Source organism: Silene latifolia, chromosome 10 (genome assembly GCF_048544455.1).
Source record: "Silene latifolia isolate original U9 population chromosome 10, ASM4854445v1, whole genome shotgun sequence".
Classification (NCBI taxonomy): domain Eukaryota; kingdom Viridiplantae; phylum Streptophyta; class Magnoliopsida; order Caryophyllales; family Caryophyllaceae; genus Silene; species Silene latifolia.
Window position 1 is genome coordinate 128,328,056 of NC_133535.1, and position 72,089 is coordinate 128,400,144.

The window sequence follows — 72,089 nt, forward strand, 5'->3', positions numbered from 1 at the left end:
TTTGTTGAATAAGTCCCCTGTATAAGTAGGAACTTCCTTGTTGTTCTTTGACTGTTGCTTGACGCATACTACACGGAAACTTCTCCTAATAGGCCATCCCGTGTCCGACACTGTGTCCGACACCGACACTTCTCGGACACACGTCGAAACGTGTCCGACACCTATAAAGTCGTGTCTAACTTTCTACATTTATTCGGGCACGTGTCCAACGCGTGTCCATGGTATTTGGGCCGTGTCCAATGCGTGTCCATGACATTTGGACATCATTTGGGGTGAATGATGTTTTTTAAATGAGAAATGAGTTGTCGAAAGAGATTAATTAGAAGGTGCGTTTGGATGGTAAATGAAAATGAGTTATTATCAAGGGCAAGTTTTACCTTCAGTTATTTAAATGGGTTATTTAACATAAATATTCCAAACTATTGCCCCCCTTCTTAAATTACTCTGAACTTTAATTTAAATTACAATAAACTATAGTATTAACCCCCTCTTCTCAAAGTATACTCGGTTAACCGAGTACCTGTTTAGCAAGTCACCCCCTTTAATATCCTTACAAACCCACCATTGACATACACTGCCATTAAAATCGGCAAATAAACATCACAACCGCCTGATGTGATCAATATTTGAGCATATTTAGTCCCCGAATTAGCCTCGCTCCTATGCTTTTTAGTGCATATTTGGGTCATTTACTATCTTTAGTCCTTTGTTTTGCATATTCTTTGAGGTTTTGTTTCCTTGGTAGGATAGGAATGCAAACCTTGCATTTTCATGGCAAAATAGAGCTAAATTGATCGAATTTAATGACCAAGCATCAAAGAGAAGACAAGACTAGAAGGCCTTTGTACATAATGTAGTAGATGGACAATGATGAAGAAGATCTTTGCATCTCTGACAAATTGGAAGAAGAAAAGAAGAAATGGCACGCTGGACTACGATCCGAGCGACTCACCTATAGGGACACTCGTCAAGAAGTTCCACAAGCCGCTCGTCCAAGCTGTCGGGACGCTCGTCCAGAAGCTCCACAAGCCGCTCGTCCAACACCTACACAATCCGCTCGTCCCGACCTTTTGGACGCTCGGATTGTCCTCCAGTGCAACACATCCTCTTCTTTCTCCATTTGAGATGCGCATATTTTTAAAGACTAGCTAAAAGGAGACCCGCATCTTTTCTTGAGAGGAGTGATTCCCCAAGGACTTAATCGCCATTTAAGCTCTTAGTAACCCTAATTTGTGCACCTAATCCCCACTATAAATACCCCATTAGTCTAATTAGATTATCATGTTCTTCTTATCAATATTTATTATAGTTTATATTATTCTAATCTCTCTTTAATCTTATAATCAACTTTTAATCAAGTCTTAATACAAATCTCATTTCCTTAATTTCTCTATTGTTCATCTTTTATTTTGGGTAATTGAAGATTATTTGGGTTTATTGGGAGATTGACAACCTTCCATCAATCATCAAGTACTTCTATTATTCTTTGCATTATTATTTTGGAATCATCATTAGGTATAATTCTCTTAATCCCTTTTTATTTATTGTTAATCATCTTCATTTATTCATCATGTTTTGCTTTGTTAATATGATTGACAACCTTGTTAACATGTTAAACTTGATAATGAGTGAGTAGTTTCCTTAACTAGGGTTAATGGAGAATTAGGGGAAACCAACATGGGGGATGATTCATACTTAATCTAATATGTTCACATAATTTATTTGCTTGCTTGTTGTGATCTCAACTTATGCACATGTTATGTTTGATGAAATGCGAGCCTATGAATCCTTACATTTTTACCCATCACTTACCTTTTCAATGAGACTTGTAAGACATAAACCAACTCGAGTCTCATTAGACCATGCATATAGTTGAGTAGGGAGGATTAAGTCGACTTGTAGGTGTTGTACAATCTAATCGATTCGGCTCCGGGACCCAAACCTTCCTAGGATTATAAGATATAAACCAACTGGATCCTATCACAACAATAATTGCTTGCTTATAATTTGAGAATATGTTTGTATGATCAATTCCCATGAATCCCCTATGAACCCATGACACCTTAGTGCTTTTAATCAATTGTTTACATCTCATTTTAGTCATCTTGCTTGTTTACTTTTATTGTTATTTAGTTTAGTGGTCTTCTTATCTCAACCCAAATTGTGACACCCCTAGACACCACTACTTGCAATCGAAAATCCTACATCAATACCCGTCCCTTGGGATCCGACCTTTACTTGCCTCTTTACTAGTAGTAGAGTTATTTGTGAAGTTATAAATATTGTTTTGGTCTAGGTGCTCCTAACGACAAGTAACCGAAATCTAAGCTCAAAGCGGACCGACCAAAAATGGCGCCGTTGCCGGGGACGGTGTTAACTTGATAAGATTTTCTTTGATTGTTATTAGTTGTGTCTTTCTTTGCCTTGGGAAAATAAATATTCTCAAGGTTTGTTCTAATTGTTTTCGAGTTGTTTGATATTTTGCATGTCTAGAAGATCACAAGGTAACTTGTTACCCATTGATCACGAAATTGAAAGGACTTGGACAACCAATAGAAGAATCGCTAGAAATACTTTGAGAGGTATTGGTGAGGTTGTAGATATTTAACTAAATACTATTGAGTTCATCAACCCTTTTGCAAGAGAAGGTGAGGAGAACCCAACACAAAATCAAAGGAACTTGTCGCTCACGTCCTCATCATGGACTTAGCGAGTGGTTCTTGGTACAACAATTTTGGAATGGTCTTTATGAAGACTCAATAAACACTCAACATGGGATCAAATGGTATGTTCACCGAAGTTGACGATAATCAAAATTGGAACAAGATTATGGAAATGGCGGTCCATAATTCACAATATAGTAGACCTCGCAAGGCTACTAGAGGAGGAAAGCATGAAGTGGACTCTATTACTCAATTGGGTGCTCAACTTAGTGTTCATATTGATACCATCAACTTGAAGTTTGAGAAGGCTATGGCTAAGCTTGAAGAAGCCTCAAAATCACGAAAACATCATGTTAATGCCATGGTGGCATCTTCATCAATTCCAAGTGGGATATGTGAGAAATGTGGAACTTTGGGACATGACCAAAGTGACGTAGGGGAACAAATGAGCAAGTGAATGCTTTTCAAGCATACAAAAGTGGTACCCCTTATTCCAACTATTACAATGAAAACACCAAATTCCATCCAAATCTCTCATACAAAAGCCAAAATGTTCAAAACCCTCAACCAACATACACCCCACCTCCCATGAGAAACCAAAATCAAAGACCTTTTTTCAACCAAAACCAAGGTTATCAAAATCAAACTCCATACAATCAACAAAATGACCAAGGTTTTGATGTGCAAAAATCAGTCCTCCAAATGCAAAAGAATCAACAAGAATTTTTCACTCAAATGCAAAAAGATAGCCAAGAAAAAGACATCGCCATCAACAACATCCTAGCCCACATAAAAATGTTGGAAACTCAAATGACCCAACTAGCATCTTCAAGCTCTCAAAGACAAAAGGGGCAATTACCACCTCAAAGTAATCCCCCAAGACATGAAACGGTTAGTGCCATACACTTGAGGAGTGGTACGAGATATGAAGGACCAAAGAAGCAAGTTAAGGATGAAGTCGTGGAAGCTAGTGACAAGGAAAACGTTGTGCAAAACTCTAGGGAAGAAGAACCCACCAATCAAGAAGTTTCAAAGAAAAGTGAAGAAAAGGCCAAAGAGAAGGAGCCCATTGTGATTAGACTTCCACTCCCGAATCGTCAAGCTAAGCCTAAGTTTGATGACCAACTTGGAAAATTCATGGAAATTGTGAAGAATTTAGAAGTCTCGATTCCTTTCACGAAATTGATCAATCACGTTCCGGCCTATGCAAAGTACATGAAGGACATCCTTACGAAGAAGAAATCAATCCGGAAGCTTGAGACTATCGCCTTCACTAAGGTGAGTAGTGCCATCCTTCAAGGGAGTTCACCTCCAAAACTCAAGGATCCGGGAAGTTTCTCCATTCCATGCACTATTGGTGACACTACAATCAACAAAGCTTTATGTGACCTTGGGGCAAGTATTAGTGTCATGCCATATTCGGTTAGCAAGAGGCTAGGAATGGGAGAACTCAAATGTACCAACATCACGCTTCAAATGGCGGATAGATCAACAAAGATACCTTTAGGGGTATGGGAAGATGTTCCCGTGAGAATTGGAAAATTCTTCATCCCGGTGGATTTCGTTATTGTTGACATGGAAGAAGACTCCAACATTCCTATTATCTTAGGAAGACCTTTCTTGCACACCGCGGGAGCGGTGATCGATGTAAAGCATGGAGAGATCACCCTTAAAGTGGGCGATGAAACCATCACTTTCAATCTTGACAAGACCATGAGAGCTCCCTGATTACATGAGCCTTGTTTTATGGTTGATCACTATAGCCGGAAGGATGATAGGAAGAAGTTGGAATTTCAATGGAAAATTAAAGTGGATGATACTCCATCAAAAGAACAAGGAAATAGCAACAATGAGAGCTTGAAAATCTCACCCATGACAAGTGAAGAAGATGGCCCCATTGGCCAAGACAAGAAAGAAGGATAGTTGTCTCTATCAACTCAAGAAGTTTTAGTGATTAAGTAGACGAAGTTTGCGGTCTTTGGGATGATGAGTTTGAAGGGATATTCAATCCCTATATTGGTAATGTTATGACCCAAGACTATCATGGAGAACAACAAGTGCAAAAATCTATTGAGGACCTTTATCATGATAATGAGCAAGCTTTCGACTACTTCTTCAAGGTGTTGAGTAACATCAACAACACCTTGAACATGCCCCCTTGACATCTCACATTGGAATGAGAGTTTGGTGAAATCCTCCCTAAACCACCATTTGTAAATATTCTAACTCCCTAACTTGCATTTCAATTATTACATTGCATTTTTGTCATTTTCGGATTTGTAATTTTGTGCCTTGATCAAGATATTCATCATTTTGAGAGAAGTGGGGGAGGGACTTATGATTTTATTGATGTGTAGTGCTTTACCTTAGTGTGGGGATAGCAATTGTCTAGGCTATTCATGCCTTTGTAGTGCCCCCACAATGAAGAACACGAGAATTGAAGAATGAAAATGACACGGGTTACGAAGTACCCACGGATGGACCTGAATCCGTGTGGTCAGGGAAGAATCCGAGCGGCCAAATGAACAATCCGCTCATCCTGAAGAAACCCGATCGTCCAAGTTACCAGACGCTCGTCTGGTAGAGCTGCAGAAATCAAAAATCTGGTTTGACTGTGAATCCGAGTGTCTCAGCTGAGAAACCGCTCGTCTCATTCTGGACGGTCGTCCTTCACAAAAGACGCTTGTCTTTTTGCTGCAAAATTTTTGGGATTTTCTCTGTAAAGGAATCCGAGCGTCCACCCAGAAAGACGCTCGTCCCACCACAAAGAATCCGCTCGTCTTTCCAGAAAGACGCTCGTCCCGTGGCGTCTTTTCCTGAGCCAAATTTTGAAGAATCCGAGCGTCCCGACACCTGGTCCGCTCGTCTTCCCCTGTAGTTTCAAATATAACGGGTCTTTTTAAAGCGCTCTTCTCCCATTCATTCTCATTTCTTCAACATACAAACACAGCCCAAAACCCTAAAACCCTCATCTCTCCATCAACAAAATCAAATTTCCTCAACCAATCTCAACCAAATCAAATCCAAACTTCCTCACAACAAAAATTAATCACTCCTTTTGCAACAACAACAAGTGATTTAAACACCAAAATCTTCAAGTTTTGAGTCGATTTTTAGGATACAAAGCAATATTCATTCATCCTAAATCAATTTGGGCATTACTAAAAATTGAAGATTTCAATCTTTCATTGGTGTAATCAAGCAAAGGAGAATGGTAAGAACTAAAGGAGGCAACAAGGCATCCCAAAAGAAGACACTTTCCAAAAGGCAACTAGCTCTTCAAGCAAAACAATTGTCAAAGGCTTTGGTAGTCCATGAGGCAAGGTTGGAGGTTCAACAACAAGATCCCCCTATGGAAGCTACAACATCAACAACTCCGGTCATTGAACAATTATCTAATTATCCGGAGGTAATTTTCACTTCCGACTCTCATAGGGAGAAATTCATTCACTTTGCTAAGAAAACCATCATGCCTACTAAGTTTATTTGTGAAGATGCATTGTCAAAGTTGGGTGTTCTTGAACAACCAAAACCTTCTTTGAGTTTATGGGATTGGGTAAATTGTTTACAATGAAAGAATTGACATACCCCTCCCTCACCTTGGAATTTTTTAAGTTCTTTGAAAGTCACAAGGGTGGAGACTCGAACCAACATCGAGTTTCGTCTTGAAAATTTTAATAGACGCATAACTTATGGCGAATTGGGTAAGATATTAGGCCTTAGTGATAACCCGAAATATACAAAGATTCCTATCAAGTATGATCCCACTCCTCTTTGGATGGCAATTTCCGGAAAGAAATTTATACTCTTTCATGATTGTTGTGCTCTCTTAGTCCACCATCCGGGCATTAGAGTATGGAATAAGTTCATTGGGAATACTTTGATAGCTAGAAATGGCACAAATCATCTTGCCAAACTCGATTGTATTCTTCTTGAGTCGGCCTTGAACATTGGGAGGGAATTTACCAAGCCATACAATGCTCTAAGACTTTTGGTTGAACGATGGCTTAATGTCGATTGTGGCAAAGAAGGCACCGCCTTTATTGTCAATGGAGGACTAGTTACCCATTTGGCTAAGCATTTCAACCGGAATTTCAACAAAAACAACACTTATGTGCCGGTTAAAGAAGGCCATCTTATTGATATGGACACCATGATTCACAAGTTTAAGTGAGTCAAGCACGACACTCCTGACAACAAATATGGGTGGTTAACAAATTAGGCTAGATCCTTCACCTTGCCTTCCAAAATTTGTCGATTGAATGTTCACCGACCGAACTACCTTCTACCACTCTCCGAAGAGACCCGAGTATATCATTCAACAACAAAGGGGCGATATTGCCGAGCCCTCCTCCTCCATTATCACCCCACCTTATCCATTTGAATACCACGAGTTCAAACCCAAAGATGTCGAAGTGGGAAATGATTACTTGACTCTACTCATGAGGGAAATGCATAAGCAAGCTTACAATGATAGAGTGGATGCTTACAAGGCCCAATATCCGCCCCTCCTACATCTAACTAGGCAAGGACTTCTTGATCCGTCTTGTCCTTTGCCTAGTTGCGCGGATAGGGAAGTATTCTTTCCTAACATTTCTAGTGGTGGTAGACCGGGTGGAGAGGAGATGGTTGTTGAAGAGGGTGGTGACCAAGAAGTCCAAGAAGAAGAAGTCCAAGAAGAGGAAGAGGAAAGTGAGGAAGAACAAGCAAGTGAAAGTGAGAGTGGACATGATTCCACATCTATGGAGGTTGATGATGCCTCAAGAGAGGAAGATGATGATGATGATGATAATGATGATGATACAATGGGTGAGGATTAGCAAACTTTGGAGGCTCCTACATTCTTACACCTCCCTTATGGTTTGTCGACTTCTCTTGTTTTTATTTTACCTTGATCATTTTATTGGAGTCCTAGCAACATTGGAGGACTAACACCTTGGCTTCATTAAAGTGTTCATTATTATTGTTCCCGACTTGTAAAATCTTAGTTTCATGCATTGCATTCCATGTGCATACCCCCGAAATTCATGACATTAGAAATAATGTCTATTTTGGTTTGGGGAAGTCCATGCATATGCATTGGGAGCTAATTTAAATTATGTTCTCCGCCAAAACAAAAACACATGCATCATGTAGTGTAGTTTAGTATAGTTTGCATTTAGTTTAGAAATAATGCATTTTCATTGCGTAATTTCCTATCGTATTGGCCATTGAAGACAATGCTCATACTAGTGTGGGTATGGGAAATTCTAACTTGACTTTTATACAAAAACCAAAAAAAATCAAAAATTTCGAAAAATCCAAAAAAAATGCAAAATTGAAAATCCAAAAAACAAGTTCATTTCCTTTGTAGTATAGTCTTGTATATATTGTTTTATATATATTGTGTTTGTTCATCCTTGTTCACATTGATTGACTACGCCACATCCGAGACATGAGGATATTGAAGACCGCATGGTGTGATCTTTCCAATCTCCTTTTTCCTCTTTATGTTAATGACTATGTGGCTTTATTTTGATTGATGCGGTATAAACAATGTGAATTTAGGACTTGAATTTAGATTATTTGGCATACTAGTTGGTAGTTGCATCATGGCATATAGTTGCATTTAGGAAAAATTTTGTGAAACCATCTATTTGGGAAGCTTGACAAGTATATAGGCCCTAGTAGATGCTTTTTCTTCTTAAGACTTTGCTTGTTAGAATACTTGTAAAACACCCTAGGATGTGTCATGCTAGTATCCTTTGACCCATGGATTAAGGCCTAGTCAAGAGTACCATGTGGTATGATAACTCCTTGTCTACCGTTTATTCCAAGGTGACCCTTGAAACCATACAACCATCATTCATCCATGTTCTACCATATATTTTGTCATCAAAAAGGAAATGGGCACAAAATTATTCAAATTTGAGTTCAAGAAATGAAATGAAATGTCAAAAAGTTTGCAAAATGCATCAAAAGAAAAGAGGAGTAACAAAAATGAAAAAACTCCTATGCTTCAAATATAAGGCACCCTCGTTACTAATTGGGGTGACTTTAAAAATGTTCAAAAGAAAATGCAAAATTGAAAGTTGTCAAGTATTGAAATGCCAAAAATCAAAAGATACGGCAAAAAGAAAGTGTTCTCAAATGTCAAATGCCACAAGAAATTGAGGGGAAAAACAACAAAAGCAAACTCCCACATGAAACTCAATTACTATTGATCCCTTTTTCCATCGTATCCACTTTTGTGCATGGTAGAGAGGAGACGGCCCTTCTTCTTGTCTAGGCAAGAAGGGGAATTCCGCGATCCTCCAATGTTTCTAACACCATAAGGAGTCTATTCTTGACAAAAGCATTTAACGATTGAGGATAAAGGTACCCTAGCTTGACACAACTTGGAGGTGATTTATTGGTATCCTTCTAGGCTTAGTAATTTGAAGAAACCATATCTATGAAGGAGTGTGTACCCTTGAATTGTTTCCCCTTTAGATAATTTCCGCCACTTAGATGAGGAAAGTGGCTATTCTTTTGTAGATGCATCCATTACTTGATTTACGTGCTTTAATGATTGGATGTGTCGCCATTTTGGCAAGACCCACCTTGCCTTACAAGAAGGCATCCTACCTCATGGTTGTCTTGTTGTGAGTTGAAGGGGCGGAGTGAGACCCGCTAATTGTCTCATATCGGCTATATGAGTAGGTTAGTTTAAATAAGGATCCTAGTTTTTGTCACCTCTTTACTCGGGACGAGCAAAGGTTCGGTTTGGGGATATTTGATGTGATCAATATTTGATCATATTTAGTCCCCGAATTAGCCTCGTTCCTATGCTTTTTAGTGCATATTTGGGTCATTTACTATCTTTAGTCCTTTGTTTTGCATATTCTTTGAGGTTTTGTTTCCTTGGTAGGAGAAAAGTGCAAACCTTGCATTTTCATGGCAAAATAGAGCTAAATTGATCGAATCTAATGACCAAGCATCAAAGAGAAGTCAAGACTAGAAGGCCTTTGTACATAATGTTGTAGATGGGCAATGATGAAGAAGATCCTTGCATCTCCGACAAAATCCCGGAGGATTGTTGGAAGAAGAAAAGAAGAAATGGCATGTTGGACTAGGATCCGAGCGTCTCACCTATCGGGACGCTCGCCCAGAAGCTCCATAAGCCGCTCGTCCAAGCTGTCGGGACGCTCGTCCAGAAGCTCCACAAGCCGCTCGTCCAAGCTGCCAGGCCGCTCGTCCAACACCTACACAATCCGCTCGTCCCGACCTTTTGGACGCTCAGATTGTCCTCCAGTGCAACACGTCCTCTTCTTTCTCCATTCGAGATGCGCATATTTTTAAAGACTAGCTAAAAGGAGACCCGCATATTATCTTGAGAGGAGTGATTCCTCAAGGACTTAATCGTCATTTAAGCCCTTAGTAACCCTAATTTGTGCATCTAATCCCCACTATAAATACCCCATTAGTCTAATTAGATTATCATGTTCTTCTTATCAATATTTAGTGTAGTTTATATTATTCTAATCTCTCTTTAATCTTATAATCAACTTTTAATCAAGTCTTAATACAAATCTCATTTCCTTAATTTCTCTATTGTTCATCTTTTATTTTGGGTAATTGAAGATTATTTGGGTTTATTGGGAGATTGACAACCTTCCATCAATCATCAAGTACTTCTATTATTCTTTGCATTATTATTTTGGAATCATCATTAGGTATAATTCTCTTAATCCCTTTTTAATTATTGTTAATCATCTTCATTTATTCATCATGTTTTGCTTTGTTAATATGATTGACAACCTTGTTAACATGTTAAACTTGATAATGAGTGAGTAGTTTCCTTAACTAGGGTTAATGGAGAATTAGGGGAAACCAACATGGGGGATAATTCATACTTAATCTAATATGTTCACATAATTTATTTGCTTGCTTGTTGTGATCTCAACTTATGCACGTGTTATGTTTGATGAAATGCGAGCCTATGAATCCTTACATTTTTACCCATCACTTACCTTTTCAATGAGACTTGTAAGACATAAACCAACTCGAGTCTCATTAGACCATGCATATAGTTGAGTAGGGAGGATTAAGTCGACTTGTAGGTGTTGTACAATCTAATCGATTTGGCTCCGGGACCCAAACCTTTCTAGGATTGTAAGATATAAACCAACTCGATCCTATCACAATAATAATTGCTTGCTTATAATTTGAGAATATGTTTGTATGATCAATTCCCATGAATCCCCTATGAACCCATGACACCCTAGTGCTTTTAATCAATTGTTTACATCTCATTTTAGTCATCTTGCTTGTTTACTTTTATTGTTATTTAGTTTAGTGATCTTCTTATCTCAACCCAAATTGTGACACCCCTAGACACCACTACTTGCAATCGAAAATCCTACATCAATACCCGTCCCTTGGGATCCGACCTTTAATTACCTCTTTACTAGTAGTAGAGTTGTTTGTGAAGTTATAAATATTGTCTTGATCTAGGTGCTCCTAACGACAAGTAACCGAAATCTAAGCTCAAAGCGGACCGACCACCGCCACTGTTCACCCCTAAACACTTATGCGCAAATCACGAACCACCTAAGCCCAACTCTCGACCGTCATAATAACACCCACACGACCCCCCAAGCCCCAAATTAATATTTACCTCCAAATTGATTTGGGGATCTAGGGTTTTAGAAATTTAAATCAGTTGTTGGTAGAGGGGTACATGACGACAAGCAGGACCGTTGGAGGATGCACAAGGTGATGTATAGGTTGTAATGGTAGAGAGAGGTGATTTAAATTGAAAAACAAACGCCGGAGGAAAGTAGTTAATGAAGAATATGGAGCTCATGATAGCTAATTCCGGAGCCAAGATGATTCGGTACACGTACTTCGGACTGGAACTCTCGGGGCTAGGGAGAATTCGGCTGCAACTCTCACTAGCCTGGCTAAGTTCGACAGCAATAAGATTTGAATTGAAAAATCTGAGGTTATTGGCCCTTTGGTAGACCTTTTGGAAAACGCGAATCTACAGGGGAAGAAGGATGCGGTCACCGCTTTCTTCAATTTATCGACAACAACTGTGAATAGGAGTAGTATCATAGAATCGGGTGTGGTAAAACATCTGATTGGTTTGATGGATCCAGCACTTGGGATGGTTGACAAGGGTACTGTTGTCTTAGCTAAACTTGCGACAGTAGTTGAGGGAAGGACTGATATAGCTCAAGCAGGAGGAATCCCGCTTCTAGTTGAAGCTATTAATTTGGGTTCACCCAGAGGATTAGAGTTTTCATTGTAATTGGTGGAACATGGGTTTAAGTTGTGTGTGGAGGAAAGTGGGGTATAAAAAAACTGAACAGGGAGGAAGTTGGGTATATAAGGACTAAAGGAGAAACAGTCATGGAGGTAAGTTTGCTGCAAGAAGATGAAGTAGTGGGTCCCGTGTTAGGTTTACCTGCTAGTATAGGTTAAAAAGGAGACGATTCTATTAAAAGCGAAGGGGTGTAATAATTGGGTATATTGCTAGTTAAATCAAAATTTGGAGTAATTTGAGAAGTACGTCAATAGTTTGGAGTATTTCTGTTAAATAACCCTATTTAAATTTAATATCAAATACTTTTATAAAAATAAAATCGAACGTTTATAATTATAAAATATTTATTTTATTAAATTTAAATAACGTGTCCCGTGTCCTAAATTTTATGGGATATCGTGTCACATGTCTGTGTCATGTCCGTGTCCGTGTCCATTTTGGTGCTACCTAGGTAGAGCCCAATATATGGTTGGTGTGTTATTCCTTCAGGTCTGGCCTTATTAGATGGCATGACCTATCTTTCCCTCCTGGCTGGCACCTGGCTGGGTATAGTATGTTTTGTGCTGAATTGCCTCCGTTCAGGCTAGACTTGATATTTCTTTGCCTGACATTTGTCTGATCAGGCAGGACAAATCTTGGCCCAACAGATGAGTTTATCTTTTACGCCTTTACGGTGGAATGATAGCAATAAGATGATCATAGGAGTATACATTACATGTGCTTTGTGAAAGAATGAACATAAAAATGAACTCTGTTTATCAGTAATTAAAAGATTAATTATTATTATTATTATTATGTAAGACGGTCTTATTAATTGAATACAAAAATTTGAAATGATTAATTTAAAAGCATGACGTGTGTAAGTAAATTGTCCATATTTGAAGGGTAGGTATATGGTTCAAACAAAATATATATACTCCCTCCGTCTCAGTCAATAGTTTACATTTGCTTTAATTTATTCCCCCTCACAAAATACAGCAAATGTAAACTATTCATTAATTTCACACCTGTCTTTATATTAATCATAAGGGCTATAAAAGCTCCCCGATTCCCTTACACTTGTGATGATTAGTACTTAATAAATTTTGCTAGAATTCGAGATAACAAAGCTTTAGAGGCTACTTAATGCTTAGAATCAAGCACGTATCAAGAGACCATAAGGGATTAAGATATTTTATTTTATTTTGTAGAATTATGTGACACCCGGATTTGAACTTCGAATCACCTATTCGATAATGTTCTATAACTTAGTTTTAAAATAATCAAGGTCATTAACTCGTACGAAGTACGGGCTTTCAAACTAGTAATAGTAATAATATTAAGGGTAAATTGATAACTTATACCTAATATAATCTACTCTTTTAAATTTTATACCTATGATAATTTTCTTTTAAACCTTATACCAAACAAATTCATTTCTTCCAAACTTAATACCAAATCTCAAAAAAAGACCTAAAAAGACGGTTTTACCCTTACTAATTAGCCCAACACCACAATTTTCCCACAATATCAATTCTTAACCTCTCTCATCAACCACACCCCCCCCCCCCCCCATCACCACGACCCCCCGCCTCCCCTTGCCAGCACCACCGTCGGCATTAGGCTCCATCGTAAATGTCCCCCCCACCATACTACCACCCCATTAAACACCCACAACCTCCCTAACCACTACACCCACGAATCCCACAAACCCAACTCACCACCAAAACTCTTAGCACCACCACCCACCCTAAAAAAAAAGTGTCCCACCATCAAAACCTCCTCCCCACACTCAAAAACGTTAAATTCGATGTTTCTTAGTGTCGATAAGAGTTTTCTTGAGTTGAGTGGTTCGGGTTTGGGGATTCGAAGGGGTGATGCTGGGAGAGGCGCCATCGAAAGGTTATGTGAGAGAGCGACGTCCGTGGGAGGTTGCGGTGGCAGCCCTGACAACAATGGTGATGCCGGTGGGAGGAGGAGGTAAGTGGTGATGATGGTGACGAGGTGTATGTGGGGATTGATTGGCTAATGTGTTAATGTGGTGGATAAAAGGGTGGTAATGGGTAATTAGTAAGGGTAAAATGGTCAATTTATGTGATTCGGTATAAAGTATGAAAGAAATGAATTTTTTTTGTATAAGTTTTGAAAAAAAATTATCTTAGGTATAATATTTGAAAAAGTGTATTATATTAGGTATAAGTTATCAATTTACCCTAATATTAATGTAATAGTATTAATATTAATAAATATAGTTATAATAATAATAATAATAATAATAATTATTATTATTATTATTATTATTATTATTATTATTATTATTATTATTATTATTATTATTATTATTATTATTATTATTATTATTATTATGGTGCTCCAATCAGCTTTAGCTCCGTTCAGTTCAGTTCAACTCCATTCAGTTCGGTTCAGTTCAGCTCTAAAAAGTCAGAAAGAACATGGTCTTAGTCTAACATCATGACTGTAATGAGTGTAATCTTGCTTGTCTATTGAAAATAACTATTCATTTTTAATAGAAACTAGGTAGTATCCCGCGCTTCGCGTGGCCTGTTTTTAAATATTATTATTATAATTGAAAAAAATATTATAATTTATATATGACCTTCAATATTTTCTTATAAATAAAAATAATTTAGTTTTTTTAGGTTTAACTTCAATGTTTAAAAATAAAATACATATAATTTTAACTAAAACTAATAAGTGATATTTAATTATGCATGGCCGACGTTTTATAAATAAATTTTTGACTGATCACATATCATATTAATTAAAATAAAATTCATTCGAATAATGCAACAATCAACATTAAGTTCTCAAATAGTATTATTTTTTGAGGTTTAACTTCAAAGTATTTAAAAGATAACGTATAAAATATTTAATTAAAAGTAATATTTAGTTATTCATAATCAATATTTTATACTTGAGATATACATATTTAATTAAAGATATTAAAAAGGGGGTAATGATAAATACAACCCAATGGGTTGTATTTAAGCATTAAATACCTTCTAATCCCCTATTTACTAAATGAATAGGTCATTCTACGTTTTTTCCCGCCTAACTATATTATCTTCTATTTGGGCCTTTAATTTTGCATTCTACTACGCATACTATGGGCCAAATCTACAAGCTCAAAAAATAAAATAAAAAATATAATGTAAACTGGATGAATCATCAATCATTGCTATAATTAAATTATCTCATCCCCTATATACTAAGAGAATAAAATTCTCCAATATTCTCCCTCCAAAAGCATCAAGTTAAATAAGGAAACGAAAAGACTTATTCATTACATTATTATCATTTCATCAAAATATAATCTTTTGATCAAATAATAATATTTTCATTAAAATCTAAATTACAATCTTTTAATTAAACTAAGATAAATTTGCTATAATTTTATAACGCAATTTATTTTTGCAGTACATTTTTTACTTATCACAGTATATTTTTACACTTGTTTTCCATTTACTACCCCTTTTACAAAAAACATCAAATTTTTTCTCTCTATTACTAACCATACATCCATTTTAAAATAAATGAAATTTTCAATTATGAATGATAATTTGAGTGTAAAACAAGTAATAAATTTGTTAATTTCATTATATTGATCAATTTAAAGACTTTCTTTGAATTTTAAGTTTGAAAATTAATTTAGGGTTTGTTTTAAAATTGATTTGGGTGTTTGTATTACTTGGTGGTAGAGAGAAGGGGATGGCTGCCTGGGATGTCGCCGGAGAGTGTAGCGGGAGTCAGAGGGATGCCGGTGGCCGGCGAGAGGGAGGGCGGTCGTTGGCCAACAGTGGAGAGAGAGGTTGAGAAGGAGAAGAGGACGAGAAGGAGACGCATAAGAGGGCAAGGGGCGGGAGAGCGAGCAAGGTTATGGTTGGTCACCGGCGATAGGTTAGGTTGCCTGTGGCCGGTGGCTGGCGGTGGACATGACAAGGGTAGGGTGGTGGTGGTGGTGTTGGAAGAGGGTGGTGATAGTACGTAATGATAGTTTTTTTTTTCTTTCTTTTTCTTCAATGTATTACAAGGAGGGAAACAAATGGGAAGGGTAAAATGGTCAAAAGTGTACTGTAATGAGTAAAATGCGTACTGCGAAAATCAACACCCTTTTATAAACTATAAATTTCTAAGTTTTTATTGTTGTTATTATTATATATTAGAGAATGACCTAACACGGATAATATTAGTTTCGTAAAAAAAAAAAAAAGATTATTAAAATAAATTGAGAAAAATTATAAATTGTAATCATTAGTTTTATGGTAAAGAAAAAATAGATTTTTTTTTCCAGTAAATATACATTTTATAACTTTAATCTTCTTGATTAGTTCATAGTTCAAATTTTTTTCTCATATCGAAAAGTGTATGATAAATTACTCATGAGTCAATTCAAAATACAAATAATAACTAAAAATAAAATCTCTATATATGTCGCACGTGTGCGGGATCTACACTAGTTAGGTTATTAATTTAGTAATTAAGAACTAAATTACACATTAACCAATACAATTAATGCATATATTAAGAATTTATTTCCTCTTTTGGTTTCTTAAATACAACTCACTGGGTGTAAAGTGTTTTGCACTTTTTCATATCATTTATAATACTATATTACTTAATAATCATTACTTTTATTTTGATTTTGTTTTGATTATTCAAATGCAATCACTGTATACTTACGTACTCTTACAAATACTCTTTATCACACAATTTAAACCCCACGAAATCTCATGTGTATTTAATTTGTTGCAATATTTTTTTTTTCATTCACACTATAAAAACTTATCTGTTATTAGTTTTCTTTAAGTTTTGTTTTTAGTAAATAAATGACTCTTCCAAATATATTTTTCTTAATGGTCTATATTTTATAACTTTCCCAAAAAAAAAATTTACATAAATGTAACACACATTGTGAGACACTCACTTTAATTATCTCTACATATCAAAATATTTCAATAAATATAATAAAAATTATACTCAATTTAAAGAATTTTTCGCAATGAACGTAATTATCTATATTTTAGAATTTTTATCAAAGTATTTTTTTTAATAAATTTAGAATCAACTACCGTAATTATTTAATGTAATTTTATAATAAAATTTATTAAAATATAATTAATAGCTGAATTTTATACAGCATTTATTATGTTCATTTTAAATGATTAGCTGTAATTAATACTTGTCATTAAGGATATATACGATACATGGCGCATCTACAACGTTTCAACACAGTTTTATATATATACACATTATTTAAAACCTTTTAAATCTCATATGTATTTAATTTGTCCAATATAATTTTTTCATTATCAAATCATAAAAACTTATCTCTTAGTAGTTATCTTTAAATTTTGTTTTTAATAAACATAATGATTCTTCCAAATATATTTTTCTTAAAAAATTTGATGATCTAAGTATTATAACTTTCTCAAAATGTTTTTCATCAAGTAAGTAAAACGCATTGTGAGACACTCACTTTAATCATCTGTATATATCAAAATATTTCAATAAATATAATGGAAAGTGTACTCAATTTAATGCATTTTTCAAAATTAAGGTAATGATTTACATTTTAGAATTTTTATCACTTTTTTTTATATAAATATAAAATCAAATCAATGTAATTATTATACATTTATTAAACTATAGTTAATACTTTGCTAAGATTTATGTAGCATTGATTATGATTATATTGGGTTGACACGTGTAATGTTTAGCTGTAATTAATACATATATTTAATACTGGGTTGACACGTGTCGCATCCACGACGCTTCAACCCATTTTTATATACACATATAAGATAAACAAGTTTCCAAATCAATACTTTCTTCATCCTAATCATCCCAGAAAAAAACAAATGATATTCCGTCACAAGCTAAAGACCTCTCACAAAAAGGGAGAGGGGATAAGGTGGGGCTTCCCCCATGTGCTCCCCACTCACCTCTCATGGGTATTTTATGAGATGAAATTATATCCGTCACAAGCTTGTGACGGATATCGCCGTCTTCTAAGAGATTTTGTGAAGAAAGGAAAGAAGGAAATAACGGTTTGCCTGCTCTAGAAAATAGAATTACATGCTCGGGCCACCCATTCTGCCCACTGCCCAGGCCAGGTTTGGCAGCTCTAGAATTAACTAATCGGCAATCAACAGAAATGTGATTTGTACACAATTTTAAATCGGTAGCTTAACATAATCAAAAACTAAACAAAATAATACTCGGTAATCATCAGAAATCTGATTTTAAATTTGTAAAAAACAAAATATTGGCCGAATTAAGGCTCTGTTTGGCAAAACGATCTGAAAAGGTAGCTGAAACCTGAAAAGGTACCTGGAAACTGAAAAGTTATCTGAAACCTGAAAAGGTAGCTGATAAGGTAACTGAAAATTACGAGCTGATAAGGTGACTGATTATATAAAAAATCGTTTGGCAAACTAACTGAAAAGGTAACTTATTTTGGTAAAATGACGTAAAAGGATATAATAATTATTTAATATATTATAAATTGAAAGGGTAAAAAAGTAACATTACCAAGAATCAGGTACCTGAAATGTGAAATGCTACTCTATGTAGCATTTCATTTTAGGTAGCTTATTTGGGCAAATAAGCTACTTGCCAAACACTTACAGAAAAATAAGCTACCTGAAATTTTTCTCAAAAAAGCTACTTTAGTCAAAACAGGTACCTGAAATGTCTTGGCAAACGGAGCCTAATACTGAGTACAAATTACCTAAAATAAGAACATTTTACTTAAAATAAATATACATATTTAAAACTTTAAAAAACAAAAAAGAGTGAAAAACAGGGATGGACTCAGTGATATAGGATTTGTCGGCAAGGCAATGAAGATTACCGATTACGACGAACGAGACCTGATATAACTCGTCATAGTCCTCAATTTCAAATACAAACTCTTCTCATTTGTTAAGTGGAACTTCAGAAAATCTTATCTTTATTAATACAAGAACATTTAGAACATCATTATTAACCCACGTCATCATATGCAGTTTTTTTTTCCCATTTCCTCAAAAAATCAGTAATGGTGGGCCATGCTGAGATTACATGAAATTATTTTTTTTGGTTGACTTTTACATTAGTGTTTACAACTTAGTAAATACTTTGTACGTTTATTAGTATTATTTTCATTTTTAATTTTAACAAATCAAGTAAATCAGATAAATGACATTCTAAAATTAGTTACTTTAAAGAATTTTTGGAAGAATATGACCAAAAATGTTAGTTAAACTATATCAAGTAAATCAAATAAAGTTATATCCATTTTTTATTTTGTATATAAATAACATAACATACACTTACCATAAATATTTCATATCAATATCAGCATACCAAAAATATTAAAAATAAAAACTAATCTAAAAAGTTGATTTAAAGCAACAAAAATACAAAAAATGACAAAAATACGAAAAAAATACAACCAAATTCTAGCATAAAAAATTATGGATGAAAATTTTAATTACTGTAAAAAAATAACTAAGAGTTTATGAGTAAAGCTTCACATAGATATTATTTGAAAAAAATAGCTCCAAATAATAATGACACGATTAAAAAATGGGTATTGAAATTAAAAAGGAAAAATACCAAATAGATTACTTAACATTCACAAAAATACGAGTAATGACGGGCTTTAGGGATAGTCATGACTTACCTAATCAAAAAAAAATCAAAAAAAAAAAAAAAAAAAAAATGGGGTTTGGGCCTGAAGCAATGACAATAATATTTAAAATTACAAAATTCACCTTAAAATGTATAATCTTGCCTAATAAAACAGTTATTTGGCTGTATATGATAATAAGGTTGTTATTTCTAAGATTAGTGTTTACACATGTTTAACAATACGTTGCATCACAAGTGAAAATGGGTTAACAACTCTAATTTATGAGTGAGTTGTGACTTGTGACAATGAAAAATACATATATAATGAAGAAAATTTTGAGATTTTGGTATTACCATTTACTTATGATTGTATATTGTAACAACGTTATGATATTTCAAATTTATATAGGTTCATTGTGTTTTAATATACTTTGAATATAAACCGTGTTGTTAACATTACGATATTTTTAGTACGTCGGTAACATACTCATATACATATTCAGTGATTGCATATGAGATTATAATACAAATCGAAAATTTTAAATACGGCTGATCATATTTTAAACATTATTCATAAATAACAACACTTGATTCTACAATCCCGTGCAATTTGCACAAGATTTAAACTAGTTTGTTATAATTAGTGATATATCGCAATAATGATTGTAAAAAAGGTATTTTAGGTTTATCAAGTAAATTAAGGTATGATTTCGCAATTAACAATGGTGTAAAAAGAATTTTTGGACAGAATTATACGCCATTTTGTCAATTTTGTACGAGCTCCTCCTATGTCCAGTTTAGTTGTGTAATGGTACTTTTACATTTGAAAAATCACCATTTGTTAGTTGTTACTTATGAATTTCAGGTTTAAGCTAATATTCCGATTAGTTGTTTATTTATCTATTTTCGGGTGCATAAATCAGTTGTTCAACTTTATAATTTCAGAATGTCTTTAATGGCAATTTAATCATCCATTACATCTAATAATTAGACCTACTTAAATAAAATACGGAGTATTGTAAGCTAGTCTCTACTCTACAATTTTCGCAATTCAAACGAGGAGAGTAATAATCAGATTAAAAAGGTCAATCACCACATAACACCACTCAGGCTGTTAATAAGTCTGGGGCGACAAACTATAATCATCACTTTCTCAACTATTAACCACGGAACACAAATCACAAATAATTTACTTCAGAATTACTAGACCTGCTTCAAAGATTAATATCTCAGCAGGTCTGAAGAACCGAAGACATTCATTTCCGAGCAGATTAACACCTCCCTTATCAATTGATTTTTGTTAGGGGGTTGCCTGAATAACTACTAGTATTTAAACTAACTTCATTCCAATCATTCGTTTACCTTTAATTATAATATCGCCACAAAGAAACGTTAACAAATAATCGAGACGAGAAACACTGTTGAAATAAGATTATAAAATGGCTCAGAAAAGTTGCATTATCTGCTCAATGAAGAACTATTTATAATAGTCTTCTCATACAAGAGGTGTCAGAAATAAGTTTAAGCACTCGATCATCTTCGCCATTTATAAACAATAATTTAACTATCAAAATCAAATTTTAAAAAATACTTAGAAATTGAATTACAGAGATCATCAGATAGGAGCGAAAGACTAATTTCTTTATATTAATCACAGATTAATCATATGAACTATGCGTTATTATCTCATCATACGACCTCTTTTATGACAATTAACAAATTAAATCAAAAATTTGAATCGAAAAAATAAAATTGAAAAAATTAAAATATTGAATTGTCTCAGAAGGAAGGCAGTAGTGAGATCGTAATCACTAAAATATTTTCATACAATTTTACATCACTAGTTGCATCATTGACAAACTATCACAAAATTAATCAAAATAATTAACATAAAATTGATTTGAAATTTAAAAAAACAAATTAGGCCTCATAGAGAAGATTAGGCTAACATCATGATTTAATCAGACATATGCTTGTCTATTAAAAATATTTAAATCATCGGCCAAATTAATTAAAAAAAGAAAGGAAAAAGAAAAGGACTCAGGTTATGGGTGGTGATATAAGAATGGTCGGCAAGGCGAAGAAGATCGCCATTACGACGAACGAGACCTGATACAACTCGTCATTGTCCTCTTTCTTTTGAAAAATAAAACCTAATTGTTGATTGAAAAACTGCAGAAAACTGAAGAGATTGAAGAAATAGAAGAGGGATTTGGGGGAAGGAATTAGTGATGAATAGTGTGACGGATGATGATGAGGTTGGGAAAGTTGGAGAGGTGTTTATAAAGGAGAGAACAAATTAGGGTTTTGTGAGATTCGGGCTTCTTTTCAATTGGTTGTGTTTACTAGTAGAGTAGTAGGGGTGGGCATAATCCGGTCCGGACCGGAATCTAGTGGACCGAAACCGAAATTAAAAATTTCGGTCCGGTCTCCGGTCTACCATTTTCCCAGATTTTGGTTTCCGGTTCGGGACCGGTATTTTCCGGTCCGGACCGGTTTGGACCGGAATGCCCGAAATTATTGTTATTTGCATTTTTTTTTCTTAAATTGTATTTTTATTCCGGTTCGATCCTATTGGACCGGAATTTGAAAAAAGTAGGTAATTCCGGTCAAATCGGTCCGGTCCGGTCTTGGACCGGAATTTTTCCGGTTCGGTCCCGGTCCGCAATTTTTGTAATCCGGTCTGGTCCCGGTCCATGAATTTTGTCGATTCCGGTTTCGGTCCAAACCGATTCCGGTCGCCCCTATTTACTAGAGTAGTAGTCAAATATGGTCTGCCTTCATAGTACTGGTCAAAATCGTACCCTTAGACAATCCCCAAGCAGTGGTCGCGCTAATTAGGTCGCGACCCGATTTTATTCTTAATCCCACCTTATTAACCATGACCCATTTTTACCCTCCCAAGCAGAAGGTCGCGACCTAGGTTATCAACCCAATCATTTTCCACTTTACAACATTCTCAATCATTTTCCACATTTTCTACCTCACTTTTCTCTCTCTTACTTTTACAATTATTTTTTCTAACATTTTATAAATATAGTTATTTTTCTATTATTGTAAATATCTTAATAAAAAAAACTATCCTAATATTTTACGACTATATTAATCTTATGTTGTACTTTACGAAAAAAATATTAAATAACGTTGTAATTTTGAAAAGTGATTAGACGATTTCATTAACAATTAAAAAAAAGTATTGAAAAACATGATTCGACATATAAAATACCGCATATATTTTTTTTTAAAAACATTAAATACTACGAAATGATAAAATGTATTAAAAGCAAATTCTAGTTACGAAAGTTTTCCCAAATTCTAGTTACGAAAGTAGAGTAGAGTAGTGTAGATTAGTGTAGAGTAGTTTTTTTTATTGTTGTATAATTGTTCAACCAATAAGAAATTGACACATAGAAGGTCAATATGATCATCACTTTTGACCAACCTTGGTCACAAATTGACCATTTCTTGTTTTTGGTTACAAATTGACCACCTTTGGTCACACATTAACAATACTAATGACTTAATTAACCATGACCAAGCAATTGACCTTGCTTTGGGATGGTCTTAGAACATCCGCAAAATTGTGAAGCTAACCTCCCCATATGGCCTCTCTCTCCTCAAATGGAGAACCCCATTATTGCACACACCCTCGCAACAAATGGAACTCTTCTATTTGTAGGGAAGGTCCCCAAAGAAAAAGTAAGGTTTTTGAGTTGCTTTTGGGGAGGCTTCCAAATTTGTGGGTGTAAATTAATATTGTTGGGGAACCCCATTATTGCATAGATATAAATATAAATTTGGAAGGGTAAATGGAAAAGTTAGTGGAAAATGAGGTGGACGAATAAGAGAAGGAAAGAGAAAATATGGGGAGCCTCACCTCTGCATATGCTCTTTAAGGACCCAACCGCTATTCGTGGTTGACATATTAGGGGGCGTTTGGTTAGAGAAAGGGAAAGAGAAAGGAAATTAGAAAAGATAAGAGTGGGAAAGATAAGGGATTACCTAAAACTTAACTAGTTGTTTAGTTATATCAAAAAAATGAAGTGTGGTGGGTTGTGGTTTGTTTTGGTGTACGGGTGGTGGTTTAGGTGGTGGTGGTGGTGATGGTGGCGGTGGCTGTGGTTGTGGTGGTAGTGGGGTGGCTGTGGTGGTAGTGGTGACGTCATGGTGGTTATGGAGGTGGTGTTGCGGTGGTGGTTTATGTGGGGTGGTTGTGGTGGTGGTTTTGGTGGTGGTGGGTTAGATGGGGTGGTGGTGGTGGTGGTGGTGGTGGTAGCGTCTTGGTGGTGGTGGTGGTAATGGAGTGACTGTGGTGGTGATGGTGGTGGTGGCGGTGGCGGTGGTGGTGGTGATTTATGTGGGGTGGCTGTGGCGGTGGCGATGGCGTCTTGATGGTGACGGGTGTGGTGGGAGTCGTAAGTGTGGTGGTAGGTAAATAAGGTGGTTGAAGGGTAACAAGGGTAATGAAATTTCATACCTTGGGGGAGTGGGGGTAAGGAATTAAACGGATTGAGAGGTAAGGAAGGGAATTTCACTCTTTGTTTGTGTCAAACAAACACCAACAAAGGAAATCTATAACTTTGTTTCCCTTTCCCTTTCTTATAGACCTCCAACCAAACGCCCCCTTAGTATAATTATCATCGACATTTTAACCTAAACTGCTAATCCTGCTACATATCGGAGATGTTTGGTAAACGGCATATTAGTCCATTTTTAGCATATTCAAGGGCTTTAGCATGTTTGACCAATCAATATGCCAATTTTAGTGTTTGGTAAACAGCATATTGAAACAATATATTTGGGGTCAATTTGCTGCTTACCCCAGCATATTGGTTAGCATATTGTAAAATAGGAAAATTTTCTCCATTTTACGAACAAAACTGAGAATCTACTAATCGTAATCTGCCAATTACCAAACGCTCAAATTAATTCTGCTAATTATAATATGCTACTCAAACCTTTGATAAAATCTGCCATTTATAATCTGCTTTTTACTATCTGCTTATGCTGAAATTAATCTGCTGTTTACCAAACATAAACAGGGCCATCATGGCAATAACGCGAGTAAAGCTAAGAATCTCGTGATTTCAACAATTCACTTTGCACCTATTGTAGATGGCTATAAAGCGAGTTAAGTTAGAAGGAATATCGCTCCCTAAATTTTGTACAGAAGGAATTAAGGATCCACGGCTTTTTAATAGAAAATGAAACATGATACCCTGTATACATTTTGAAAATAATCAAATGTATAACTACAAGTCTACAAATGAAGCACATACTACAAAGTATACAATGATGGTGAACATAAAAAGAGAACCCTAAAATCTGTAAAACTAAGCCGACTTAGGAAACCTATATACACATCCTTTACAACATTTCATTGCCGGAAAATCTTCGTAGTCCAATAGGCAGGCATTAGTTGTTCAAGAATCGATTTTCTTCTGATTAGTTTGCACAGAATAGCTTACTGCTTAGTATTGTCGTATGTGCTTAGAATGCGTTTTCAAAAGAATGATCTGTCAACAAGTTTAGGTTCCATGGAATGTGCTTCCAGTAGTGCTCGAAAGTATGATGAAGGCACACACGACCGAGAGAGAGAAAACTGAAACCCAAGCATTCTCTGTATACATTTCCATTGCATCCGTGAATGAAAATCGTGTTCGATTCTCGGCCCAATTCCGGATTCTATCTGCTTCAGCAGCATATACTGCCCTACCCTGGAACACCAGCGGAAACTATTAGAAAATATTGAAAAACTTTTGTTTTCTTTTGAAAAACTGGAGATATTCAGTGGGTCCCTCTAAAACCAAACTGAATAAACTCGGAATGCGCAACATCTGTTAAAATGTTTTAAACCACTCGCGCCTGACATGTGATATGTCATAGTCCTGATAGATTAGAAGTGAGTTTTATATGAGACGACCTCACACTACTCTCACCTATGACGTGTGATGACATGTAAGATCCGCCATAAACGCATTTCTCATTTAATTACGTGTATGATGACAGGTCTCGTACGTGACAGTTTCGTATAAGTTTCTGCTCAGTGTGTACTGTGTAGAGATGATGTGGATTTGTGTAACATTGATTGGTACCTGGTCATCAAACCAGCGAGCTCGTCGTACCCATGCTGTAACCAGGGCAATCAAAATTCTTGGTGGGGTCAAGTAATTGATAGCCTTTCCGCTACCCTTCACAACCCGCATGCGTGGCACCAAAGATCTCGCAACCGTCTCTGGAAGTTCACAGATGATGTTGAACATTTTTTTGTTCTGAAGACTCGAGCCACTGCACAGGAAACATAGAACAATTTTGAGAAGCCAATTAACATAGAAAAGCAAGGTAGTATGCGAAGTTCAACAACCACCTTTCCAACTGTTAACTCTGAAACCTAGAATTCGACCAACACTTGTTTTGAATTTGTGCAGAAAGTTTTAGAAAGACGGGATTCCTTGAGAAATGTACCTCAGTAATAAATCAGTTAGCACCATTCCCGGGGATGCGGTATGGACACCTATGTTTGTCCGTCTAACTTCCTTTAGGAGCGAGCTTTGAAGCTGCCGTAGACCACATTTTGTGGACCCATAACTGTAGGAAGATTAGTGGCCACTTAGAAAAGAAGTACTAGAATCGTATTGTTAAAATTCATGATATCCTGGCCGGAGATGTAGCACTTACACAGCCGTCAATGGTGTACTAGAACCCCCAGACCCGGCACCATCCATATTAAAAATGTGACCGCCCTTTTCTTGACTTTTCATAACTTGCATTGCTTCTCGGGTGCAGATTATAGATCCTACCAAATTTGTCGAGACAATCTACATGTAATCCAAAAGAGGTATTCAATTAGTCAAACTTTAGATAAGCAAAACAACATTATCCCAACTGCCTCACGGGCTCTCGCAAATGACGGGTAGGGGGTCAGACGTATGTAATCTCTCCCTGTATTAAAATGACCATAGTGAAAAATGCATGGGAAATTGCATCGAATTCTATTGCACAATGAGAAGAAGCGCATTCAGTATAGTATGCAATTTTGCTATGTTCCGTTGTAATTTAAACCAAAGAATATTAAATCTTTAGCTCCATTAGATGGAAACATACCTCACTGAGAATATTTCGAGAAAACACTAATGTGATTTGACTGTCAAATTGCTTAACCAAAATGTCGTCATGTGTCTTTAGTAGTTGATGATTCAGTATTTCAGTATCTTGTTGAAAAAGAAGGGACTAGAGATGGACATTGTTCAAACAAAAAAAAAAAAAAACTTTTCTAGTCATATGAAAGGTAGCACATCACAACAGCGCACCTGCGTGATATCTTCATCGGTGAACTGTAATAAGGGCCGAAAACCTTTGTTCATTCCAGCATTGTTAATCTGTCACATATTCCAAGATATGCAGTCAATAACTCAAGGCTATCAAAGTGATGGTACTGAACCTAGTTCATTCCAGCATTGTTAGTCGACCATACATTTCAATAATACTGCTCGTTGCACAGCGATAATTGGGATGAAAATAAAACTCACCCAAATGTCAACTGAGCCTAGTTCATTAATAGCGAATTTTGCCAAGTTCCTCACTTCATCAGGTTTACAAACATCACATGGCATGCCAACCACTTTTGAGTGCCTCAGGGTTTTCCCATTTGCAGATGCCATTTCCCTTAGGTTTTCTTCAAGCTCTTTTACGGTTTCATTTACTGAATCAACGCTGTATTCAAGACATTGAAGTGTGAGAGAATATTAAAGAGGAAAGGAAGGAAAAAATGATCCACATTTTCCAGAATACCCACCTTCGGGAGGTGACGACTACACGATCCCCAGAAAGAAGAAATTCCCTCGCGAGTGCTTTACCAAGTCCTCTCGTACTGCACCAAAGAATAAGAGTGTAAGGTAAACATTTGTTCGAACCTCAGTTCAACAACACAAAAAAAAAAAAAAAAAAAAAAAAACCAGAAAGACAGCTGATATATAGACAATAATCCAAACTAAACAAGACCGGCACCTCACAAATACCAGAAAAGGAAAAGAAAAGTCGAACACATGATAAGACAATTAGTAATGCTCACTCATCTCTCTCCACCCTGTTCATATTTTCTCATTTAATGTTAGTGGTCAAACAGGATGTCAACTTTTATTTCTCACACCATACATTTAGAACTTTGCAAAAATAAAAATATGAAAATTTTTATTTTCATAAATTAAAACGTGTGGAATTTGACATCTTTTTCTCCACTTATATTTGAAGAAATGATTCGCGAATTTGATGTGGGTTAGCCACCAAAGCGAATTAAAGAAGACATAAATGGTACTGTATGTAGTAACCTCCAACATAACGGATCTTAATACTTCAATAAGATCACAAGGTATAGGGGACATCATAAGCTCTTCGGATGTCCAATTGGAAACAAAAACAAAAAGATAGGTCAGGCAATGGTTGCAACATAACAAAATGGTGCATTTTACCATAGGTCCACAACTGAGGTTAGGCAGCCAAATTTCAGATGAATTTAGTTCTGCATTACAGTATTAAACAGCGAAAGAGCATCCATCTACACGTGATTAGGTGAACACACACATCTAGTAGGAATTATTGAAGAAGTCTAGCTCTATGCTCAACCATAATGATGAGGTGATGAGTTTTGGCATTGTACCTTCCAGTTATAACGACATTTCTTGGACCAGCTCGACAATGCTCATCCAGGACCATGTTAGCCCCTACCATAGTGCCAATTATAATCCCTCCAAGCCAGCTGTACCAGATCAAGTCATTCATCTGACCATCGCCTCCTAAAAATTAGAAAATCTAGCGGGTTAGCAAATAGTAGAAGTATATGCACATGAGTTCCATGATTCAAAAGTAGATATATTCTACTAACCTGACAGCTGAAACCCAGTTAATAAAACAACCCCTGTGCTCATCATGGTAGCAATGTACCTTCCAAGATGCTGACCGGCCTATCCATGTCGAAACCAATACATATATGAGTAACAAATTAATAATGAAGTAGTCGAAGCAAAACGCAACATATAAATCAATAGTGTTCATCTACTATTGAGCATCAACACAAAGGCAGAGATAGCAGATGATTTTTCAGGCGCTCCCTTAACATTGTTTTTTTGATACAAAGATATGAATAGCAATCAGCAATACTTGAGCTTTACATCACCAACATCCCCTTGAACTTGAGACACAAATTTTTGTTTAAGATGGAAATATCCATCCTTAACTTGAGAAGAGAAGGCTACAAGCTGAGTGATACTCAAACAATAAGATATACGACCTTCTAAGGCATTCCTGCACCTATCTACGAAACTCACAATATAAAATAAAATGCCATAGTGGACGTTCATTACTTCATACCGAGCAAATCAATGAACTACCATTCCTATTACCAATTGATACCGTGGTGAAATTATGAAGCGGGCTACCTCTCCTGCTTATGGGTGTGACCCAGACCCTTTTCAGTGTTTTAACACTCCGAAATCCAAAAAGGTCACACCACTACTCTACACAGTACAATTAATTATCAACTCCTATTCATAAGTGGCATCATTTTTTATTAATTATCCATAAATTAGATTTGCTGTTGTCACTAATCAGTCAACTCATAGTCAAACAATAAACAAATCTCATAAAGTACTCTGTTTACTCATAAAGTACTAAATCGTCAATTTGCCTTAACTAATATAATAGGTCTTGCATAAAAAGGGATCAAAATACTAGCACATGTTGATAATAATGATACTTCCGTCTTAAACACGAATTTGTGTAACAAATATAGTAAATCATTAATTAAAGAAACTATCATACCGAGAAAAGAACATTCTCAAGCTCAGCTAAAGCATCTCTATTCTCATCACCAGCAGGCCATTTACACAATCTCACAATTCCTGATCTTATTGAACTTAGAATTTCATTTCCATTTCCATTTCTTTCCACTTTCAATCTCAATTCCCTCTCTTCAACATCGTTTCCTTCCTTAAACGCTCTTACAAACCCTCTTCTTTTACCTTTCTTTGATCGACCCATCACTGAAATATTCCCCAAATTCGTGAATTTCCGGTGGAATTCAGATTTTACAGGCATTTGAATATCTGGGTAGTAATTCATTTTTGTTAAAGTCGCCATTTTTAATATAAAGTTTGGATCTTTATGAATAATATCTTCAAATTTGAGGAAATTAAGGTTGGAATTGTGGAAAAATAGGGAAGGAAAGAATATAAAGATGAAATGATAGAGAAAGAGGGAAGCAGAGAAAAGAGTGTGATGTCCACACGTTAAAGCAAAGGCTCATCGATCTATATTTGATAGCTTAGGATGCCACGTTGTTGTTTTTGAAAGTATGATTTTGGGAGAACAAGAGTTAAACGTTACTCTATTCACGAAATTAAGGAACGTTTTTTGTCATTAAGCTCACTAACTAATTCCCTTAGGATGGCTTTGAAACATATAGAACAACAACGAGCTCTCCGTTTCAATTATTTTTTGAGCTTATCGAAATAGTTGTAGAACGGTCGAAGAAGACAAATTCTTGGGTCTTTTAAAAGGACCGTGCCTCATTTATCTATTTCCTTTATAATACTTTCGTTTGGTAGATTCAATTTAGGTGAAGGAGTACCGAGTGAGTACCTTCCGAGGACCCAAAAATTTCTCGTAGAAGAAATAAGTGAGGTTTCATCTAAAAATAAATGAGATTTTCTCATTTGTACCCTCCATTTTTTCGTTTTTAAAGGTGTACCTTTTTTTTTCATAGCTACGAGTTCAGAAAACGTTAATTTTTATTAAACCAATTATCACGTAAAGGCCTTGAATTTGAAGAAAAATTCACCGCTTTCTGAACTCGTAGGCGGGAGTTATGCTTAGTCAAAACTTTTCTTAACAAATAAAGTTTGACTGACCATAATTCCCGGCTACAAGTTAGATCTCTTGTTTTTGAGCATGTTTTACTTGGATCTTCTGTTTTTAACATGTTTTAGTTAGATCTGTTTTTTGTAAAGCAAGTTCTAGTTAGATCTCTTTTTTTTTTCTTGGTACATAGATCTCTTGTTTTTGAGGATGTTTTATTTATATCTCTTTTTTTAAAACATGTTTTAGTTAGGTTTGTTCTTTCTGAGCATGCTTTAGTTAGGTCTTCTGTATTTATGTTATGAAAATTGGTTGGTGTTGTCAACTGTTGGGTTGTATGTACTTGGTTTTCCTTGTATGTTAATCCATATAGAAACCAGGTACATATAGGAGTATACAGAAACTTGCTTATGTATCCACCTAATTCTTGTTCTATGTACCTACATATAGACGTGGTCTGTATGTACCTGGTTTTGTTTTATATACCAGGTGCATACAGGAATATAGATGTCCTTCTGTTGCACCTGGTTTATGCTTTTTTACAAGCATAACTTGGTTTCTGTATGATCCTGGTCTTTACTGTTGATGTTGCTTGTGTGACACAATGATGTCGTTTTGAGGGTTTGTCTTGTTCTAGCTTTCTCACTACCCAAAGTCCCAAACTATAAATGAGAATTAGATGTCATCCTAATCTTTGATTGGCTAAGGGGGCACAAATTCACCAATTCATGCCACCTCTATCTTAAATTGATTATGAAGTCGTGAATTGGATTCATTTAAAAGCTCGGTGATGAGAGCATTTTTTCCCGAGAGCTTTAGTGTTGTTGTTTGTGTGACTCAATGATGCTGTTTATTTTAAGGGTCTATCTTGTTCTAGCTTTCTTTGTATCCCAACTATAAATGAGAATTAGATGTCACCCCAATCTTTGATTGTTTAAGGAGACACTAACTCACCAATTCATGCCACCTTAATCATAGATTGATTATGTAGGCGTGAATTGTAATCATTAAAAAGCTTAGTGATGAGAGAGTTTATGTAATACCCGCCCTTTTTAGAGACCAGTTGACCAACGTTAACCGACCTTGGAAGCAGTAATAGTCCTTAGAAGTGAAGGAAATGTAGAATCATATACACTAACATACTCATATATGTCTTAATTTATTTGTCATAAAATTAAATATGGAACTTATGCATGCAAACAAATTAACGAAATAAGGAAGAAACATTATTCTTACAATGGGTATTTCGGTTTTATGGGCACAAAAGAAATCTCCTTTTCTTTTGTTCTTGTGCTTTCCTATAATGGAAGAACAAGGATTCAAGTGTAGAATCCCTCCCAAAAGCATATACCCAAGGAATCTCTTAATAACCAATATTATTTAGATCTAGTAATAATATTAGTTTTACTATAAAATTGACACAATATAAATTGTATTTTCACTCTTGAAATTTCGGTCAAGAGGGAGTATTTTTGTGGTTTATTTCTCTAGAAATCTCATAAGATGTAGAGAATATCAACTTTCTTACTCTAGAAAATTATGTAGTGGAAAAATGAATGAATTGGTTATGAAAAAGAAGGGCTCTTCTCTTTCTTGTGGGATGGCCGAAAATTGCTTGGGTAGATTGCCCAACACTTTTCATTTGTGCTCTTCACAAGAGACTAGGCATGCAAGCCTACTACCTAGTGTTATGATTGTGTTTTCATTTAAAAATAAACAACACAATATAAACTATGTACACACCCCTTTATTTTCGGTTTTGGGCATAAAATGGAGAATCCATTTTATTTTGTCATTTGTCAAATTTGTCACATGTAACATGTTACATGACATGTCACAATGTAATGTATTTTTATCATATTAAAAATCAACATACTCATAAAATATGTCATTTACAAAATTGACTAATAATTCGTAATTACTCGTACCAAAAATGTTTCCAAATTATAAATTACAACATTCTGTATTTATAATGATTTATTCATTCCGTTCCAATTGTTTCTGTAAACAATGATTTCATCTAAGTAATAAAACAATTCGATTACTTAGACCGTGTCTCATTTAATCATATTTACAATAAGATACGTAAATTATACTCACAAAATCATCCGTCAATTTTAAGCAATTTAATTAACTCGTATCGGTATACGATTAATTAAATAATCAATTAAGAGTATTTCCCTATAGGTATGACCTAAGGGGATCAACTGATCACCACCGTCGCACGACAGTAATGTCAAACTCTAGTCAGCCAATCATTACCGATATGTGTGGACCAGTTGACTGTAAAATATTACATCCCACATGTATTCTTAAAATGCGATTTAATAATGATATTTAAATCATGTGATCGCACTATTGTTGAGGACACATTTCCCAACAAGAAGTGCGTAGCAAAGTTATCCTGTGTTTGGAGTTAGGGGTGGTACTCGATAGAGTAGAGGCTACTCGATCGAGTAGCTTGGATACTCGATCGAGTAGGTGGGCCACTCGATCGAGTAGCATGTTTTCAGCGAGGGTTTATAATCGTGTTTTATTAAAACCGCAAATCATTTCCGCCTCACTTCTTCAGATCTTTAGGTCGCCTCTTTCCCTTCCCTTTACCATATAACCTCCATGGAAGCCTTTGAAGGTCCTTGTGCCTTAGGAGAGCATAGCTTGAGTCGGGTAGCGGTCCTTTGCCAGGTTTCCTCTTGTAGGTATGTCGTCATCATCATCCATATCCTTGTCTTTGTAGTTAGGGTTAGTTTGGTAGTGATAGATGTTTGTATTGTGTGTATAGGTGTTGCTTGATTGCTGGGTGCGTGTGTTGGCATGGAATCGTGGCAGTCGCGTAAAGGTAGGTTCGCCTACTCAGTTTCTGTGTATGGTCTAGTGTGTCGGTTGTTGTGTCGTGGTTGTTGTGTTGTTGTTGTGTTTGTGTGGCAGATTATATGCGGTAGTCGGTTGGTGTATACAGTTTGTTGGTTGTTGTTGTATTGCAGTTGTCTGTGATTGATTGTCTCTGGTTCTCGAGGTGCGTCCTCGGCCGAGTGGAGTCACTTGCGGGAGTGGCTTAACGCCCTAGTTTCGCCCTCCGTGGAACCCGCCATGGGAGGGGATGTGCACATTAATGGGACAGGGCTATCGCTCGGTATGATGAGCGGGGCTTAGGTGGGAACGGCTGCGGTCCCCCACTGGCAGGGCTGGTCTAGTGGACAGTCGGTGACGGAGATTGATTGGAGTGGGTGTGATTGTGTGTGACTGGTTGTGTTTGTATTGTGTTGGTAATTGTTGTTGGTTTACGTTATGTCTTGTCTCGGTTACTGATCTTGTGTGGTTGTCTTTTTTGTTTATGTGTCTGCCGTGATCCCTTATGGTGAGCAGTCGGTCTTGGCAGGTATTGATGTGGTTGATAGCCGAAGTCCTGGCGGGGATGAGTCCTCACGAGTTCTGAGAGTGATAGCGTGTAGCTGACGAGTTGTATCTTTATTTTGTTAGTTGGTTATAACACTTGTAAATTTAACTATAATTGTTCTTTTATCGACTTTTGATGATTACTTACCTCGGACAACCGAGATGGTAATGCCCTTATATACTAAGGAAGGTCTGGTTAAGGCTCCTCGGTATTTGAGGGTGTTACAAAGTGGTATCAGAGCGACGATTGTGGAACCTGTAACAAATGAACCTAATGAACGTAGTGAGTCTAATAAAATGAACCTGGTGTATGTATAATGGGATCCCCAGCTGATGCTAGATTTTGGGTGAGTAGGCGCCCTCATTTCAAAATCCTGGCCCCATTGTACTTAAGCCAGTCACTGGGTATGGGAATGTGGAGTCCGTGTGTATGTACTTAATGTGTATGTTGATTACGTTGGAACTATCTGTGGTTGAGTCTTTGTTGAAGTTGATATAGGCATGATAGTTGCATCCGGATCGTGTATGGTGAAGTTTTGGTAGAATTGGTGAGTATATGTGATGATAATGAGAAACGTAAAAAGTTTTATTTAATCGAAATGCGTGAAAAGTGTAGGAGTGTATGCTGTAGTATGAAAAGTGGTCATGTTGGTGTTTGCTTCAGGTTGTTAGTGATGGTGATCCTATATGAGTTTATAAGTCTTACCGTAGCTGTAATGATGATAGTTAGAGAAATGTTGAGTTATAGTATGAGAAATAGCAGATAGTGATGCGTATATGCAATGCTTAATGATTGAAAGTTTCCGTTGTGTGGTGATTAATTTGTGTAGAATAATTTGTTTATGTTGAAGCTTGAACATGATAGTAATACACTTGGATGACATGTGGAAAATTCATCGTTAATTGTATGTTTTAATTAACGTAAGCATAAGTTGCTAGCAATGTGGTAAGACGAGTTTAGACATGAAACAATGACATAATTGCGTATACGGATGGCTCGGTAGCAGGTAAACTATGTTGTGTGAAGTTTGTTGTAGCGTAATGTGATATGAATTTTATCTGATGAGACGGTATGATATATTTGAGTAGTAATGGTGATATATGAGTGAGTACGATAACCAGTGACGATTTCCGAACTTGGTTTGGAATCGACACGTGATATTGTTTTGCAGGAATCTTCAATTAGTCTTATAATTCTGACCGAGTACTCAACCTTACTTGACCGAGTGCGAGTGCTTACTAGACCGAGTAGACCTCACTCGATCTAGTTAAGAAGATATGACGTCGAGATGTAGGAATTTGCTGCACATACTCGACGAAATAGCACCTACTCGATCGAGTAGAGGGCACTCGATCGAGTACCCTAGGCACTCGATCGAGTAGGCTACAGTACAGTGGCTTTTACGGGTTTCTTAAAACCCTTCTTCCTTCTCATTCTTCCTATTCTATCTTCCTATTTCGAAACTTAATCTCTCAAACCTCTCAAAAACTCTCATATCTTTGTGTTGGGGTGATTAATTTGGGTTGTTTTCTTTGTTTAATTTCGTTCTTTCACTTCCTATTTGATAAAGGTATGAATTTCTTCCCTATTTACATGTTTTTATCACTTGAATCTATTTGGAATGATAGAGTAGTCTGAAATTTTGATTCATATGGACGAAAAGTTGCTTGTAAATTGTTGTAATATGATTCACATGCTTTCCTTTCATGATTGTTGATGTTAATTGTGCTAAAAATAGAATAGAAATTGCAAAATTTGGGGACGAATTTTTCTAGGGTTTGTGAAATCAAATTGATTTTTGGGTGTTTTCTACATGTTGAATGATGAAATTGAGTAGCATATGTTGCATATATCATGTTGAAAGTTGAGTTTTGTGATTTTCACCTTAAAATTTGCCTTAAAACTCCGTCTTAAAGGTGCCCCAAATTGAAATTCGCCCTCTATAATTGGGATTTTGTGTTGAATATGAAGATGTATGTAAGAGTTAAGCCTTTAGTATAGTAGTGGTGATGCTAATTCTTGCCAAATATGTCAAATTGTTACAGCTGTAAAGACCGTCTGACTACTTAATTGAGAAAGTTGCTCATAATGTGGAATGTTGGTGATGGTGTGTACTTAGTTGTCCTTCTATGAGCATATATGAATGCCTCACATGTTTCCAAGTATATATGGAGTAGTATTTGAGCCATGTCGTGATAATCGTAGTAGTCGGGTAAATCATGTTTATCATGTTAAAATTTTCACAGCTTTGGAGATCGTCTGAAATACTATAAGCTGAATTTATATATCAAATTGGGAATTTGTTGGTGAAAGTGTGTACATAGATGATTATTCAATGTTTAATTTGTGTAAATTACATGTTTTAAAGGCCTATGCAAGTATGTTTAAATCGTATGTTGAAACTGTTGGTAAATGTGTCCTCAACAATAGTGCGATCACATGATTTAAATATCATAATTAAATCTCACACTAAGAATACGTGAGGATGATTCTTTATATAGTCGACTGACCGTCATTAATCGGTAATGATTGGCTAACTAGAGTTTGACATTAGTATCGTGTGACGGTGGTGGTCAGTTGATCCCTTTAGGTCACACCTATAGGATGAGGCCCAAATAGATATTTAATTAATTGTATGCGATATAGATTAATTAATTCCTTAATTACGGGAGTGCAATTTTACGTCTTATTGTAATGTGATTAAATAAGATTTAATTTAGTAATTAAGTGTTAAATTACTAAATTAGTTGAGGTATTATATAAGTTTTGAGGTAGAGGTAATTAGTTATTTAAAGTTACAAGAAGTTGTAATTTTAACTAACTAGTAATTATGGGACCCATTATATGTTGATATAATGGTAGTATACTACTCAAAAAGTGAAGTGTATATTATATTATTAATTGTAATATTTAAGTGTTAAATGATTACATTAATAATTAATTATGTAAGATAGTTAAACATATGACTTATAAGCATTTGTGGGACAAATGACAAAAGGCAAAAATGGACCAAAATGGGTCCAATATTTTGGCCAAATGAAGAGACAAAAGATGCTCTTTTGTTTTTTGTTTGTGTTGGTTATAGTGTGATTGTGACATATCACACAAGCCTTTTCATACTACTTCTTACACCCTTACTCCCTACACTCTACCTAGACTAAACAAATGAGTAAAAACAAATGAAAAAGATTCCTCCAAATGCTCTATAGCCACCGGTTTTTGGCTCTTCAAATAGAGCATTTGTTGCTCATTTTTCTTACTTGTTGTTTACTTGTTTTTCACTTACTTTTCCTCACATGAAAATTGCAATAAACTCTCACAAATACTGATAAATTAAATCTATTACTAGAAGTAGTAATAATAGAAATATTAGTATTATTAAGGTTACATTTCTACTACATATCTAGTTAATATTAATAGGAATTTTTGGGATTAATCTTGGGTGCAACTTATTGGAGTGTCTTCTATACTTGGAGTCTTAGGAGGATCATCCATCATATTAAGCTCAAGAACAAGTGAAGGAAGGTGACCTTACTTGTGCCCATTTTTCGAACCAACTAGCAATGTAAGGAACATTATTTTTCTTATAAATCTTTCATTTTGTTATGCATGCACTAGATCTAAAGAACATATAATTAATAAGTTAATTTGTTCACTATTATAGGAGTCTAATAATAGGTATATAAACCTAACAAGTGGTATCAGAGTATAAGGATGTTGCATGCATAATCGGTTATTGTTTTTCTGAGTTAAAAGGTTAACATATAAAACTAAAAATTTGTGATTTATAAGTATAAGCCACGAAATTAACATGCATGTTATATATTCTGGTCCTAAAATGTTTTTAGGTCATTTTTATGATTTATGGAAATTTATTGCTAATTTTAATGATTTTTAGTGATTTTATTACATTTTTATGACTAAAATGGGAATTAAAATGCTAAAAATAGTTAAACTAAGTTTCTGACCTTGAAAATTTTATATGACCTCACATGCATATTTTACAAGTTGTGTGTAAAACGTCGATTTAATTTGATTAATATTGCATGATTTATGATTTTTATGAGATAAAAATGCATTAAAAGAGGTAAAATGGTTAAAAATAGTTAAATTTCGAATTAAGCCATGATTTTTAAATATGTTGTCACATGCAAGATTTACAGAGTGTATTTAAATTTCTAGATTAAAATATTTTCTTTTTAGCATGATTTATGGATTTTTAGAGTAAAAATGGCATAAATAGTGACTATTTTAGCAAAATTAGCTAAAACGTATTGCATGGCTTGAGAAATTTAGTTTAAGTTGAATTAATATCCCACTAATCAGATCTAAGGTTGTAAAAATTATTGGAGTAATTTTTGGATACTTTAAATATTTTATGAAATAAAACCGATAAAATGCAACTATATTTTCTCAAAATGAATTCGAAAATTTTAACCATGATTTTTTTCATTATGAGTGTCATGGAATTATTCCAGAATGTTCATAATTTTAAAATTCAAATTTTGAAATTTTTATAAATTAATTTGGATTTATTTTATTAATATTATGATTTTAAGGTCAAAAATGAGCATAAAATTAAATCAAGTTGAATTATTGTCAAAAATTTAGTGATGACTAATTTTTGAGTCCTAAAAAGTGTTAGGATAATTAACTTGAGCTTAGATATGATTTAAGTATTAATTAGTGATTTTAAAGGTTATTATCACGCATTTCCATAAAACCAGATTATATGTACGACATAAGTTAAATAGGGCGATTTGGCACATGATTTTGCATGATAGGTACATATTATAATGCTGCATATTTTAATTGTTGAATGTCTTTTATTTATATAATTTTGAATTATGTAATTTTATCTTAGTATGGTCTTAGTTTAATCAATATTACCCGTAATGAAAGGGAATATTGATTCGGTTGTAATTTAATGTGATCTCGAATCACTTTTATTTTTATTAGTTTTTCAATTTTACAAATGTATAATAGGAATAGCTTTGTATTTTTATTATTATTTGTAATTATGGAGCATCTTCAAAGACGGTGCCATTCGGAAAGGTGATCCGACGAAGACGGTGTCTTGGGAAGCGTGCCAATTGAAGATTCAAGGGACCAAAGGAGTTGGTTTCCGAATATGTAATAGAATATTTGATTTTCTATTTTAGGAAGGTCATACTAGGAATTTCATTTATTGCTTTGCATTTATTTTAATATGTTGCATGCATTGCCAAATCGCCATAATAACACATGTATATCATATCGAGTCATCGACCGTGTCAATTATAATTATCGTAGTTCACCGCTTTAGTTCACTTAAAACGTGATAGATAATAAATTGACAAGACCTCTCACATATAATAATTGAGATATAGCCTTACCAAATAGTAGAAACCCATGAAGTACCAATTTCATAAGGGAATTAATCCGGCTTCACCGTAATACAAACCTTGTTACGTTGGCGAAGTGGGGTAGTAAAATGTTATTACATCGAAATTTGGATTGAGCTCAACGGAAGTATTGTTGACCGTAGTCGCATGTGTTCCGGGCTAAAGATGAAAATTAGAGTAATTTTTATCGACCGAGAGTTCTAAAAGTAGAATCGATTAAAGTGTTAATGCACCGAGTTATATTAATAAGGGATGAATCGGCTCACCGTGCCCGAGTTGATATGAATTTGGATCTCAGAATCATTTATATAGTTGGGTGGAGGTCACTATATAAATGCAATACTTGTAGTTAAATTTACGAGTATTATTAAAACGATAGATGATAATTAATTCCTTCATTTCCTATTTTGTAGTCAAATTTATTTTATCAACTGCAATGGCAACTCCAATCACGTCCGCATCCACTAGTTCCACCACGCTTACCAATGTGTCATGGCTCCGATCTTTCATGGATCGATGTAAGTTAGAAAAGAATGGGTCTAATTTCGCCGATTGAGACGCGCAACTTCGCTTGGCCGCGCAAGGTGACGACAAGCTTCGTTACCTTACCGAGGCATCTCCCACTGAACCTAATGCTAGGTCCACCCCCGCTGTTAGGCAAACCTATGAGGTTTACCAAAAGGAGTCGGCCGCGATCAAAAATGTGTTGATCTTTGTTATGGAGGCCGAACTCCAACGAAGTGCTATAAAGATTAGCACCACTCATGAGATCTACATGAAGCTTGTGAACATGTTTTCACGAGCTCCTAGGGTCATTCAATATGAGGCGGCTGCCGCATTCTTTGATCTTAACATCAAAGAGGGCCAAAAGGTGAGCCCTCATGTGCTCAAGTTGATGGAGCATGTTGAGACCTTGAAAATGCATAAGGTGAAAATTCCTAATGAACTCGTAATTGATCGAATTCTTCATTCCCTCAACAAAATCAAAGCATATGTTCAATTCCGGTTGAATTTTAATATGCAAGATAAGAAAGTTTCCCTTGATGAGTTGTACAAAATGCTTGTGCAAGCCGAAAGGGACATGGGGCTAAGTGTTAGCACCACCAAAGATGTGCTCAATGTCAATCATAAGAGCAAGGGAATCTTCAAGAAAGGCGGGAAGAAGCGAACTCCCAACAGGAATATAGCTAAAGCTTGTGAAGGTAGTACCTCCAAGCCCAAGTACAGTGCCCCCACCGGGGACAAGTGTAATACTCCGTATTTATGAGTCTCTGGGTACTCTATCGAGTAGGCCTTACTCTGTCGAGTAAGGGTGAGTTGCGTTTTAAAATAGTTTCTGACCTGTTGGGTACTCGATCGAGTAACGTGGGTACTCGATCGAGTAAGGGGGCACTCGATTGAGTACCTTAGCTACTCGATCGAGTAGCCATTCTGGGAGTTATTTCTCGGGTTTTGTTAATTATGCGATTAAGGTATATAATCTTTTCCGTCATTGTTCTAAACACTTTTCAAAACTTAAATTACTGTCAAGAGAGAAAGCAAAGTACGTTCTTCACTTTAATCGCATTGTTAGCAAATCTCGGAGTTTGGAAGGTCGGATTTCATCGTTCGTTATACCGTTGAGATCCTTGCGTCGAGGGTAAGACCTATGTACCGTTTTTATGGTATTTCCTTTAAGTTGTTTAAACCCTAATATGGGGATTTGGGGGTTTTGTGTAGATTGTGATTTGGTAGTGTTTATGTGTTTGTATGATAGGAAGAGGTTTTGTAGAAGAGGCTTTTTGATACAGCTGTTGAGACCGTCTGATAGTTGTGCTTTCCAGGTAGGATTTCCTACTCAGTATTAGTCCCATAATGTGATGTTGATGTGTTGTGGTTGATTGAATAATATAGTAATTGTATTGTGACGGTTGTGATTGTGATTGTTTGTCTTTGGTTCTCGAGACGCGTTCTCGGCTGAGTGGAGTCACTTGCGGGAGTGGCTTCACGCCCTAGTTTCGCCCTTCGTGGAACCCGACACGGAAGGGGATGTGCACATTAATGGACAGGGTTATCGCTCATTATGAGGAGCGGGGATTTGGTGGGTACGGCTGCGGTCCCCCACTGGCAGGGCTGGTCTAGTGGACAGTCGGTGATTGAGATTTATGGGACTGATGTGATTGTGTGTGTGACAGTGTGAGATATCTGTTTATCGTATTGTTGATATATATATAGATTGTGTGATTAGTACTGACCCCGTGTTGTTGTTTGTAAAACCTGCGGTGATCCATTCGGGGATGGTGAGCAGTAATTGAGCAGGTTTGAGTTGAGTCACATGGTATTGCTGGGATTGCCACTGTCAGATGATAGAAGTCTTCCGTTGTAGCTTAGTAGTTTAATAAACTTGGCATTTAGTTGATTAGACAGTTGGTTTGAGAACTTGTACCCGTATTTTGGGATTTGGCTTGTTTTGTACTTTTCACTAAAGTTTATACTATTAAATGTTGTTTCGTTATTGTCTTATGATTATCATGCCTCGGGTAACCGAGATGGTAGTATCCTTATACCTGAATGGTCCTGGCAAGGCACTTGGAGTATGGGGGTGTTACAAATGGTATCAGAGCGACGATCCTGAAACCTGTAACCAATAAATCTAATGAATATAGGGAGTCAATTAAAATAAACCCGGGGTAAAGGTTGTAGGAGCTAATGCAAAGGCTTGGGAGACGTCCTGAAGTCGCGAACTCGCCCTACAATTTTGAACCGGTCACATGGGGGGTGTATGTCGAGGTCGTATGCGTTGTTTGTTAGCTTGTGTGTGGATGTGATGAAGTATGTGTAATTGTTGGATGTTGGGAGTAGAAAGTTGAGAATGTGAAAGAAAGATTGATGAGATATATAGAACTGTTGTTGGAATGAGAAGCATGATGCATGTTTACTATGTGGCGTTTAATAACATGATAGAGTTATTTCGTTGATCGTATGAAGAGTTGTGTAGCATTATATGCTTAGTTATGATATAATGTTGGGATTTATAAAGTTGTTTATAATGTTGGAATATGATATAACATTGTAGACACCTCGTTTCTGCACCTCTCGAAATCCACCCGGTGATGATTGGGCCGCATGTTTGGTACGCGGAACGATTTGTGACAATTCGTAAGTTTATCGTCAAGTGATTGCTCAAATATTAATGTCTACCTCTTAGTTGTCATCTACGTGCCGATACGGTCGTTTTGACAGTAATTAGAGTACATTTGGAGTCCGGGCCTAAAACCGTCTTCATTTTCTGATAGCCGTTAAATCCCGAGTCAGAATGTTCTGGAATGTTCCGGATATTTCTATTCCATATTTCATAATCTTTATCCTTTGGTAAACAATTTCCCGTAATATTCACATAAAATATTAAGGAAAACCAAATTATTCCGTCCTACCATAACTTAAACACGGAAATCTTTCTTCCGCAGGAGGAAACCACTTGTGAACAGACGCAGCAGGTGTTGCGCCTCTTCCAAGAGACGCAGTGGCTGCTGCGCCTCTTCCCAGATCCTTTTCTGCGTATTTCTCGTATCTTTTTCATATCTTTCCGAGATTCACTTCCAAAGAGTCTCCAAAACCCTAATTCCTTCACGTGATTAGTATAAATAGGAGCCTTCGCTCCTCATATTTCTCACGCGAGTGTCCGCCCTTCTCTTCTCCCTTTGCATTCTAGACCTTTGTTCTTACTTTTTGGCGTCTACGTGCTTGAACTTTCGACCACGTAAGCTCGGATCCTTCTGAGTACCAGCCTCGTTTGCATGACCGACCAATTTGACCAACTCCACAATCAATCAACTTAATTAACTTAATCGTTTTCCTCTTACAAGCGAACTTTCGTTATAGTTCGCGTTGAGCATCACTAATCGATATCTTAGTCCTTCTCGTTTCGTCAAACATGTAAGTCTGAGGGTGTATAATCTCTCTTTATTTATTGTTATTTACTTCTTGTATCATCAATTGTAAGGTTTATGTCGAAAATATCATTAAAACCGATTTCTAAAATCATACTTTAAAACCTCTTTTTACAGATTTCCAGTAGACAGACGTTGTAATACTCCGTATTTATATGTCTTGGGGGTACTCTATCGAGTAGCCCTTACTCTGTCGAGTAAGGGTATGTTGCAGAATAAAATAGTTTCTGACCTGTTGGGCACTCGATCGAGTAGCTGGGGCACTCGATCGAGTAGGGGTACTCGATCGAGTACCTTGGGTACTCGATCGAGTGTCCTATTTATCGGGGAGTTTTCTCGGGTTTTGTTAATTACGCGATTAAGGTATATAAACATATTCGGCATTGTTCTAAATCACTTTTTACAAAACCTAAAACCTGTTTAAGAGAGAAAGCAACTTGTCTTCTTCCTAATCGCGTTCTTGACAATTCCCGGAGTTCAGACGGTCGGTTTGCATCGTAGTTCGTGTCGTTGGATTCCTTGCGTCGAGGGTAAGCTTTTAATGTAATTTATATAATGTTTGGTTAAGATTAGTGAAACCCTAATTTAGGAATTGGGGGTTTTTATGTATAGTAATTGAATAGTAGTATCTATGTGTTGCATGGTAGGAGGAGAGTTCATAGAAGAGGCGTTTTGAGACAGCTGTAGATACCGTCTGCGTGTTGTGCTTTCCGGGTAGGGTTTCCTACTCGTATTAGTCCCATAATGGGATATTGGTGATGTCTTTGTAATTAGTTGTTTGATATGATGATTGTGATTGTAATTGTGATTGTGGTTGTGGTTGTTGATGGTTCTCGAGATGCGTTCTCGGTGAGTGGGGTCACTTGCGGAGTGATCTCACGCCCTAGTTTCGCCTTCTCATGGAACCCGCCACGAAGGGATGTGCACATTAATGAGCAGGGTTATCGCTCGTACGATGAGCGGGGCTTAGGTGGGAACGGCTGCGGTCCCCCACTCGCGCGGGCGGTCCAAAGTGGACGATCGATGATTGAGACGGTTGGTTGGATGTGTGTGTGTGTGGCGGTTCAAATTCTGTCTTTTTGTCTTGTTGTTGTTATCTATATTGATTGTGTGATTAGTACGACCCGGTGTTGTTTTGTAAACCTGCGGTGATCCATTCGGGGATGGTGAGCAGATATTGAGCAGGTATAGAGATGATACTGGGATAGCTGGGATGGCCACGACATGACGATAGAGTCTTCCGCTGTAGTTTAGTTTTATTTATATTTCAGTTGAGAACAGTTAGTTTGGAATAATGTATTGTACTTTCAGTTTGGTTTCAAGGATTGTACTCATTCATTAAACTATTATAATAAATGTTGTTTCCGTTTTGTCTATTTGATTATCATACCTCGGGCGACCGAGATGGTGATGTCTTCATACCTGAGTGGTCCTGGTAAGGCGCTCGGAGTATGGGGGTGTTACAAATGGTATCAGAGCGACGATCCTGAAACCTGTAACCAATGAACTTAATGAACATAGAGAGAGTCAATTAAAAAGAACCCGGGGTAAAGGTTGTAGGAGCTAGTGCAAAGGCTTGGGAGACGTCCTAAAGTCGCAAGGGGTCGCCCTACAACTTTGAACCGGTCACGGGGGAAAGCGTTTGTCGAATATATGTGTGCTTGTTTAACTTGTGCAACAAAGTGATGAAGTGTGTTGATTGTTTGGTGTTGAAGTAGGAGGTTGAACATGTGAAAGAAAAGTAATGTATGGTTGGAATAACATGTTGAGTGCTTACAATGTGGCTTTCATAGCATGATGAATTGATTTTTGTTGATAAGTAGAATAGATGCGTAGCATATAATTTATGATATCATGCGGTTTTATAAAGTTTAACATGTTAGTATATGACGTAACATGCGGGTAGCCTTTACGTATTAGTGATACTTGATCGAGTGAGACTAACTCGATCGGGTGGGTTTCTGGCGATTTTGAGTCCAGAATCGTGTTTTGGGGCACTCGATCGAGTAGCTAGGGGTACTCGATCGAGTAGGGGGTCACTCGATCGAGTAGCCTAGACACTCGATCGAGTGGGTTAGAGATCGAAGGTCCGTTTGGTTCGGAGTTTGGGTACTCGATCGAGTACATGGGGGCACTCGATCGAGTAGCCCGTTACTCGATCGAGTGGGTTTGGATACTCGATCGAGTAGGTCCTATGCAGCGCGTTATCGTGTTTTGAGGTTTAGTACGCGTGTTTATGTTTATCCCTTTCTCCTATAGCTTCAAGATGCCGCCCAAGAGAAATGCTTTGTACGCGAGAGCTGAGGTTATGACTACGGATGACATCGTTAAGATGTTGGAACACCAGGACGCTCTTACAGAGACCCTGAAGAGAGTGAATGAGGACAAGGATAAGAGTAAGGAGAAGGAGGTTGATCATGCTAAAGTCAGCCTCTATATTGCGAGGTTTAACCCTAAGGAGTACAAGGGAGTTGAGGAGCCTAACCATCTTGATAGTTGGGTGAGGGAGATGGAGAATATACTAGATTTAGTTCGCTTTGTCCGATGAGATGAGAGTGGATCAGCTGCATTTTATCCGAGGGAGGCAGGTGGCAAGTGGTGGGATTCGGTGAAGGTGAGTGCTAAGGAATTGTATACCAACCAAGGGTTACCCGCTATACCTTGGGAGGAGTTTCGTAGGGTCGTGAGGAAGGAGTTTGTGCTTAAACATGTGAGGAGTAAGTTGAGGGAGGAGTTTGATAAGTTTAAGATGACTCGCCGAGATGTCTCGTGGCGAGTACTACAGGCGGTTCAATGAGAAATCTAGATATATCTTGAGGACATGGGTTTGAGTGATGAGAATCTGGCTTTAAGGTTTGAGAGCGGGCTAACCACGAAAATTATGGATAAGTTACCCGTGGGAGTCCTTACGATGTAAAGGAAGCGTATGAGAGGGCCGGGAGAGCCGAGAGACTAGTGGAGATGGCTCGGGAGAGGTCCGTGGTGAGAAGAGGAAGACGGAGAGCGAGGGTGGTGGCCAATCTAATTACAAGAAAGGCAACCACAATCGATCTAAGGGGTTTTCTTCCGGATCGGGGTTTAGTCTTTGGGGCTTCCTTTGGGCGAGGCCGAGGGAGTGTGAGTAACAGTGGGAGTGACTCCTTTGGATGTGGTGGCGTAGGCCACAAGAGACATGAGTGCACGAGTGCACCGGATCTTTCGAGAGACTCGCACAGAGCTTCGCGAGCAACGCAGACCACTGGGGTCATGGCCAAACCGGGGGTCGAGCTACCGAGTGGAGAGGCAACCGCAACGGCGGTAATTCTTATCAGAAGGCACCGATGAACAACAACAACAACAATCAAGGGTCGGGTGCTAAGCCGACCGCATCAGCCAGTACTGTCCAGGGAGGTGGACAAAAGACCAGTGGCAAGTTATTCATGATGGACAAGAAGGCAGCTGAGGAAGATGCGCATGTTATCACCGGTACATTCCTTGTTAATGGTATTCCTACGTTTGTTTTGTTTGATTCGGGGGCTTCTCAGTCGTTTGTGTCTTCGAGTCACGTAAAACAGTTGGGTTTGAGAGTATATGAGTCTGTTAATGAGCAAGTTTTCATACCTTCGGGTGAGTCTGTACCATGTGGGAGGTTGTTTAGAGATGTGTCTTTGATAGTTGGGCAAGTCGATTTCCCTGTAGACTTGCTAGAGTTTCCTTTTAACGGTTTTGAGATGATAGTTGGGATGGATTGGTTAGGAAAGTATAAAGCTAAGATAGACTGTCATCAAAAGAGAGTGTCCCTTAGAGGTCCAAAGGGTGTAAGTGTGTCTTATCGTGGGTTTCTAGTCAAACCCAAAGTTAAGTTGATTGCAGCTGTCACCTTGAAGTCTTATCTGAGGAAGGGATGTCCTTTGATCTTATGCCATGTGAGAGATGACCGGATAGAGAGTCCGACAGTTGATGAGACAGAGGAGGTGGATGGAGTTGATTGGCGATTATGACATGGAAATCATCTACCATGAAGGGAAGGCCAATGTTGTTGCTGATGCTTTGAGTAGGAAGAGTGTACATTCCTTGTGTACAGCTCTATCTTTGATGAGGTTGAGGGATGAGGTAGCGAGCTTTGGGATTCATATGATGCAGAAAGGAGATACCATGGGTGATATGACAGTACATATGGAGTTTTATGATGACATTCGAGGTAAACAGGCTTTGGATCCTAAGATAGTTGAGTGGAGAGCGGGAGTAGAGAAAGGGACAGTGTCCCGGTTTTCTATTCATACAGATGGTAGTTTGAGGTTTGATGGTAGGTGGTGTGTTCCTAATGATGAGGAGTTGAAAAAGACAATCATGACAGAGGCGCATTGCACACCATATTCGTTCATCCGGTGGAGACAAGTTATACAAAGATTTGAAGAAAACGTTTTGGTGGCCTGGGATGAAGAAAGAGACTGAGTTTGTGTCCCGTTGTTTGACATGCCCGAGAGTTAAAGGGGAACAGAGAAGACCACAAGGTAAGATTCAGTCTTTAGAGGTGCCTGAGTGGAAGTGGGAATCCATTTCCATGGATTTTATTGTGGGTTTGCCAAAGAGTCAGCAAGGTAACAATATGATTTGGGTGATAGTGGATCGCTTGACCAAGTCAGCTCACTTTGTTCCAATGAAAGATACATGGACTAAGGCACAATTGGCTATGGCCTATCGAAAGAACGTGCTTAAGTTACATGGAGTCCCTAAGGACATAGTGTCTGACAGAGATGCGAGGTTTATATCGAGGTTTTGGAAGGAGTTGCGGGAATCGTTGGGAACACTTTGAAGATGAGTACAAAGATTTCATCCTGCGACAGATGGGCAGACGAGAGAACAATCAAGACTCTTGAGGATATGTTGCGAGCTTGTGTGATGGATTTTGGTGGTAGCTGGGAGCAGAGGTTGGACTTGATAGAATTTTCTTACAATAACAGCTATCACACTAGTATTGGTATGGCACCGTTTGAGGCCTTGTATGGGAGGAGATGTAGGAGTCCAATCTGTTGGGACGATAGTGCTGAGGCAGTGGTTTTAGGACCAGAGATGGTACATGAGATGGTGGAACAGATTAAGATGATCAGGGAAAGGATGAGAGCAGCTCAGGATCGACAAAAGAGTTATGCAGATTTACATCGTCGGGACATAGAGTTTCAAGTTGGGGACAAGGTTCTTCTGAAAGTGTCTCCAATGCGCGGAGTTATGATATTTGGGAAGAAAGGCAAGCTAAGTCAGAAGTTTATAGGGCCGTATGAGATCTTAGAGCGAGTTGGAGAGGTTGCTTATCGTTTGGCTTTACCGGCTGCTTTGGAGAGAGTGCATAATGTGTTTCATGTATCGCAGCTGCGGAAGTATGTGAGTGACCCGTCACATGTGTTAGAGGCAGAGAGCTTGGAGCTAGATGAGTCTTTATCATATCTTGAGGTACCTAAGCAGATCCTAGACCGAAAAGTTAGAAAGACTAGGAGTGGTGAGACAGTTTTGATTAAGATCCTGTGGTCTAACCACGAGACCGAGGAAGCTACATGGGAGGCCGAGGACATCATGAAAGAGCGTTACCCCTTCCTTTTTGATCAGGTATGTATGGTTACGGGGACGTAACCTTGTTTCTTTTAGGGGGGTAGGAGATGATCGCGAGAGTTTTTAAGAGTTTTATACACCTTTTGTATGTTGTGTCGGGATGTTTGTCTTGGGTTTGTATCATGTTTTGTTTGGCTTTTGAGTCGGGAAGGTTGAGGGAGTACCTTTGTTTTTGTAGTGGTTTGAACTTCGGGGACGAAGTTCTTTTTAAGGAGGGAAGACTGTAATACTCCGTATTTATATGTCTTGGGGGTACTCTATCGAGTAGCCCTTACTCTGTCGAGTAAGGGTATGTTGCAGAATAAAATAGTTTCTGACCTGTTGGGCACTCGATCGAGTAGCTGGGGCACTCGATCGAGTAGGGGGGTACTCGATCGAGTACCTTGGGTACTCGATCGAGTGTCCGGTTTATCGGGGGAGTTTTCTCGGGTTTTGTTAATTACGCGATTAAGGTATATAAACATATTCGGCATTGTTCTAAATCACTTTTTACAAAACCTAAAACCTGTTTAAGAGAGAAAGCAACTTGTCTTCTTCCTAATCGCGTTCTTGACAATTCCCGGAGTTCAGACGGTCGGTTTGCATCGTAGTTCGTGTCGTTGGATTCCTTGCGTCGAGGGTAAGCTTTTAATGTAATTTATATAATGTTTGGTTAAGATTAGTGAAACCCTAATTTAGGAATTGGGGGTTTTTATGTATAGTAATTGAATAGTAGTATCTATGTGTTGCATGGTAGGAGGAGAGTTCATAGAAGAGGCGTTTTGAGACAGCTGTAGATACCGTCTGCGTGTTGTGCTTTCCAGGTAGGGTTTCCTACTCAGTATTAGTCCCATAATGGGATATTGGTGATGTGCTGTAATTAGTTGTTTGATATGATGATTGTGATTGTAATTGTGATTGTGGTTGTGGTTGTTGATGGTTCTCGAGATGCGTTCTCGGCTGAGTGGGGTCACTTGCGGGAGTGATCTCACGCCCTAGTTTCGCCTTCTGTGGAACCCGCCACAGAAGGGATGTGCACATTAATGAGCAGGGTTATCGCTCGTACGATGAGCGGGGCTTAGGTGGGAACGGTGCGGTCCCCCATCGGCAGGTGGTCCGGTGGACGATCGATGATTGAGACGGTTGGTTGGATGTGTGTGTGTGTGGCGATTCAAATTGTCTGTTTGTCTTGTTGTTGTTATCTATATTGATTGTGTGATTAGTACTTGACCCGGTGTTGTTTTGTAAACTGCGGTGATCCATTCGGGGATGGTGAGCGAGATATTGAGCGGTATAGAGATGATCTTTGGGATAGCCGGGATGGCCACGACATGACGATAGAGTCTTCCGCTGTAGTTTAGTTTTATTTATATTTCAGTTGAGAACAGTTAGTTTGGAATAATGTATTGTACTTTCAGTTTGGTTTCAAGGATTGTACTCATTCATTAAACTATTATAATAAATGTTGTTTCCGTTTTGTCTATTTGATTATCATACCTCGGGCGACCGAGATGGTGATGTCTTCATACCTGAGTGGTCCTGGTAAGGCGCTCGGAGTATGGGGGTGTTACAGACGTCGAGAAAGAACGCAGCAACTGCTGCGCCTCTTCGAAGGAGCGCAGTACCTGCTGCGCCTCTTCGTGAGGCTGCCGCAGTTCCTGCTTCCTTTCTTCTTCCTTCGTCCTCTGTTAGTTCGTTCGTTTTGTTTGTTTCGTTCGTTTTTGTTAATTCTTTGTTACAATAGCATATTAATAAACACATGTATATTAATTATCGTTCATTCACATTTTTAATTCATCGTTAAATCCGACTTAAATCCCTTATAATCCAATATTTGCGGGTTTTCGTCATTAAAATCAATCCGGGTTGTAGAAATTCGATTTGTTCATATTGAGTTTCTGTAATTCACTTCTTTGATATATTTTTATCTGTCTATTGTCATATGTATCGCATATTCATCGTATGTTTGTTATTAATTCATCGTATTTAGTTTATTTCATTCACTCATGTCACTAATCAATCACTCGTTCATGTAAATTAATTCGTTTGCATCCGTCTCATCCATGTTTGTTGCTTTTATGACCACTAATCGCATGTAATTAACCTGTTAATCACTTCCATCCGAGTAAATATCGTAATTAATCATTTAAATTCACCAATAAACGTTAACGATTCGCAATTCCGGCTTCACAGCCAGAATTCAGGTCAGGAACAGACGCAGCAACTGCTGCGCCTATTCCAAGGGACGCAGCTCTGTTGCGCCTGTTCCGGGTTGAATTCTGTCCCTGAACTCCGTTGTTGCTTGACCTAGTTTAATTAGCTTACGTATAATTAACTATTATTCGTATTATCACCTTCTGTTTTGTTCGTTAATTCATTCCTTTATTCTTTTTCTCAAATTATCCGTTTTAAAGGTATTTTCGACATAAATCGCCTAACCCAATGTAATTATTGTAATTTTTCTTTATTGTATTTTTTTTCTTTATTATGTTTATCATATTTCTTGTATCATTTGTATGTTTTCACATGTAATTGAACATTAAATCCCACTTCGACCCAATTGTATGACTAAATTAATTGTCCACCGACTTAGTCTAATCTTCACATGCTAGGATTAAAACTTGGATGTTGCATTGCATGCATATAGTCGACGATATATCGAGTATGAATAACTTCCCTAATCATTAGTAGAGGCCGCTATCGAGGCGGGCGGGATTAGGTGTTCGATCAAAAGAGTTTCCTAATACGTACCCTCACCCCTTACTCCAGATCTCTGTGAACATCCGTGTTCATTGGCATCCACGAGAGTCATTCTAGACATAGAATGCTAAGGGTAACGATTGCTTAGTGTTCATGTCTCTACTTTGTGTCTTGACATGGCACGAAGTATTCGAACGGTTCCAATTTCCCATAAAAATTGGTGGCAACTCCAACAAAATGTAAACGCTTGTTCTGTTCCCAAGCGCCCCCGTGGCCCATGTCCACAAACATGCGGGTAGCGTTTTTGAGTTAGCATGACTCGATCGAGTGGGACTGTCTTGATCGGGTGGGCATTTGACGATTTTGAATTTAGAATCGTGTTTTTGGGCACTCGATCGAGTACCTCGGGAACTCGATCGAGTAGGGGGTCACTCGATCGAGTAGCCGGGCTACTCGGTAGAGTATGTTAGAGGTCGGAAGGTCTGTTTTGGGTCTGGAGTCGGGGCACTCGATCGAGTATGATGGGCACTCGATCGAGTAGGTTAGGGAACTCGATCGAGTATGTCCTGGGCAGCTTGCTTTCGTGTTTTGAGGTTTTGGTACGTATGTTTATATCCACCCCTTTTCTGATATAGTTTCAAGATGCCGCCCAAGAAGAATGCTTTGTATGCGAGAGCTGAGCTTATGAACATAGATGATATCGTTAAGATGTTGGACCATCAGGATGCTCTTACGGAGGCTTTAAAGACGGTGGGAAAGGATAAGGATAAGGAGAAGGAGAATGAGGTTGATCACTCTAAAATCAGCTTCTATATAGCGAGGTTTAACCCGAAAGAGTACAAGGGGGTTGGGGAGCCTAACCTTCTTGATAACTGGCATAGAGAGATGGAGAACATACTAGATTTGGTTCACTGTCCTGATGAGATGAGAGTAGAACAAGCTGCGTTCTACCTGAGGGAAGCAGCTGGCAAGTGGTGGGATACGGTGAAAGTGAGTGCTAAGGAGTTGTATGCGAATCAAGGTTTACCTGCTATACCTTGGGAAGAGTTTCGTAAGGCTATGAGAAAAGAGTTCGTACCGGAGCATGTGAGGAGTAAGTTGAGAGAGGAGTTCGATGGGTTTAAGATGACATCTGACATGTCTGTGGCCGAGTACTACAGGCAGTTTAATGAGAAGTCTAGGTATGCTGAGGATATGGGTTTGAGTGAGTAGAACCTGACGCTGAGGTTTAAGAGGGGTTTGACCCCTAAGATCATGGATAAGTTACCCGTGGGAATCCTTACTAACGTTAAGGAAGCTTATGAGAGAGCTGAAAGAGCTGAGAGGTTAGTAGAGATGGCTCAGGAGAGAGTGGGTGTTGAGAAAAGAAAGTCTGAGAGTGAGGGTGGTGGCCAATCTAGTCACAAGAAAGGCAACCACAATCAAACTAGAAGGTTTTCTTCTGGGTCAGGGTTCAGTTCTGGGGCTTCCTTTGGGCGTGGCCATGGAAGTGGTAGTAGTAGTTGGGGAATGACCTGCTATAGCTGTGGTGGTGTAGGCCACAAGAGACATGAGTGCACAAGTGCACCTGGAAATTTCCAGAGACCTGCGCAGAGCTATGCGAGCAATAGACCGACTGGATCATGGTCAAACCGGGAAGTCAGAGCTATCGAGTGGAGGTAACCGCAACAGCGGTAATTCTTATCAGAAACCACCGACGAACAACAACAACAACAATCAAGGGTCGGGTGCTAAGTGACCACATCACCAAAGACTGTCCAGGAGGTGGACGAAAGACCGATGGAAAGTCGTTCATGATGGAGAAGAAAGCAGCTGAAGATGATGCACACGTTATCACTGGTACTTTTCTTGTTAACGGTATTCATACCTTTGTCTTGTTTGATTTGGGGGCGTCTCAGTCGTTTGTATCTTCGAGTCATGTTAAACGGTTGGGTTTGAGGGTATATGAGTCTGTTAGTGAGGAAGTTTTTATACCTTCGGGTGAGTCTGTAACATATGGGAGGTTATATAGGGATGTACCTATGATAGTTGGGCAAGTTGATCTACCTGTAGACTTGCTAGAGTTTCCTTTTTGCGGTTTTGAGATGATAGTTGGGATGGATTGGTTGGGAAAGTATAAAGCTAAGATAGACTGTCATCAAAAGAAAGTGTCTTTAAGAGGTCCTAAGAGCGTTAGTGTGTCTTATCGTGGGTTTCTGGTCAAACCCAAAGTTAAGTTGATTGCAGCTGTTACTTTGAAGTCTTATCTGAGGAAGGGATGTCCTTTGATCTTGTGCCATGTGAGAGATGGCCGGATAGAGAGCCCGACAATTGATCAGATACCAGTGGTGGGAGTGTTTGAGGATGTGTTTCCGGAGGAGATTCCGGGGTTGCCACCGAAGAGAGAGATAGATTTCTCAGTTGAGTTGAAACCGGGGACGGGGCCAATTTCTAAGGCACCGTACCAGATGGGTCCTAAGGAGATGGAGGAGCTTAGGAAGCAGTTAGATGATCTGATAGAGAAGGGATACATTAGACCAAGTGTATCGCCGTGGGGAGCACCAGTTCTTTTTGTGAAGAAGAAAGACGGGAGTTTGAGGTTGTGCATAGACTATAGAGAGCTGAACCGAGTGACAGTGAAGAACAAGTATCCTTTGCCAAGGATAGATGACTTGTTTGATCAGTTGAGTGGTGCATCAGTCTTTTCCAAGATTGATTTGAGGTCGGGGTACCATCAGGTGAAGATTAGAGAGGTGGACATACCAAAGACAGCTTTCACGTCGAGGTATGGCCATTATGAGTATGTGGTGATGCCGTTTGGGTTATCTAATGCACCGGCAGTGTTTATGGATTTGATGAATAGGATCTTCACACAGTTTTTGGATAAGTTTGTAGTGGTGTTTATCGATGACATCTTAGTCTACTCCAAGACTAAGGAGGAGCATGAGGAGCATCTGAGGATTGTGTTGCAGACTCTAAGGGAGCATGAGTTATATGCTAAGCTGTCCAAGTGCGAGTTCTGGTTAGAGAAAGTTGCTTTTCTGGGGCATGTGATCTCTAAGGAGGGAGTAGCTGTGGATCCGGCGAAGATTGAGGCAGTGACAAAGTGGGAAGCACCAAAGAATGTTCTTTGAGATCGGGGAGTTTTCTGGGTTTAGCTGGGTACTACAGACGGTTTGTGAAAGATTTCTCCAAGATAGCTAGACTTATGACAGCGTTGATGAGAAAAGAGAACAGGTTTCGTTGGGATGAGAGTTGTGAGACGGCGTTCCAAACATTAAAGGAACGTTTGACCACAGCTCCTATCTTAGCATTGCCTGAAGGGATCGAGAACTTTGAGGTTTATACAGATGCCTCAAAGAATGGGTTGGGATGTGTGTTGATGCAGAACGGTAAGGTGATTGCCTATGCTTCTAGGCAATTGAAGCCTTATGAGGAGAACTACCCTACTCATGATCTGGAGTTGGGTGTAGTGGTGTTTGCTCTCAAGATATGGAGACATTATCTTTATGGAGCAATCTTTAAGGTATTTTCTGATCACAAGAGTCTCAAGTATATTTTCACTCAAAAGGAGTTGAACATGAGACAGAAGAGGTGGATGAAGCTGATTGGCGACTATGACATGGAGATTATCTACCATGAAGGGAAGGCCAATGTTGTTGCAGATGCTTTGAGTAGGAAGAGTGTACATTATTTGTGTACAGCTCTATCTTTGATGAGGTTGAGAGATGAGGTAGCGAAGTTTGGTATACATATGATGAAGAGAGGAGATGCTGTGGGGGATTTGACAGTGCAGCCTGATCTTTATGAGGATATTCGAGGTAAACAGGCGTTGGATCCTAAGATAGTTGAGTGGAGAGCTGGAGTAGAGAAAGGGACAGTGTCTCGATTCTCCATTCATACAGATGGTAGTTTGAGGTTCGATGGTAGATGGTGTGTCCCTAATGACGAGGAGCTGAAAAAGACAATCATGACAGAGGCACATTGTACACCATATTCGGTACATCCAGGTGGTGACAAGCTATACAAGGATTTGAAAAACACGTTTTGGTGGCCTGGGATGAAGAAAGAAACAGCAGAGTTTGTGGCCCGTTGTTTGACATGCCAGAGAGTTAAAGGGGAACAGCGACGACCACAAGGTAAGATTCAGTCTTTAGAGGTACCTGAGTGAAAGTGGGAGTCCATTTCTATGGATTTTATCGTGGGTTTGCCAAAGAGTCAACAGGGTAACAACATGATTTGGTTAATAGTGGATCGACTGACAAAGTCAGCTCACTTTGTTCCAATGAAAGATACATGGACTAAAGCACAATTGCCTATGGCCTATCGAAAGAACGTGCTTAAGTTACATGGAGTCCCTAAAGACATAGTGTCTGACAGAGATGCGAGATTTATATCAAGGTTGTGGAAAGAGTTGCAGGAATTGTTTGGAACAACTTTGAAGATGAGTACAACATTTCATCCTGCGACAGACGGACAGACAGAGAGAACGATCAAAACTCTTGAGGATATGTTATGAGCTTGTGTGATGGACTTTGGTGGTAGCTGGGAACAGAGGTTGGATTTGATAGAGTTTTCTTACAACAACAGCTACCACACTAGTATTGGTATGGCACCGTTTTAGGCTTTGTATGGAAGGAGATGTAGGAGTCCGATTTGTTGGGACGATAGTGCTGAGGCAGTGGTTTTAGGACCAGAGATGGTACATGAGATGGTTGAACATATTAAGATGATCAGGGAACGGATGAGAGCAGCTCAGGATAGGCAAAAGAGTTATGCAGATCTACATCGCCGAGATATAGAGTTTCAGGTTGGGGACAAGGTTCTTCTGAAAGTGTCTCCTATGCGTGGGGTAATGAGATTTGGGAAGAAAGGCAAGCTGAGTTAGAAGTTTATCGGGCCTTATGAGATCTTAGAGCGAGTTGGGGAAGTTGCATATCGTCTGGCTTTACCAGCTGCGTTAGAGAGAGTGCATAATGTGTTTCATGTATCGCAGCTGCGGAAGTATGTGAGTGATCCATCACATGTGTTAGAGGCAGAGAGCTTAGAGCTAGATGAGTCCTTATCATATCTGGAGGTGCCTAAGCAGATTCTTGACCGAAAGGTTAGGAAGACTAGGAGTGGTGAGACAGTTTTGCTTAAGATCCTTTGGTCTAACCACGAGACCGAGGAAGCTACATGGGAGCCAGAGGAGGCCATGAAAGAGCGTTACCCTTTCCTTTTTGATCAGGTATGTATGGTTACAGGGACGTAACCTTGTTTCTTTTAGGGGGGTAGGAGATGATCGCGAAGAGTTTTTAAGAGTTTTTGTACCCTTTTGTATGTTGTGTCGGTATGTTGTCGGGATGAGTTTGGGTTAGTAACATGTTTTATGTCGAGTTTTGTTTTGGCTGTTGAGTCGGAAGTGTTGTGGGTGTATCTTTGTTTTGTGGTGGTTTGAACTTCGGGGACGAAGTTCTTTTTAAGGAGGGAAGACTGTAATACTCCGTATTTATGAGTCTCTGGGTACTCTATCGAGTAGGCCTTACTCTGTCGAGTAAGGGTGAGTTGCGTTTTAAAATAGTTTCTGACCTGTTGGGTACTCGATCGAGTAGCCAGTTTACGGGGAGTTATTTCTCGGGTTTTGTTAATTATGCGATTAAGGTATATAATCTTTTCCGTCATTGTTCTAAACACTTTTCAAAACCTTAATTACTGTCAAGAGAGAAAGCAAAGTACGTTCTTCACTTTAATCGCATTGTTAGCAAATCCCGGAGTTTGGAAGGTCGGATTTCATCGTTCGTTATACCGTTGAGATCCTTGCGTCGAGGGTAAGACCTATGTACTGTTTTTATGGTATTTCCTTTAAGTTATTTAAACCCTAATATGGGGATTTGGGGGTTTTGTGTAGATTGTGATTTGGTAGTGTTTATGTGTTTGTATGATAGGAGGAGGTTTTGTAGAAAAGGCTTTTTGATACAAATTTGTTGAGACCGTCGATAGTTGTGCTTTCCGGGTAGGATTTCCTACTCGCATTTAGTCCCATAATGTGATGTTGATGTGTTGTGGTTTATTGAATAATATAGTAATTGTATTGTGACGGTTGTGATTGTGATTGTTTGTCTTTGGTTCTCGAGACGCGTTCTCGGCTGAGTGAAGTCACTTGCGGGAGTGGCTTCACGCCCTAGTTTCGCCCTTCGTGGAACCCGCCACGGAAGGGGATGTGCACATTAATGGACAGGGTTATCGCTCATTATGAGGAGCGGGGATTTGGTGGGTACGGCTGCGGTCCCCCATCGCGTGTAGTCCCAAAGGGACGATCGGTGATTGAGATTGATGGGACTGATGTGATTGTGTGTGTGACAGTGTGAGATATCTGTTTATCGTATTGTTGATATATATATATATATATATATATATTGTGTGATTAGTACTGACCCCGTGTTGTTGTTTGTAAAACCTGCGGTGATCCATTCGGGGATGGTGAGCAGTAATTGAGCAGGTTTGAGTTGAGTCACATGGGATTGCTGGGATTGCCACTTTCAGATGATAGAAGTCTTCCGCTGTAGCTTAGTAGTTTAATAAACTTGGCATTTAGTTGATTAGACAGTTGGTTTGAGAACTTGTACCCGTATTTTGGGATTTGGCTTGTTTTGTACTTTTCACTAAAGTTATACTATTAAATGTTGTTTCGTTATTGTCTTATGATTATCATGCCTCGGGTAACCGAGATGGTAGTATCTTTATACCTGAGTGGTCCTGGTAAGCACTTAGAGTATGGGGGTGTTACAACAAGTGCCACTATTGTTGTGGTGTTGGGCATTGGAAGAGGAACTGTTCCAAATACCTTGGCGACATCAAAGCTGGAAAGGTTATTCCAGTAGGTATATAACTATCCCTATCTTTTATGTTTCAATCTCAACCTTGGTATGATGATACAAGTTATGAGGATTACCCTTTTATTGTAAATAGAGCCTCCTACCAAGGACAAAGGCAAAGAGAAGCAAGCCTAGAGGATCATGTGGGAAGCTAGAGTAGCCGACCATGGTGATGGATCAATGGAAGCTTGGCTTTAATTTGCTTTGTCTTTAATTTTATGATGTATTTCAAATTTTTAGAACTATTCTTGAGTGACTTGGAAATTGGTTTGTATCCTTTAAACACGGGTTGTATTTTGGATATTGGTGATTTGGTTTTCAACCCAAATCACTTGTTTTATTATGTTATTTGTTCTAAAATCATCATCATAAATTACTTGCGTAGAGAAACATTAGATAAACAACTCAAATTGATCAAATAGACGATTATGATGATGGGATCATTATATGTCCATAAGCTATGAATTTGATTCTCCTTATGTCATCATTACTAAAAGTAACTACTTACTTATGTAAGATCAATTAAAGTTGTAATGAGTTTGTGAACTCATCAAGTAGTCACGATACTATATGGACACATTATTCTAAACGGATGGTCAACCATGAGATACCTAGAATAGAGAGTCTATTAAACAGATGACATGGATAAGACTCGCATATTATCAATCTGCCATGTTAGGATGACCTTTTGAAAGCTAATACATAGTCTTGGTAAACTCCTAATACTCCATTAAATATATATATATGTTTGTAACTCACAAAGCTATCTCTCAAGAAGATAGATGTATTTATGAGAGATAGAGTGGGAGTAGATTGAATCATCACAAACATCTCTTATAGTTGAAATGTTACTTTGTGAAAGTAATAGAATTATAGAGTGGGAGTTGGCATTGAACTATTGTCTATGAAGATAGATTGGAAGCATAGTTCAGTGGGAGTTTATCGCACATGTCTTATTGTTTAAAAATATTACTTTGTGAAAGTGATAGTATCATGACCTTGTTACATACGAGCCGAAGCATTACAATCCGAAAATTGTTGCTCATGAGTAGATTTACTTTAAAGTGAGGGTCTCTTTAAAGGTAAATAGAGCTTTAGAGTACACAAATGCATAAGATTTACATGAAGATGTTGATCAAGATAAATTGTGTTAGGAATTGCCGCATTTCATTTTAATGAAGAATGGCAAATAGAATTCGCTTTTCTAAAATGGGATTTAGAGAAGGAAGTGTTTGAAACACAAAATCTTAGATGAAGATATAAGAATCCTAACATATTATGCGTAGCTTTCTTAAGTGATCTTAGAATGATCTTAAGCAAGCATTAAAGGATTATACTTTTCGTTCATGTGATTATAGTGAATTGTTTCATTCACATGATTGAAGAATCATGATATACATGAAGTTAAGTGGGAGCTAGAATTGTTTCTCCATGTCTTATATGTTGATAACGTATTACTTATTGAGTATAATGTACCAATGCTCTCTTCTGGCAAGAGTGATTGGGAGACTTGGAATGGGATGCAAAGTATTCTAGATTTTGAATCTATGTGAGAGAATATTGGCATAGAGTTGAGAGTCTTATGAGGATAAGATATTTCACATCTGTTGTATAACAACAAGGTCAAATAGGCTATTCATGTTGATGGAAGTGGAAATACTATGATGGAGTCATAGTCATTCACTGAACCTATTAAGTTGTTGATTACATGAAATCGATTTCTAATGTTTCCGCCATTAGAATGATCATGTATGCCAACCGACGCACGTGCCATGATATGATATATGCTGAGAGCATAACAGGTCAATAAAAGGGATAATTCCCATAATATGGCTTGTGAAAACCTTAAATAATATCCTTGGGATTCTTGAGAAGAATTAAGGATTCGTTCACATGTTTGGATGATAAACTAAGTTAGGTGTTGAAGTGTTGCACAAACTTTAGTTTCCAAACTCAAAGAGGATTTGTCGAAATCCTAAGCTGCTTTATTGACTAAGGAGTAAGAAACTAAGAAAAGTGTCTTAGTTTCGTGCATTGCAATTTTTACAAAAGGAATCCGAGTGAATTGTGATAAAATCGTCAATGAAGGGATTAAGAGTGAATCCCTCTACAAATGATTTTGTCACAAGCTATGCGATAACAATGAGAGCATCTTTCAAGTTAAAGAGCCCAAGTCTAGCAAGAAGACTAGACAAATACTTAGAAATGAATTCAAGTTATTAGAGATAACATTGAATGGAAGGAAATAACAATTAATAAAGTTGGAATATATGGATATCGGGTATATCCACTTGCCAAGCTTGTATTGCATTTTAACTAGTGTTAATAATACACTAAAGATTATAGAATATGAAGTAGTAATAGTGTATTGACTATTCATATGTGATAATCACATTTATCGTTTGAGTTTTATTAAACTCACCCGCTACCTTGTCGTATCCGAATGGGTTGTAGAGACAAATTAAACCCCATTAAAGTGAACTGGATTGACATGAGGTGACGTCTCGAAGTGACTAGAGTGTGATGCGATTGATGGCAAGTTCAAGTGCCATAGAGTCATATGGGATGACTAGTCGATCACATAGGCAGACTGTATGGGACAATCCGTCGAGCAGTGACCGCTTATAGAGTTCTGGTAATTCATAAAGCCTGGTCGTGGCAAGAGCTACTATAGTATTCTTATGAGTCAATTCTTTTGACTAGAGACTATTCGCCCAAGTTGGCACAACTTCTGATTAGCTTTGATTTATACTCTACGATTTCGTAAATGAGGTCAAACTGGGTATATTTTGGGTTATGATGGACTGTGGCTAAACGAAGGGAATAGGGCGATAGGAATTGTCCACCCCTTGTCAGGGTTATTTGAAATCTCAAGGCCACTCAAGGAGTAGTTAACTGGAAATGCGTGGCCACGCTCGGAAGGTATCTATGATAGATAATTTCGGTCAGACAGTTAACTTTTCAGATCGAGAAAACCACTCAAGATATGATCAAATGTAAGTACGACCTGCAAGACACCTTGCATTGAGTGGGAGATTGTAATAGGACAAGAGAATTGGTGACGCACACTTGTCGAGGACAAGTGGGAGATTGTTGGTAAATGTGTCCTCAACAATAGTGCGATCACATGATTTAAATATCATAATTAAATCTCATACTAAGAATACGTGAGGGATGATTCTGTATATAATCGACTGACCATCATTAATCGGTAATGATTGGCTAACTAGAGTTTGACATTACTATCGTGTGACGGTGGTGGTCAGTTGATCCCTTTAGGTCACACCTATAGGATGAGGCCCAAATAGATATTTAATTAATTGTATGCGATACAGATTAATTAATTCCTTAATTACGGGAGTGAAATTTTACGTCTTATTGTAATGTGATTAAATAAGATTTAATTTAGTAATTAAGTATTAAATTACTAAATTAGTTGAGGTATTATATAAGTTTTGAGGTAGAGGTAATTAGTTATTTAAAGTTACAAGAAGTTGTAATTTTAACTAACTAGTAATTATGGGACCCATTATATGTTGATATAATGGTAGTATACTACTCAAAAAGTGGAGTGTATATTATATTATTAATTGTAATATTTAAGTGTTAAATGATTACATTAATAATTAATTATGTAAGATAGTTAAACATATGACTTATAAGCATTTGTGAGACAAATGACAAAAGGCAAAAATGGACCAAAATGGGTCCAATATTTCGGCCAAATGAAGAGACAAAAGATGCTCTTTTGTTTTTTGTTTGTGTTGGTTATAGTGTGATTGTGACATATCACACAAGCCTTTTCATACTACTTCTTACACCCTTGCTCCCTACACTCTACCTAGACTAAACAAATGAGTAAAAACAAATGAAAAAAATTCCTCCAAATGCTCTATAGCCACCGGTTTTTGGCTCTTCAAATAGAGCATTTGTTGCTCATTTTTTTTACTTGTTGTTTACTTGATTTTACTTACTTTCCCTCACATGCAAATTGCAATAAACTCTCACAAATACTAATACATTAAATCTATTAATAGAAGTAGTAATAATAGAAATATTAGTATTATTAAGGTTATATTTCTACTACATATCTAGTTAATATTAGTAAGAATTTTTGGGATTAATCTTGGGTGCAACTTATTAGAGTGTCTTCTATACTTGGAGTCTTAGGAGGATCATCCATCATATTAAGCTCAAGAACAAGTGAAGGAAGGTGACCTTACTTGTGCCCATTTTTCGAACCAACTAGCAATGTAAGGAACATTATTTTTCTTATAAATCTTTCATTTCGTTATGCATGCACTAGATCTAAAGAACATATAATTAACAAGTTAATTTGTTCACTATTAGAGGAGTCTAATAATAGGTATATGAACCTAACAGAAACATATGCCGAGGCTAAACATAGGGACCCGTCAAAGTAAGAAGGGGAGGGCTTCTCAGCCCGAAATTGGGGAGGGTAGCGGACCGGTTGTGCCGTCTGTACTCGAGTATCCTTCAGTAGTATTTGTGGACTTTAAACAAAGGGAGCGGTTCGTAGCGTTACAGAAACGCAAGATGAGACCCACCTGTTGTGTGGATACCACACTTCTTGATGACCTGGGAATTGAGACGGATGTCCGTCATATCTTTGAGACCTTGGGGTTCACGGGGTTGTATCGTTTGAGGAAGCATTCCTATCCTTTTCTGACTTTGGATTTTATGAGCTCGTTTAAATACGAGCCAGCTGAACATTCTGTTGAGTTCCGTCTTATGAACACGAGTTTTGTGTTGTCTATGGACCTCTTTACTTCTCACCTTGGGTTGGCCAAGCCTCCCAAGGATTCCATCAGCGAGATTCCATCTGAGTGCAGTGTTTGCCGCCTTATGTCTTGTCTTTCCGGAAAGTCGGCTCCCACCTCCAGCAACATGTTGATTAATGATGTTCAACATGTTACTTTGAGGATCTTCCTTCGTTCTATTTCGAACCTTCTTTATGAGAGGCCGGATATGAGTAAGCTGAACAATCACGAGCTGTTGCTTTTGATGTCTTATCTTAACCTCGGTCGAGTAGCTGCAGGTGTGACAAGGATAGAGTGTTCTGATCTCAGGCCTACTCGATCGAGTAGCCAAGACACTCGATCGAGTACCCTATATACTCGATCGAGTAGCACTGCTACATGAACTTGTCATTAATTAAAATTGTTTAATGGTTATATAGCTACATGTTTTGATGTTTAATATGGTTATTGATGATTAGTAACATGTTTGAACCGTTAATTTCATATGTTGGAAGTCGTGTTTGGGTTTTGGATGCGTATTCGTAACGAATAGTGAAATAGTAGTTGGTTCTTATTGCATTCATTTTACATCCGTAATGTCTACTAATTATATTTCACCGGAGTTGTGTCTTTTCATATACATATACAAATGATATGTACATGCATTCGCGACTGTGGCTAGATATTCGAATAAAGTTGCATACGTTTTTATGAACTAATGGTTGTATGAGTAATGAGTAATGTCATTAATGAATCATATGTGTTGGGTACATGTCAAGAGGTAAGTTGTAAGTAACATGTGAAGTAATTCGGCGGTGAACTTCGGGGACGAAGTTCCTTTTTAGAGGGGAAGAGTAATGTCGCGAAATAAAATGTCGATATTACAATTATTTTGGTTGTTTGTTAATAATGTTCTCTATTATCCCGGTTACATTTCTTGTACGAAACTATAATTGTTTTCTTTGTTTGTTGAGTAAATTGGATGTGGAAGTAAAGGTTGAGATAGTTGTGATGTCATGCATTTGAATAGAATTGTATCTTTGAGTAACATAGTGGTGTTAAGGTGACATGTTTCGTGTTGATGGTTGTTATTAGTGAACGTGTAATCTCGTAGTGCGTGGCTAAGAGTTGTGAGCAGCAGGGTAGTCGTTGGTTGTGTTGGTCCATGTGGTGAGGTTAGTATTTCAAGTAATAGCTTGCAGGAGTCGATCTATATGGAGTGTTAGACAGGTGATGATGATGACATGAGGGGGATAGTATTTCCGGGGAGTAGTGACCTATGTCGGAAGAATAGTGATGTCGTTTTGTTCCCGTATCTTGTGCTTTGAGATAGGTGAGTTAAACTTCGGGGACGAAGTTCTTTTTAAGGGGGGAAGACTGTAATACCCGCCCTTTTTAGAGACCAGTTGACCAACGTTGACCGACCTTGGAAGCAGTAATAGTCCTTAGAAGTGCGTACCAAAGTTATCCTGTGTTTGGAGTTAGGGGTGGTACTCGATAGAGTAGAGGCTACTCAATCGAGTAGCTTGGATACTCGATCGAGTAGGAGCCACTCGATCGAGTAGGTGGGCCACTCGATCGAGTAGCGTGTTTTCAGCGAGGGTTTATAATCGTGTTTTGTTAAAACCGCAAATCATTTCCGCCTCATTTCTTCAGATCTTTAGGTCGCCTCTTTCCCTTCCCTTCACCATATAACCTCCATGGAAGCTTTTGAAGGTCCTTGTGCCTTAGGAGAGCATAGCTTGAGTCGTGTAGCGGTCCTTTGCCAGGTTTCCTCTTGTAGGTATGTCGTCATCATCATCCGTATCCTTGTCTTTGCAGTTAGGGTTAGTTTGGTAGTGATAGATGTTTGTATTGTGTGTATAGGCGTTGCTTGATTGCTGGATGCGTGTGTTGGCATGGAATCGTGACAGTCGCGTAAAGGTAGGTTCGCCTACTCAGTTTCTGTGGATGGTCTAGTGTGTCGGTTGTTGTGTCGTGGTTGTTGTGTTGTTGTTGTGTTTGTGTGGCATATTATATGCGGTAGTCGGTTGGTGTATACAGTTTGTTGGTTGTTGTTGTATTGCAGTTGTCTGTGATTGATTATCTCTGGTTCTCGAGGTGCGTCCTCGGCTGAGTGGAGTCACTTGCGGGAGTGACTTCACGCCCTAGTTTTGCCCTCCGTGGAACCCGCCACGGGAGGGGATGTGCACATTAATGGGACAGGGTTATCACTCGGTATGATGAGCGGGGCTTAGGTGGGAACGGCTGCGGTCCCCCACTGGCAGGGCTGGTCCAGTGGACAGTCGGTGATGGAGATTGATTGGAGTGGGTGTGATTGTGTGTGACTGGTTGTGTTTGTATTGTGTTGGTAATTGTTGTTGGTTTACGTTATGTCTTGTCTCGGTTACTGACCTTGTGTGGTTGTCTTGTTTGTTTATGTGTCTGCCGTGATCCCTTATGGTGAGCAGTCGGTCTTGGCAGGTATTGATGTGGTTGATAGCTGGAGTCCTGGCGGGGATGAGTCCTCACGAGTTCTGATAGTGATTGCGTGTAGCTGACGAGTTGTATCTTTATTTTGTTAGTTGGTTATAACACTTGTAAATTTAACTATAATTGTTCTTTTATCGACTTTTGATGATTACTTACCTCGAGCAACTGAGATGGTAATGCCCTTATATACTAAGGAAGGTCTGGTTAAGGCTCCTCGGTATTTGGGGGTGTTACAGTTAATCCCTGAGAGCTGCAGTGTTGCTGCTAGCAATGATGACATGTGTATATGTGAAAAATTTCAAGCACCAATAGTAATCATTTGAACATTCATTAAATTATCAACAAACATTACATTCAACCACCATTACATTCATTACCAACATTACATTAAATAAGACTTTTAGGAAGTTAACAATGTCAAATTATGTTTATTGTTTTGACAATGTTTCCCACTAAAACACTTCATAAAAAAGCCAAAAGATTGCATAGAACTACTATGTTGCTACATCAAAATATGAATGTTTTCATCTGAAATGTTGTCTTCTGGTTTTTCAGTCTTCTTCTACCATTATGCATCATCAACATTTACTTTAGTTGGAGGTAAATATTGGATTTCTTCTCTTAGGTACTGGACTGCAGCTCCCCTTTCCCTTTTTAATTTACTTTCAGTCACTTGGGTTGAATGAGAAAGAGTCACGGTTGAAGGTTGAATTGCAGGGGTTGAATTTAGTCTTGCACTTCTTCTAGGAGAAGCTGATTGAATGACAATGGCATTATTAACATCAATTTTAGCAGGAGATTGTGTAGGTTCTTAACTTTTAGCAGGGGAACTAGCTACATTTAGTCTTGCACTTCTTCTACAAGAGGTTGATGCCATTATAGTTGCATGTTCTTGAGTGTTAGGAGGGGATGTGATAGGGATAGCATCAATTTGAATTTCAGGTTGGGGTTTGGCTTGAGTTCCTTCTAAATGATGGTTTCTCCCTAAATGAGACATACTTATCAGCAGAAATGGACACTTGCTCAACAGGCATTGCCCACTTATTACAAGCTCTAACTGATCTTGACATTTAAAGAGTGTTACATGGAATAGTCTCTGAACCAAGCTAAATACCAAATTCTTTCTTAGCATCAACCCTATCAAACATGGTCATAAGGTTTTTGTCTTCTCTTAAATACACACTACTACAGATATAGGGTGTAACAACGGTTAAAGACCGTTGTTATATAAAAAAGCGGACGTTGTTAAAGCGTCCGTTGTTAAAGGTTTTAACAACGGTTGGTTTTTTTAAGAAACCCGTTGTGAAAACTATTAACAACGGTTAAAAACCGTTGTCGTTAGGAGACATTTGTTGTGGAAAATGTGACTAATTTTTGGTGGGAAAGTTATAACAACGGTTACAATAGAAAAAACCGTTGTTATAACTAAAGACAACAGTTTTTTTTTTAAATAACCATTGTGGAAAGTGTGACTAATTTTTGGTGCGAAAGTTATAACAACGGTTACAATAGAAAAAACCGTTGTTATAACTAAAGATAACGGTTTTTTTTTAAATAACCGTTGTTATTGTTTTTAAAAAAAATAAAAAAAATAAAAATACAAAGCATTACTGCCAAAATCCCTCCTGCATCAATTAATTATATATTACTAGATGCATGCATTATTACTGCCAAAATCCCTGCATGAAAGGATACAATATATGGAATGCGAAAGGTTATAAGATTTGAAGCAGGGATATGGCACAATTTCCTAAACAAAATTCGTATTAATTTAAGCATCAAACCCTAAACATATTAATTAAAAAACAACTCAAACGACACATTACTAATTATAAATTCATTCCACTATCTCAATAATCAATCCATTATATCACTATCTCCACCCTAAACTCCAAACCCTAAATCTTTAAAACCTAATAAACTCCTAACTTCCTTCAATAATGAATGATACCATTCGTTTAACATGCATTATGACCGAGTACAACAAAAGTTTCATACGCCGCTTGCAGGAAATCGAGAGGAAGTACAAGCTCTTCCTTGAGGACGCTTGGATAGCACTCAAGGACGCAAAAAAAAGGCTTGTTAGAGCCGCAGATAATGCAACTATATGAAGATATTACATCTGCGGAACGAACCTCCAAATAGCAAAGGAGGAGAGGATGAATATCATAGAAGAGAATGCATCCCTATATGAACATCTAAGAATTGTATTTTTAGCAATGCATTAAGTTTATGTATATATATCAATTAATTAAGTTTATGTATGTTAAATGTGGATTTGTTTTACTATCCTCTCCATCATCTTCTTTGTTTTATTTTATTTAATTTGTTTTACTAATAAACGCAGAAAAACTAAGCGAATAATAATTAGAGAAAGAACAATGACGGAGAAAAACACATGCAAATAAAATAATTAGAGAAAGAACAATAATGACGGAGATGACAAAACCTAAAACCATAAAGCAATAGATATATACCTTATAATTAATGAAAGAAAGAGACGATGACAACAACAGTGACGGAGATGATAAAGCGACGATGAGAAAGAGACGATGAGAAAGAGTGTGGTTGTGTTGTTTGTGTTTGTGTTTGTGTTTGTGACTGTAGCTGATCTGTGTTTGTGTGGTATATATTGTGGTATTTGCTTGAAAGTATTGACAACGTTTATTACACATAAACCCGTTGTCATTAGATAATATACTAACAACGGTTCCTTTGACAACCGTTGTTAAAAAGTATTAACAACGGGTTCTAATATAACCATTGTAATTACTTTTCACTAATTTTGCGCCAAATTATTAACAACGGTTATAATGTATTACAGAGTAAACTGTTGTTATTAGTTTTTATATTAACAACAGTTGTGCAAGTTTAACCCGTTGTTAAAACCAATAACAACGGTTAACAACACATAACCGTTGTAATTAAGTTTAGTAAAATTCGCGTCATCCATTCTACAACGTCTTATGGTGATTTTCGTGAATAAGCGTTGTTAAAGGGCCGTTGTGGTTGCCTGGATTTGTAGTAGTGACACCTGTTTCATTTTGAAACTATAACCCATGGAAGGGTGCTTGGACAAAGGAATCTCATGCTTTGCTGCCTCATCATACATGTCATTATACACATCAGATCAATAAGCAAGCATCTATTTGAGTCCTCAACCCTAACATCAACTGACTTACCCATATAATGCATTTTCAACACAATATTCTCCATTCTGTAGTTTGATTATGGGTTAAAAATATCAAAATTCAAAAGGAAAGACATCAAAAACCAACAGGGCAAGACAACCAACAATAAACTAGCCATGTTAACTTACAAAAATTTCTAATACAAAAGATTCAAAATTTAACTTTTTTTAACAACATTCATCAATTAAATAACATTAACTATTATCATCAATACTATATATTAAATCCAGAAACCAAGGGACTTCAATGTAATTAAAGAAAGATATACAAATTAATTATACTATATAGTTTTAAATCACTAGCACCGTGTGATGGACCCGATTAAGGGATCTCAATGCAAATATTATATAGTCTGGGTTAAAATTAAATTATATAGAAGTTTGATAATTTTCCTAAACATTTATAAGAGACTAAAACATGGTCAATTTTCTTAAAATAAAATAATTAATTAAGATGGTCAATTTCCTTAAAATAAAATAATTAATTAAGATGGTCAATTTCAAGGAGCCTAAAAGAAAGAAGATGCTTGATAATTTTCCTAAATATTTATAGAAGACTAGAATATGGTAAATTTTCTTAAAATAAAATAATTTGTATAAATATGCACATTTATGGTATTAATTATTATCATCATAAAATTATATATTAAATTTAAAATCTATGCAATTTTATTAAACTTTATAGTTTATTAGATGTATAGAGATATTGATTATTTAACATACAAAAATATAATATAAGCAGGTTATAAATAATTCAAGTTAGATTCCATAATATAAGCTGGTTCGTTATTAGAAGGTATGGTGCTTAGGTTGAATTTAATTGGGATTATTGATAGGATGAAGTGATTATTGCAGACCACCAATAGGATGGATTATTGTTATGAAATAACCCTATATAATATTGCATAATTCTTTCGATTTGATTTAATGCATATATGTAATATATTTATATGAATATATAATCCTCTTAAAATTGCATGCCTAAGTAGTAAAAGTAATTTCGTGAGTAAAGAAAAGAATTGTGGTAACATTGGATATAGTTAGATGATAGTAATCACTCATTTAGATAGTAAAAGTAACAATATTATCAGCGAGATTAGTTTTTTTTTTGGTGTAAACCAGGGTGTCCACCGTCGACAACAGTGTATAATCCCCTCGCCGCGGGTGCTCTCACGAAGAGGTAAACGGCCGGCCAAAGATTTTGATCCATTCCCATGGACAGGGATCGAACCCATGACCTCATGGTTAAGGGATGAGGTGAGCAACCACCACACCAAACCCATTTGGTTTATCAGCGAGATTAGTGAAAGTGGTAGAAACGACAACGGGAGTAGTGAGATAATCAATATTAATGCGGCAATAGTGGAAGTAACAATAATTACGGCGGGAGTAGTGAAATTATCAATATTAATGCGGCAGTAGTGTAACACCCCGTATTTTATTAAGTTGGATAAAATTCTTTTAATTGCTATTTTGAATTTAATTACATCATTTAACGATTTATATATATATGCTTAGCTAATTAATTAATTTCATCATAATTCGATACGTTAATTTTAATAATCATTAATAAGTTTATTTAAAGTTAGTTCGAGTTTATTGAAGTTAGTTCGAGTTTATTTATTTAATAATTTCCGTTTCTTTACGAGTCCTTATGAAAGCTGTTTTAAGTGAACCCGAGATGGATTTTGGGAACAAAACCGTCCAATTAGCTATTTTGAGCTTATTTCACTAAATTAGCAATTTTTATTAATATCCGTTAGTTTTGTAAAAATCGCTAATAATTCCGATTCAAGCTGATATTGTATTATTTACGTTAACTAGCTGAGTTTATTTTATTTTCACTCATTAAATTTATTTATTATTGATTCCGTTTTATTACTGAAACTTTTACTAAAACCGATTTTATTAACTCGAGAAGGTTTTAAAAACGAGCGAAATTACTTAACGATGAAGAAAGATACGTATAATAAATAGCTAGCAAGCAAGCACGTCACTCATTTCTACGTTGTTCCTCCATCTTCTTTCTTCTTCTTTCGTTCTTCTTCTTCTTTTTTTCCCCTTTACAATTTCGCGTCTATAAACCCGTCCCGACGCTTCGTTTCTCAACCGTTCTCAACTATTTTTGTTCCATAGCATTCCTCTCGTCGTTTCAGTCAATCCGTTGTAAGTAAAATTCATTTTCGTCATATATTTTTACAAACCCAATTTATACTTTCAGCTTTATTTATTATAAGACGGTTGTAGATGCTGAGATAGGCGGTCTTGTAGAAGATTTGTTAGTCATAAATGATTAGTTCAATCGGAAAAAGGTAACAATGATAGGTTACTCGATATTACTTATAAAATATGTTTATTTCGAATCTTTGGTTAGTCTGTTTTATAGTTGAGACGGTGTATAATTATATATAGGGATCATTATGGATGTTAATTAGTCCGTTGTATAGTTGAGACGGTGTATACTGATATGTGGAGATGATTGAGACGGTGTATACTGACCTGTAGGGATCATTTGGGATGCTAGCTAGTAAGTGGTATATTTAAGACGGTGTATGCTGACATGTATTGATTTTGGGATGCTATTTGGGATAAAGATGATTGTGTTAGAATAATAAAAGGAATTACGGATGGTTGCCATGTTAGGTGTAACTAATTTATAAATGGAAGAGGAGGTGGGATATGTGAGATGAAAGAGATCATGATGGATATATAAAGCTTTATACGTTGAATTGCAGAGAGATATTCATAGCCCTTGTACCTTCAGTTGATTAATGGTTTTGAGGTTCAGATTTGGACTATAGATTTGGGGTATTGTATATTAATTTGTGTTCCTGGCTGTAGCTTGGCAGTGGCCTGGCCGTGGCCTAGGCAGTGGCCTAGCTAAGTCACGAGTTTGAGGCCATGTGTAGTTGATGGTTAGGCCGAGTTTGAGGTTGTCATAATAACTTTTGGGCCGTGTCTATAAATTGTTTTGACGCTAGTTTGGTTTATTTAAAATATAATTAAATTAATTTTCGTCTCATATTTTATATAAAGATAATTCGTTAATATCGTCCTTTCACATAATTATTTTAGGTGCCTCATATGTGGTTGAAGATGAAGAGTAATTTTGGGTTTTAGAAGCTTTCTCAAGTTATTACTTGTCTCTTTGCTAGCGTAAGGTAACTATTCCGAGTTACTCGACGAATTAATGTCACATTAGTAGTTGATGTTGTGTTTGGTGTTTGTTAAGTGTTTAGGTGATTGATAATGTGTTACTTTCGTTTTTCACATGATAAAAATTGGAAATAGCATGAGAATGACATTGTGATACATTTTGTAATTTGGGCCAAAGTAGGCCAAGACTCGAGTGGGCAGTTGACCGAACGAGTTTGGTCAAACTAGGTTTAAACCGGTCAGCCTCGATTTGACCGATGACCCGTCGCGGGACTCGGGTCGA

The 72,089-nt window shown here is 37.4% G+C and overlaps 1 protein-coding gene and 7 non-coding genes across 8 annotated transcripts; all 8 read right to left on the minus strand.

Moving 5' to 3' along the window:
* Window positions 1–18,761: 18,761 nt before the first annotated feature.
* LOC141609923 (small nucleolar RNA Z43) lies at window positions 18,762–18,846 on the minus strand. The gene has a single exon (XR_012527826.1). It is a non-coding gene; the product is annotated as a small nucleolar RNA Z43 (small nucleolar RNA).
* A 1,788-nt stretch (window positions 18,847–20,634) lies between these two features.
* On the minus strand, window positions 20,635–20,719 carry LOC141609944 (small nucleolar RNA U31b). The gene has a single exon (XR_012527845.1). It is a non-coding gene; the product is annotated as a small nucleolar RNA U31b (small nucleolar RNA).
* A 33-nt stretch (window positions 20,720–20,752) lies between these two features.
* Window positions 20,753–20,880, minus strand: LOC141609940 (small nucleolar RNA snoR77). Its single transcript, XR_012527842.1, has one exon. It is a non-coding gene; the product is annotated as a small nucleolar RNA snoR77 (small nucleolar RNA).
* A 127-nt stretch (window positions 20,881–21,007) lies between these two features.
* Window positions 21,008–21,110, minus strand: LOC141609925 (small nucleolar RNA snoR1). The gene has a single exon (XR_012527828.1). It is a non-coding gene; the product is annotated as a small nucleolar RNA snoR1 (small nucleolar RNA).
* A 63-nt stretch (window positions 21,111–21,173) lies between these two features.
* LOC141609918 (small nucleolar RNA snR60/Z15/Z230/Z193/J17) lies at window positions 21,174–21,268 on the minus strand. Its single transcript, XR_012527821.1, has one exon. It is a non-coding gene; the product is annotated as a small nucleolar RNA snR60/Z15/Z230/Z193/J17 (small nucleolar RNA).
* Window positions 21,269–21,341: 73 nt separating this feature from the next.
* Window positions 21,342–21,424, minus strand: LOC141609931 (small nucleolar RNA U83). Its single transcript, XR_012527833.1, has one exon. It is a non-coding gene; the product is annotated as a small nucleolar RNA U83 (small nucleolar RNA).
* Window positions 21,425–21,602: 178 nt separating this feature from the next.
* On the minus strand, window positions 21,603–21,697 carry LOC141609921 (small nucleolar RNA Z43). The gene has a single exon (XR_012527824.1). It is a non-coding gene; the product is annotated as a small nucleolar RNA Z43 (small nucleolar RNA).
* Window positions 21,698–24,794: 3,097 nt separating this feature from the next.
* Window positions 24,795–30,088, minus strand: LOC141605931 (putative chlorophyll(ide) b reductase NYC1, chloroplastic). The gene is made up of 10 exons (XM_074424860.1): window positions 29,383–30,088; window positions 28,448–28,526; window positions 28,223–28,358; window positions 27,362–27,436; window positions 27,096–27,279; window positions 26,877–26,945; window positions 26,245–26,384; window positions 26,032–26,154; window positions 25,662–25,854; window positions 24,795–25,283 (listed from the first exon to the last, which is right to left on the minus strand). Exons 1-10 carry the CDS (start codon window positions 29,698–29,700, stop codon window positions 25,095–25,097), a joined length of 1,506 nt encoding a protein of 501 aa, XP_074280961.1. The 5' UTR covers window positions 29,701–30,088; the 3' UTR covers window positions 24,795–25,094.
* Between the last annotated feature and the right edge of the window lie 42,001 nt (window positions 30,089–72,089).

Coding starts and splice junctions, on each gene's coding strand:
- LOC141605931 (XM_074424860.1), bottom strand. CDS start 29,700: ATGGCGACTTTAACAAAAATGAATTACTACCCAGATATTCAAATGCCT. Junction 28,527..29,382: donor TTGAGAATGTTCTTTTCTCG/GTATGATAGTTT, acceptor CGACATGGATAG/GCCGGTCAGCATCTTGGAAG. Junction 25,284..25,661: donor CTCGCTGGTTTGATGACCAG/GTACCAATCAAT, acceptor CTGGTGTTCCAG/GGTAGGGCAGTATATGCTGC.